A 72,089-nucleotide genomic window follows, 5' to 3' on the forward strand; every position below is an offset into this window, starting at 1 on the left:
TTAAGTATCCCAAATCCAAAATGCTTGTGACTAGAAATGTTCAAGACTTTAGGAGAAAATTGATTATCTATAATGAGCTTTCCTGGGGGCTGAAACCCAAGTCTAAACACAAAATTAATTTACATTTCATATATACTTTATACATATAGCCTAAAATTGATTTAATACAATATTCTTAGTGTTTCTGTGTTTTAACTGCAATCTATCACATGAAGTCAGGTGTGGAATTTTCCACTTGTACTCAAGAAAATTTGGAACTTGGATTATTTTAGATTTTGTTCGTGTTCAACTTGCAGTAACATAGTATAACAAGACTATTCATGTCTTCATTTTACTACACCTTTACTACCTAGGGTAAGTTGGTATAGTAAGAGTATGCCTGGAAGCCATTGCTGTACTATAACCATCAGCAATAACTTGGTCAGATTGAAAACCACATCAATATTACCCACTTCCCAGAAACTAAATGTATCTGCATCTCAGTCTCCCCTTAGCTAGGTACCAAAATGCCTGCATCCAGGAGCCCACCTTGTCCTCAGTTAGTAAAAGGCCAGTTATGGGTTGTCCTCCTTTTCCCCTCCCTGGGAGGAGAGAGGGAACCTTGTCCATCATGAAACTTTCTCATTTAGTGTTTGTTCTCCTCCTGTGAGCTGCATGTAAAACGCTGGACTAGGTAATCATTTAGTTCAATTAAATCAGGATTTTTTAAATTTAGTACTCATCAGAATCACCCAGGGTGCTTGTTTGGAAGGAATCATCTGGGCCACCCCAGGGATGCTAATGTGTGTGTGTGGAAGTGTGTGTGTGTGTGGTGGGGGGTGGTCATGGATTTCATTTTGTAAAGCATTGAGCTAACCCTCCTGTCCTTTGAGCAAGCTGGCAGTGGGAACTATTTAATTCCTTTTCTAATAGTTACCTCCTGCCTAGATTGCTGGGGGGAACAAACTAATACAAAGTGGCCTCAACTTATCTTGCTACAATAAATGCTCCACAAATGCACAGAGCTAATGTAATAGTCTGATCACTTAGAGCTTTCAGCTACCATTTCTGCAGTCACCTCTCACTGAGTGCTCCATAGTCCTGAGACAAGATAGCAATTTCACCCTGGGGGAGGCAAATCGACAGCATTCAGGAACAGACAACTGCTCTTCTCTTTCTTCAACTATCTACACTTCTGCACCTGAACCACAAATGTCAATTAGATACAGATGCTAATAGCAATATACCCTGAGTATGCAAGCCTTCTGTTCTAAAAATCATTGTACAATAATCTCTGGCTTCATAGTGCTTGAACTGGGAGAAATGCTAATTTTGGATCATTTCTCCTAAATGCATGTGTGGTAACTCATAAGCTGTATATGGTTTACAGATGCAGTACAAGGATTCATGAAGCATTTCCACAAAAAGAAGGATTCTATTCCAACTGCACAAGGCAATGAATAAAGAAACCAATTTCCTGGCTCAGAAAGAAAACTCTCCTACTTTCTGATACTGCAGGTGACTGTATTTGTCCTGTTGCTGGATCCCACATGAAGAAATCCTGTTTTCACAAAGGGCTGGACTTTAATTTATCATGCAGCAATGCACCCCACAGTATTTCAGAACAGACAGGGTAGATAGAAGCTGGAATCATTATTTGTACATTCTCTGTGGACTCCAAAATTCTCATCTCCCATTCTAGCTCCTATTCTCCTGCCTGAAAGACAGCCAAACAAGAATTTAGCTAAATATTATTGAGTGCCTCTTGCCCTCCAGGCTCATTATCTAATTTAACCATCTTAAAGACTCTTTAAGGTAAAAAGTATTTCTGTGAGTTGAGTTCCCTAGAAAACAGAACCTTGGGCAAGGATCAAAGGCTAATGCTTTATTTGGAAGAGGAATCCTCAGGGCAATGAGAGCCAGGGAAAAAGGCCAATAGGCAGGAAAAGCAAGGCAATAAAATGAAACAATGTATTGCTATACTGACCACTGTTTATAAGGCCTGAAGTGATATCTGTGACTGCTCAGCAGGTTTATCCAGTCATATTTGGGAGGATATCTTTGCACAAACTTATGAGGAATCCATGTTTTGGGAGGTTCCACCTGAGGGAGGAGAGGAAAGAAAATTTATTTGCTTGACTCCATCTTATGTGTTCCATTATTTAATGTTTGCTCCAGGGGTGGATATTAATTCCATCATACCTCCAGAATTGCTTCTTCCAGCCCTTATAGCAGTTGCTCTGGAAGCCATCTAATGATATGGATTTCCCTGAAGTAGGGAAACAATTCAGACAGCAGAACAATGCTTGCTGACATAGAATTGGGTCTACCTGGTCTCCGAACTAGAAGATACTGAAATGGAATTAGAAGTTTGATGTAATGTGTAATGCCTCTGAAGGATCAAAATGTAGGAAGCAGGATCAGGCAGAGAAAACTTTCTGAACATGATGCAGACCTGGTGCATGTGATAGGGAAGTGGGAGGAAGAAAAGAGGGAGAGCCCTCAACCTGATGCAGATATGACTAAGTAGCCAGGGTCCAACCTGTCATGTTTAGTCATTGGCTGGGGCCTCCATGGAAAATCAGGGTCTCAGCTCAAAAGTTGAAGACAGCTCACTGTGTTCCTCATGTCTGATCAGCAAGTTTTTCTTAAAGATAGGTGGGAACAGTGTACCTCATGGCTGCCACAATTGCTTCTGATATCACTAGATGATGTAATCTTATGGGATGTTATGGGAAGTCTGTGGGGACTGAGTTACTTCTCCAATTTGTGTGTGGCTAGTGCTACTTGATGGTTTCATAGGGAAAAATGTTGAGTGTGGAAAGATTACCCAATCTTCAGAAAGCACTTGGTGATAGGAGAGATTCTGCACTGTATAATCACCCACCTCTTGTTTGTCTCTTGGTCCATTTTCGTGCCAGACTCTGAGGTAGGTTTTAGGATGTACCTACAAGGAAGGACACACTTCTTGCTCTCTCAGAGGTACTTGCCCTCCAGTGAGGGAAATCCAGACAAGTAAACAGATGTGTTTGGGATGATATCTCAAGAATAAAAGTAAGATTGGGATACTCTGGGTTCTCAGAGAAGGGGCAGTCAACCCAAACTAGGAAATTAGAAATGGTTGTGATACTGATCCATTGAAAAATGTGTGGTAGTCTCTCAAGTTTCAAAATGGTAGGAGCCTACAGTGCAAGGACTGATCTGAGAGGAGGATGAAGATTGAAATTGAAGAAGGGCTGAATTACACAACTTCGTTTAAATTCTATCTTGAAGGGTTATAAGGAGTCATTTATGCATTTTGTGCTCAAGTGTGAAACATAAGGATTTACATTTCACAAAGATTACTCTGGATAGAGGTTGAAAAATGATTTGCCATAGGAAAGGTATGAAGATAGAGACACTAGTTATGAGATGGTTAACTGTAACAGAGGATGTATATACTTATGTTGCCATAGTAATATGGTAATGGTGGTGAGTACTTAGGAGAATGGATTCAGGATATATTATGGAGGTGGAATTGTCTGATCTTAGTGACTGTTTAAATAGGGGTGATCTCACCTTTTGTACAAATAGACAATGCAGAGGATGAAGAGAGAAGGGTAGAAGATATAGGTAAGAGAAATGAATGCAGTTGTAATCATATTGCATTTGGGTAGCCTGTGGGGCAACCAGATAAAATATATGGGGAGAATTTTGGAGGAAGACATTTAAGAGTCAATAGCATGCTAAATGAAATAAACCAGAGTCAGAAATTCAAGGATAGAAAGTTTTCTCTTATATGTGGAAGCTAGAGAGAGAAAAATAATTAAAAAGGGGGATCTTATGAAAATAGAAGGAAGAGCAGTAGAATAGAAGTGGGAGACCAAGGGAGAGGGAATAGGGCAGGCAAAGAGGCTGAACTGGGGTATAAAGCTGACAGATTATGCTATTGTGCGTGAATGAATATATCACAACACATTCCAATTTTATATAGAAATATAATGTACCAATTAAAAAAATAAATAAATAGAAGGAGGAACAAAAACATGGAGGGGATTGGGGACAGGGAGGAAGGGGATAATTGGGGATTGTAATAGAGAAAACTGCTATATGCATTTATGAATATGTCAAAATGAACCCTGTTATTATGTATAACTATAGTGCACTATTTTTTTAAAAGGAGTCAATATCATATAACCACATGATGGATGGATCCACAAATATTGCTGCATTTTGTCTAAGATGAGTATAGAGTGAAATAGAAGATGTTCCATGATAGAACTCTAAAGGATAGTGATTTTAGGGGTTGAACAAAGAAAGAATGACTATGAAGGAGACTAAGAGACTAAGCAGCAGCAACCAAAATCAGTTTTGCTTTTTCTTCTGTATTAAGTTGTACGCAAGCTGGGTGCAGAGGCACACGACTGTAATTGCAGCAGTTTGGGAAGCTGAGGCAGAAGGATTGCAAGTTTGAGGTCAGCCTCAGCAACTTAGTGAGACCCTACCTCAAAATAACAAAAACAAAACATTTAATAAAAAAGGATTGGGGATGCAGCTCAGTGGTAAAGCACCCCTGGATTCAATCCCCAACACCCCCCCCCAAAAAAAAAAAGCCATTTGGAGTGTCATAATAACAATGATAATAGTAATAAAAATTATCCTTTAATTAAAATAAACTGCAAATTTTATTTACTTTGAAGATTGTTAATCCACGCATGGTGAAACATGCTTATGATCCCAGATGCTTGGGAGACTGAGGTAGGAGGATCCCAAGTTCAAGGCCAGTATAGGCAAGTTAGTGAGAACCTGTGTCAAAATAAAAATGGTTGTGGATGTATCTCCAATGTAAAACACTTGCCTATCATGTGCTATCCCTGGGTTAAATTCCTTGTATGGCAAAAAAAAAAAAAAAAATGTCAACCCAGGTACAGAAGTACATTTTTATAATCCCAGCTACTTGGGAGGTTGAGAGCAGGAGTATCACTTGAGCCTAGAAGTTTGAGGCCAGCCTCAATAAGAGTGTCCTGTCTCCAAATAAACAAACAAGTGAGATTGTTTGTTTATAGCCAATTTTTATATTATATATATATATATATATATATATGAGAGATATATTTATATATATTATATTTTATATGTTAACTTATTTACAGATTACTATATGTATATTTCAACATAGATACATAGGTTTTAACTGTAATTTGAAATGACTGCCTCATATTCTATTATATGGTATTATATGGTAATAGTATAATTTACTGTCTATTCCTCTATTGTTTAGTATTTAAACTATCCTAAATTTGCTAAATTGAAGGCTTATATGCATTTCTTTAGCCACTCACAGACTTAAAGTATTTAATTACAAATTTGACTACTTTGAAATTTCAGTTTAACATTTTAATAGTGATGCAGAATCTAGTTCAAGGTTTAGTTCATTGATGTCTATGTTTTCAGTGACTGCCATAACTGAAATCATCATTCACAGAGGCTAAGATATAAAATAGACACTTTGGGAAAGATTTATTTATGATTAATAGTAATAGCTATAAATCTATACTTCATATAGTCTCATTATTAACTCTGCAAGTTTGTCAACTTCTCAGATCTGATTAAATCATCAATTTTTGAAAAACTTACTATCTAATGAAGACTTGGATAAGTTTAACCGTGTCTTAACATTTTGTTTGCTTGGGCTGAATTATTAGCATTACCTGAAGTTGTGTTCAGTCAATCTATCTGCCATCCATTCAGCAAAACTCATTTCTAGCCACTTAATCATTTTATGAGGGTTTGTTTAGTTAAAACCAAAAGATATGAGCCATTAATCATCTTAACTGTGTAAACATCAATCCATCGTAACATGTTATATTATGAAATCTAGTAAGGGAGATACTGAATCTTGAGTGACCCATAACTCTAGACTTAGGAATCAAATAGACTTATAGATCAAGTAAGGGTGCGACATAATAAACATTGGTAGAGCTTTCTTTCTTCCTTTTTATTCATGCATAGTTATAACTTGAAATTCTAATATTTCTTCCTTCCCTCAAGTGTATTATCTTGCATCCCTCTACAGTGTGAGCCACCCCACTTTGGAGACTAGTGCTAAAAAACTAGGCTTCATGGTCTTGACAGTTTAACAAATGTGTGCTGTTGTTTGGTGCCTAGCAATTCTCTGGAATTAATGAATTAGAGAATTCTTTTCAGAGGAAAAGCAGAACCCCAGAGTAATAAGAAAGCATTACTCAGAATAGTTTTTCATTTTCCAGTGATTTTAAAACAATTATAATGTAATCATTACCGTGTATAAATGTATAACATCACTGATGATGCATCTTTAGTGTTGCTAGTTAGAACTCAGTGATACAGAATGAAACTATTTATGTAATTAAGAACAATTTTTTCAAGTTCACATAGCACTTTAAACTTAGTTAGTATGGTTACTACACCTCACCCAAGAGCTAGACCATTTTTATTTTCTATCCAGTCCTTCTCTTGCTCTTATTCATTGATTCTTCTGTTTATTCAACAGGATTGTAAAAACTACATTCAATAAATGATAAATAAAAGCTAATATGTATTGATTGGGTATTTAGTGCCAGTCCCTACTCTAAGCACTTTACATGTATAAACTCCTTTAACTCAGAGTAATCCTAGGGGAGATTTTTTTTTTACAGGCACCATATATAAGCCCTATTTGCCTGAGATATTTCTGAATAAATATACTGACTTACAAGGTCTCAGTAACAGGGAAGCTAATACAACATCTTAAACATGCTACAAAGCACTTTCTTGCCCTAAAGAACACTCAAAACTGGCAGCCTTTTGGGTGTGTGGGGAAATGGTCTAAATGGCATGCCCAAATATGTTAGTCATTGCTGAGGTATAAAGGCTGAGTAACAATTGCTTTGCAATGAGCTAATCTGTGATAGATTAAATACTGGGTGCCTGGGAAGCACATTGGAGATTGGCCTTTTTGGAGACAACAGCTACAACACTTGATCATGAATGATCTTGCTGTATCTCCTATAAGAAATTTATTAAGTGCAAAGAGAAAAAAATAGTAATCTTCTAGTAGAAAAATGCTGGAGACATACAACCAAGTGTTCAAGGTGACCTGATAATTGTATATCCCTGATATGGTGCAGTAAAAGGGCACAACTCTATGCTATTCTCCAAAATGCATAACTGCAATAAAAATCATTAAAGAATATGATACAAGCCCATATTGAGGGGGAATTCTACAAAATATACTTTTTCGGTAATATCTTCCCTACTTTTCAGTATTCTTCAAAAGTCTCAATGTCATGAATGATAAAGAAAGACTGAGGAATTCTCCCAGATTGGAGGAAATGAGAATTCCAATATGGGATCCTGGGACAGGAAAAGGACTGTAGTGGAAATGTTGCTGAAATTCAAATAAAATATCTGTAGTAATACTAATAGTGTTTTATCATTATTGATTTCATATTTTTGATCATTGTACTATAGTTACATATGATGTTACCATTAGGGAAAGCTGAATGGAGGGTATTTGGGAGCTTTCTGAGATATTTTAATTTTTTTGTGTGTGAATCTTTCTTAAATGCAATTTTTAAATTTTTGCATAAATAGAAATAGTGGCCATAGAACAAATTCTGGTCCTATCACCAAGTACCTAGCCATGTGACAATGGGCAATCCTATGGTCATGAGTACAATGAAAACAAGTGGACTGGGGCCGGGGTTGTGGCTCAGAGGTAGAGCACTCGTCTGGCATGTGTGAGGCACTGGGTTTGATCCTCAGCACCACATAAAAATGAAAAAAATAAAGATATTATGTCCACTTATAACTAGAAAATAAATATTAAAAAACAGTGGACTGTACTGCCATAATGTTCTGTAATTTGATAATCTGTTCACACATTAAAGCATTCATTCTTCCATCAAACATGGCATGGTACTTAGCATGAAACAGATACTTTAAAAACTGGGGATATAGAAATGAATAGGGCATTATCACCTCAGATTCAGTTATATGGATAACATAAGTAAGGCAACATTTACAATATAGCAAATAAGAGCTATGATAAAGTGTTCAATCTCTACCTGAAATGAAGGAAGGCTTTGAAGATGAGGTAATATTTGAACTGGAACCTCAAAGATGGACGAAGGTGTTGTTCCATGACAGTGGTTTATTTTTATTCTTTTCCCTTTCTCACTCCGACAACCCCAATACATTTATGGATTGCTTAATGACACAAGTCAGAGACAAGGGGCAGCATTTATAAAGTCATAACTTTTAGGAGATGAAATATGACTGGAGCAAGAAGAGACTTGGGGTGAGCACTGAAAGATGATGCAGTGAAGACCTGATGAGGATTAGACATAGATCCCCTTAAATGTGAAGCTGAGATCTATGTGGGCAGCATTCTGAGAAGCCAGCAACTTACTAGAAAAGTTTTGGTGTTTTTATTCTCATGTAAATGAAAGGGCACAAATCATAAGAATACAGATCACTAAATTCTGATGTCCTTGAAAACACCTGTGTAACCAAACCAAGGGCAGGAACCATACTGGCATCTGAAACTCTATGCTTTATGCCCCTTCCTTTCATTACCTCATATTCCTAAGGGTACCTAAAATTCCAACTCCTCTAACATTTTGCTTTACCTACTGTTGAAATTGATGCCAGTGAAATCATATATTAAGTGTTTTTTAAAATGTTTTATCAGTTGTCGATGAATCTTTATTTATATGTGGTGCTGATAATTGAACCCAGTGCTTTACGCATGCTAGGCAAGTGCTCTACCACTGTGCTATGCCGCCAACCCTCTGAAGTGTTCTTTTGTGTGACTTCTTTTACTCAGTGTTATGTATGTGTTCCTAAGTCCACACAGACTCCTGGAGCTGGTGAGAGAACTGGCTGGAGATCCACCTCAGGTCGTCATCCAGTAGCTCAGTTTATTTTTGGAATGCATACAACTGTTATAGGGTTCAAGTGGGGCATGCCTGTCAATCATACATAAGCAAGACAATATCCATAAGCCAATCATCTTTTGCCTAATGTAACCACACTTTGAGGAAACTCTAAATATTGCTGTCATGGTGGGAAGCAATCTGGAAGGGTCTTTGGCCCTTATTGAGTCAGGGGTTTCATGCCCTGAAGTCCCTGACTCTTGGTTTTCTGGCCGGGCAGTTTGGCAATGCTAACCACAAGTGCTGAGGATGTGGTTTCACCCCATCCTGCAGGCACTCCTGTCAGGCCTGAAGGAAGGTGGATATTTCAAGCACTTCCGAGCTGCTAGTAGCTGCTAGCTGAGACCAAAAGTTATTCCAACAGTGTTACATATGAAAGTCATCCTTTTTGTTGCCTATAGCTATGTGCAGTTCATTTGCTTTCATTGTTGTATAATATCATTGTGTAAATTTAACAATTTATTTATTTTACCCTTGATGGATATTCTATATATTCAAGGTTTAGAATATAATGAATAGTACTGCTATATGAACATTCTTATGTATGTTTTGGTAAACATATACAAATTCTTGTTGTCTACAACCCTAAAAGTAGAATTTCTTGATCAAAAGCCATGTATATATTAAATTTTAAATAGATGTTACAAGAGAGCTTTCCAGATTATTACAAATTGTACCCCCACCAGCAATATGTGAGAGTTCATTTACTCTGTATCCTTGCTAATCCTTGATGTTGTCTATTGGCAGTTTTAATTTGTACTTCTTTAATGACGAACAACATTGATCACATATATATTGCTATTGTTACGTGTTATTAACTGCTTGGATTTCTTTAATAATTTCTTCAAATATTTTGCCCACTTTCCCATTAGGTTGTCTGACTCTTAAAGATTTTCAAGCAAGGAGTGGTTGATTGTCTTAGTTATTTGGGAAGTCATAACCAAATAGCATAAATTGTGTGACTTAAACAACAGGCATTTGTTTCTCACAGTTCTGAAGATTAAGAAATCTAAGATCAAGGTGTCAGTGATTCAGTTTCCTGATAAGGCCCCTCTTCCAAATTTCCAGACACCTACCTTCTTAGAGAGAGGTGGTGTGGAGAGAAATCATCTCTTCCTTTCTTATAAGGGCATGAATCTTGTCATGGTTTCTCTACCGTCCTGACCTAATTACTTCCCAAAATCCCTATCCAAATATCATCACTTTGGAGGTTAGGATGTAAATGTGTGAATTTGGAGGGGGACACAGACAAATATGACTTGCATTACAGGAAAGCTTTCATTTTTCGTCATGTTCTTGGTTATGGTGTTCTCCTTTAAGGGATTCCAGATTTCAGAAACATCTTGGACTTCACTGATTAATATTAATAGCTGTTCTATTATTTTCAAACATTTATAAAAACATTGGAATTACATATCTATTAATTTTTGAAATATTTAAGGATTAAAGAATGGGAGCCAATTTTTTAGCATTTTACCTTGTTAACCATATTATCTCATATAATATTCAGATAGCAGTACATGACAATTATTAGTATTTCCATTTTACAGTTGTTAGAAACTTAGGCACAGAGGGACTCAGTAAACTTGACTAAAGGCACAAATAGAAAATTCTGGATTCAAAACCCAAGTCATTAAATGTGTTCATTTTGTGAATGCCATTCCTGGGACTAAAATTTATCAGTGGGTAATTAATGGCAAAACCCCACAAACAACATTAACATGTCATATTTAGATAATACCTAGAAGAATGGGTTTATTCTTTCCTCTAGTCTATCTCAGTGGTTTCTTAAAATGTTGGCTTTATGGAGCTATTTGAGGCTCTGGTGTGTGATGTTAAAGACTTTCACAGAGACTAGTTTTCCATTTGGCTTGGTGGTGAGGTCTTCATTAGAAGGAATGGCAAAACAAAAATAAAAAGTCACATTGCTCGTTTCAGCTCTGATACACATAAAAGCCTCTAAGTCATAATTCCCATGTTTATAATAAGAAAAAAATGAACAAACTAAAAGTCAATGAGTTATCTTGAACCCATCAGAGAACTGAATTTATAGGTCAAACTGCCACCAAGAAATATGGAGAAAAGTTGAATGCAGAGAGTCACTCTCAATGCCTGTCTTAGTTAAGGTTTCTCTGGCTATAGACTGGGTGGTTTATAAACAACAACAAATTATTTTTCACAGTTATGAAGGCTCCAAGTCTGAGAGTAGGATACTAGCATGGTTGGGTTCTGGTGAGGGCCCTCTTGTAGTTTGCAAGCTACTTTCTCTTGATCATATTCTGACATGATAGAAAGGAGGTCAAGGGAGCTCTCTGAGGCCTTTTTAAATTTTTTAAAAATTGTCAATGGGCCTTTATTTTATTTATTTATATGTGGTACTGAGAATGGAACCCAGTGCCTCACACATGCTAGGCAAGTGCTCTACCATTGAGCCCTCTGAGGCCTTTTTGATAGGGGTGTTTACAACATTTATGAGGGTTCTACCCTCATGATCTAATTACCCCCCAAAGGCCCCAACCTCCTAATACTACCACAATGGGGGTTAGAATTTCAACATAAAAATTTGAAGGGGACATAAATATTCTATTGCATCACCTATATCAATAATCATTTGAAATAGGAATGGTCTAAATATACCAATTTAAGTAATTCTTTTTGGTGGATATAAGAATAAGACCCAACTATATATAGTAATATCACCTTTATCTGTGATTTAACTTTTTGGAGTTGAAGTTACCTGCAGTCAACTGCAGTCCAAAAATATTACATGAAAGATTCCAGAAAAAAATTCACAAGTTTTAAATAGTGTACCATTCTAAGAACAGTGTGATGGAAACTTGTGCTATTTTGCTCCTTTCCATCTGGGACATGAATCATTCTAGTATATCCATGCTATATATGCTACCCAACTCCTAAAGTTTGCATCCTGAATGTCCTCCAAAGGTTCAAGTCAGCCAGTGATACTATTGGCAGGCGGTGGAACCTTTAGGAGGTAGGGCTGAGTGGGAAGTCTCAGGACATCATTGGGGCCATGTCCTTGAAGGGGAATGTCAGCCTCTTTCTCTTTTGCTTCTTGACTATGAGGTGAGCAGCTTGCTTTGCCATGCTTTCCCTGTCATTGCTATCTCCTATCCCAGCCAGAGGCCTAAAGCAAATGGGGCCTATGCAATCATGGGACCTCAAAAACCATGAGCCAAAATACCCTTTTTCTTTATAGACTATTTATCTCAGGCATTTTGTTTTAGTGATAGTAAACTGACTAACACACTATTTATTTGTCACTTAATAGCCATCTAAATCATTAGATTAACAGTTGTGATATTGCAGTGCTTTTGTTCAAGTAACCTTTATTTCACTTAACAATGGCCCCAAAGTATAAAAGTAGTGATGCTGCAATTTGAATATGACATAGAGAAACCTTTAAGTTCTTCCTTTAAGGGAGAAGGTAAAAATACTTAACTTAATAAAAGAAAAAATAATCACATGCTGATTTTGCCAAATTCCATGGTAAGAACAAATACTTTTTTTTCATGAAATTGTGAAGAAGGAAAAGGAAAATTTGTGCTGGTTTTGATCTTATACCTCAAACTGCAAAAGTTATATCCATGTTGTGTGGTAAGTGCCTAGAATGAGATGGAAAAGGCATTAAATTTGTAGTATTTACAAAGTACCTACTTTAAATGTATGAATAATACAGGTCAAAAGTACAGAATAAAGAAAAATATATTGTGCTAATATTAATCAAATTAATACTGGAGTAGCCATATTAATCTTAGACAAAGCAGATTCAGAACAAGGAAAATTATCAAAGATAGGGGCTGGGGATGTGGCTCAAGTGGTAGCACACTTGCCTAGCATGTGCGAGGTACTAGGGTCGATTCTCAGCACCACATAGAAATAAAATAAAGATATTGTGTCCACCTAAAACTAAAAATTAAATATTTTTTTTAAAAAAGAAAATTATCAAAGATAAAGAGAGGTATTACTACATGATAAAGGGGTTAATTCTCCAAGACAATATCCAGTCCTCAATGTTTATGCACCTAACAACAGAGTGCCAAAATGTTAGGCAAAAACCAATAGAATAAAATGGAAAAATAGAACAGTCCACTATTATAGTTGAAGATTTCAACATTCCAATTTCAGTAACTGATAGATATGCAAGAAGAAAATCAGTAGGAATATAGATCAGTAAGGTTAGTGCTGAATAACACTATCAATCAACTTGATCTATTTGATGTTTATAGAACATTGCATCCAACAAGAGAAGAATACACATTCTTTTCAAGCTCATGTGGTATATTTACCTAGATACACCATAATCTAGGCCACAAAACATATTTTATCAAATTTAAGAGAATAGAAATCATACATGGTATGTCTCTGACACAGTGGAATTAAAACAGAAATCAATAACAGAAGGAGAGCTAGATGATCTCAAAATATTGGGAAATAAAACCACACATTTCTTATTAATACATTGATCAAAGAAGTCATCTCATAAGAAATTTGTAAACATTTTGAACTAAATGAAAAAGAAAAGAAAATGAAATTTATCAAAATAAATGCAATACATGAAAGTGCTTAGAAGGAAATGTATAGCATTAAATAAATATAAAAGACTCTCTAAACTCAACAAAACATTTCACCTTAACAAAATTAGAGAAAGGAGAAAATTATGTTTAAAGCAAATAGAAGAAAGGAAACAATAAAAATTAAGTTAGAAACCAACAAAACTAACATAGAGAAACAATAAAGAAAACCAATGAAATAAAAAAGTACTTCTTGGGGAGAAGTCAATAAAACTGATAAACTACTAGCCAAGTTTACCAAGAAAAAGAGAAGAAACAAATTAGCTAATATCAGTAGTGAAAGGTCATCACTATTGATCCCATGGATTTTAAAGTATAATAAAGGAATACTATGCACAACTTTATGTCTGTAAGTTTGATAATTCAAAGGAAATGCACCAGTTACTTGAAAGACAAAAAACTATCAAAACTCATGCAAGAAGAAATCAATAAATAACTTGAATATCCTTATGTTTATTAAAGAAATTGAATCAATAATTAACTTTCTCAAAAAGAAAGATCCAGATGTTTTCACTGGTGAATTCCTCCTAAAATTTACGATGGAATGATACCTATAGCCCACAAGCTCTTCCACAAAATAAAAGTAAAATGTATACTTCCAAAATCATTCTATGATGCCAGCATTAACCTAATAGCAAAACCAGGTAAACACATTATAAGAAAACTAGAAACTAATATCTCCTTTGAATATAGGTTTAAAAGCCATCAACAAAATGTAGAAAATCAAAGTAAGTATATATAGTATAATAATTAAATACTGTAAGTAATATTTATATACATATATACATATACATGTGTGTATACATATTTTTTATGTATACTATGAGTTTTGGATGGAGTACTTTCACACTAAAGAAGCATAACCAGAAGGACTTTGAAAGCACTGAATGAATTCCATCTGTTGTTATTTGGATGTGATTTGTCCCCCAGAGGCTTATAAGGTAGAAGTTTGGTCCCAAGTGTTGAGGTGGTGGAGCCTTTAAGAAGTGGGGCCTAGGGGCTGGGGATGTGGCTCAAGCGGTAGCGCGCTCGCCTGGCATGCGTGCGGCCCGGGTTGGATCCTCAGCACCACATACCAACAAAGATGTTGTGTCTGCCAACTAAAAAAAAAATAATAATAAAAAAAATTAAGAAGTGGGGCCTAGGGGAAAGTAATTAGGTGGTGTTCAACTCCAATAGAATGTATTAATTCTGTCTTACAGGAGTAATTCATGTTCTGTAGGATCAGATAAGTTCCTGTGAAAACGAGTTGTTATCAAAGAGTGAGCCCAGTTCCTCACTGTATCTTGCTTCCTTTCTTGCCCACATGCCCCTTCTATATATAACAGATTACCTTTTTGCTTCTGTGCTGTCTTGTGATGCACTGGGACAGTGGTGCCATGCTCTATGGACTTTCTGGCCACAGAACCATGTGCCAAATAAACCTTTTTTTTCTTTATGCATTAGCAAATATCAGGGATTTTGTTATATCAACCCAACATAGACAAATACACCATCTATCCATAAAGCATCAATGTTTGTTTTTGTCTTTGACAAAGAAATCTTTTGTGTCAGAACGCTAAAAAGTGGACTTTTTGCTAGGGCTCACAAGAGAATTTTTTTATTATCAGGACAATTTTTTTTATTATCATGAGCTTCCTGCATGGAAGAACACCAGTAATTTTAATCCAGCTGTGTACTGTTGGGATATAGCATAACTGCCAATTATTGCATAACCTACTTCTTAATATAGCAAGAAATGTCAGTGATTCTGGAGTCAATGATAGTATTTGATGAATACACTATTTTTGAATGCTCCCTCTACTTGAACTATGTATTAGTTTAACCAGTCCCAGAGCAAAAGTCTTTTCCAACATCTTTCTAAACTCAGGGTGATATCATTCTGTTGGAAGGATGCACATCCAACCTTTAACCAGCTTAATGTCTTCTCTTGGATGCATTTTGTATTTTCCATTTGCTCTTCCAAATCTATTATGCACCATTCTCTGCTCTATATTCTGTATGTAGTACCTTAAAGGGACCATTTGTTCTTTGGATTCCTGTTGAGTTTAGATGATGAGGATCATCAAAATAAGAACAAATCAGAAGGAGAAGTTGAAGTTAAAGAATTTATTCTCCTGATTCCCTCCCTGCAGTGTTGCTGACTACTAGTTATATCTTTCAGAGAGATTTCAGCTCCTTTCTCAGCCTTTTGCAAATACCCATATATCCTCTGTGTACTACTTAATACCTAGGGGTTATAGCAGATGTCATCTTGAGATTATTGCACTATCCCTTGAGCTTTTCCAATCTTTGTTCCTTTATAAGTAGTTCTATTATTATGCTTCACATTAACCTGATTTGACTATACCATATTTTTCTTTCTAGAACCCTGACTGATCTGCCCTTCAAATTTACTGTGTCCTCATCCATACCTCCAACCTTTGGATCTGCTCCACCAGCAGCAGTCTTTTAAATATTGGTAAGTGATAACTACATTCTTCTACTTTCTCAAGCTGAATAGCTTGACTCAATTCGTCTCCCTCAAACCTTACACATAAGCAACAAATACTATTATGTTTACTTAAAAATATATCCAGTCTGACCACCTTCTCATGTTTTTACTGCTATTTATTTGATGCAAGCAAGTATTATCTGTTGTATATGTAGATTATTATTGATTCCTCCTAAATGGTTTTCCTACTTCCATCCTTGCCCTCTACAATGTAGTATTCCTCTAACAGAAGCTAGAATGGTCCTTTAAAAACAAGTCAGACCAAATCATACCCCCGTTTCCATACTCTAAAGGCTTCTTCTTTCCCATGGAGTAAAATCAAGGTCCTATTCATGTCCCCTGATAAAGTTCTTGGTCTCAGCTCATAAAACCCGCCATACCCTTCAGTGTCTATGTTCCAGCCACAGTCTTCTCCTTGTTAGGCTTCCAGTAGGCCAAGCACATTCTTGTCTTCAGATCTTTGCTCAAGTGTGCCTTAGAGACAAGCCTTTCCTTAATTGTCCTACAAAAGAGAGTTTGACCCTATCTCTCATCTCTGTTCATCTTACTTACCTTATTTTTCTTCAGAGCATTTATCACTACACATATATCTGTTTATTGCTCTTCTTCCATAACCTGAATGTAAGGCAGTAGTTTTAATTGTTTTGCTCACTGCTGAATCTCAGGGCCTAGAATATATTTTCCAATCCATGATAGATGTTCCACAAACATTTATTGGATGGATGACCATATATGGTCACTAACATTGTAGGATAAATATTAAGCTAAAGCTTTTGCATTGTGGTAATCTAATTTTCAGTAAAGGTCTAATCATTTCTGACTAAACTCTTTAATGAAAAAGTTTGGCATAGTGCAGGGTATTGCCAGAAAGGAAAAATAAAGTGTATGTTTATGGCTCCTTAGGACTTCTCCATCTGTTGTCAAGATTATCTGAACCAGGTCTCTTTGTCGCATCATATTCAATAATGAAAGTCACAACATGGGATAATAAAGGTTGTTATGGTTTTTTTTTTTTTTTTTTTTTTTTTTTAGTTTCCAACTTCAGCTAGGCCCATTGTATAAAGATGTAGATACAATAAGTGTAATAGTCAGGTATGTTTTCCTAGATTCCTATCAAGAATTCTATTTGATAGATTATTGTAGACAGAGTAGAGATTATATATTTCCTTACTGGGTAAGGTAGTACTTTTTGCACTGTACCTCTTTAAAGAATTAGAGTGTTACAACATATTATTTGACATAAAATCAAAAATGATTTTCCCAAGAAGAATCTTTGTACTTCACTCATAAACTTTCCATGTCCCCCTAACTTCTTTTTTAATCCAATCTATCCCAATACCCTAGTCTATGTATCTGCTCTGTATTTGTGTGTGTGTATGTGTATGTGTGTTTGTGTACATACTAGGTTTTGAACCCAGGAGTCCTAACCAATTGAGTTACGTACCTGGTCCTTTTTATTTATTTATTTTTAATTTTGTCTTTTTTATTTTGAATTCATTTATTTATTCTAATTTGTTATACATTTCAGCTGAATACATTTCAATTCATAGTACACCTATAGAGCACAATTTTTCATGACTCTGGTTGTACACAAAGTAGAGTCACACCATTCATGTCTTCATACATGTACTTAGAGGAATGGTGTCCATCTCATTCCATCATGTTTCCTATCCCCATGCTTTCTCCTTCCTCTCCCTCCCCTTAGCCCTATCTAAAGTTTCTCCATTCCTTCCATGTTCCCCTCCCATTCCCATTATCGATCAGCATCCACATATCAGAGAAAACATTCAACCTTTGTTTTTTTGGCGATTGGTTTACTTCACTTAGCATAACATTCTCCAACTCAATCCATTTTACTGCAAATGCCATGATTTTATTCCCTTTGACTGCTGAGTAATATTCCATTGTGCATATATACCACAGTTTCTTTATCCATTCATCTACTGAAGGGCATCTAGGTTTTTTCCACAATTTAGCTCTTGTGAATTGTGCTGCTATAAACATTGATGTGGCTGCATCACTGAAATATGCTGTTTTTAAGTCCTTTGGGTATAACCTGAAGAGTGGGATACCTGGGTCAAATAGTGGTTCCATTCCAAGTTTTCCAAGGAATCGCCATACTGCTTTCTATATTAGCTGCAACAATTGTATATCATCTGTGAAGTGTCTGTTCAGTTCCTTGGCACATTTATTGAATGAGTTATCTTTTTTTGCGTGCATTAGGATTTTTAAGTTCTTTATATATCCTAGAGATTACTGCTCTATCTGGCATGCATGTGGTAAAAATTTGCTCCCATTCAGTAGGCTCTCTGTTCACCTCACTGATTGTTTCTTTTGCTAAGAAAAAGCTTTTAAGTTTGAATTCATCCCATTTTTTTATTCTTGATTTTATTTCTTGCAGTATAAGAGTTTTATTAAGGAAGGTGAGGTCTAATCAGACATGATGAAATTTGGGCCTTCTTTTTCTTCTACTAGGTGCAGGGTCTGTGATATAATTCCTAGGTCCTTGATCCACTTTGAGTAGAGTTTTGTGCATGGTGAGAAATAGTGGTTTAATTTCATTTTGTTGCATATGGATTTCCAGTTTTCCCAGCACCATTTGTTGAAGAGGCTATCTTTTCTCCAATGTATGTTTTTGGCGCTTTTGTCTAATATGAGATAACTGTATTTGTGTGGGTTTGTCTCTGTGTCCTATTCTGTACCATTGGTCTTCAAGTCTATTCTGGTGCCAATACCATGCTTCCCTCCCTCCCTCCCTCCCTCCCTTCCTTCCTTCCTTCCTTCCTTCCTTCCAATTGCTCTGTAGTATAGTTTAAGGTCTGGTATAGTGAAGCCACCTGCTTCACTCTTGTTGCTAAGGGTTGCTTTAGCTATTCTGGGTCTCTTATTTTTCCAGATAAATTTCATGATTGCTTTTTCTATTTCTGTGAGGAATGTCACTGGGATTTTGATTGGAATTGCATTAACTCTGTATAGTGCTTTTGGTAGTGGGTCATTTTGACAATATTAATTCTGCCTATCCAAGAACAAGGGAGATCTTTCCATCTTCTAAAGTCCTCTTTAATTTATTTCTTTAGCATTCTGTAATTTTCACTGTAGAGGTTTTTCACCTCTTTTGTTAAGTTGATTCCCAAGTATTTTATTTTATTTTTATGCTATTGTGAATGGGGTAGTTTTTTCTAATTTCTCTTTCAGAGGATTTGTCACTGATATACAGAACTGCCTTTGATTTATGAATGTTGATTTTATATTCTGCTACTTTTTTAAATTCATTTATTGGTTCTAGAAGTTTTCTGGTGGCGTTTTTGGATCCTCTAGGTATAGAATTATGTTGTTGTCAAATAGTGATTGTTTGAGTTCTTCTTTTTCTATCTGTCTCCCTTTAATTTCTGTCATCTGTCTAATTGCTCTGGCTAGAGTTTTCATAACTTATGTTAAATAGAAGTAGTGAAAGAGGGCATTCCTATCTTGTTCCAGTTTTTTGAGGGAATGTTTTCAATTTTTCTCCATTTAGAATGATGTTGGCCTGGGGCTTAGCATAGGTAGCTTTTATAATGTTGAGTGATGTTCCTGTTATCCCTAGTTTTTCTAGTGTGTTGAACATGAAGGGGTGCTATATTTTGTCAAATGCTTTTTCTGCATCTATTGAGATGATCATATGATTCTTATCTTTAAGTCTATTGATGTGATGAATTACATTTATTGATTTCCATATGTTGAAACAACCTTGTATCCCTGGGAGGAACCCCATTTGATCATGGTGCACTATCTTTTTGATGTTTTTGTATTCAATTTGCCAGAATTTTATTGAGAATTTTTATATCTATTGGTCTGAAATTTACTTTCTTTGATGTGTCTTTGCCTGGTTTTGGAATCAGGGTGATATTAGCCTCTAGAATAAGTTTGGAAGTTTCTATTTCATGAAATAATTTGAGGAGTATTGGTATTAGTTCTTCTTTGAAAGTCTTGTAGAACTCAGCTGTGTATACATGTGGTCCTGGACATTTCTTGGTTGGTAGAATTTTGATGGCATCTTTTATTTCATTGCTTGAAATTGATCTGTTTAACTTATATATATAGCATCCTGATTCAGTTTGGGCAAAGCATATGACTCTAGAAATTTGTCGATGCCTTTGAAATTTTCTATCTTATTGGAGGATAAATTTTCAAAATAATTTCTAATTATCTTCTGTAATGTCTGTTGTGATATTTCTTTTTTCATCAGCGATATTAATAATTCATTAGCATGGCTAAGCATTTATCAATTTTATTTATTTTTTCAAAGAACCAAATTTTTCTTTTTTCAATTGTTTATTTGTTTCAATTTCATTGATTTCATCTCTGATTTTAATTATTTCCTGTCTTCTGCTTTTGGTGTTGATTTGTTCTTTTTCTAGGGCTTTGAGATGTAATGTTAAGTCATTTATTTGATGACTTTTTCTTCTATTAAGGATTGAACTCCATGCAATGAACTTTTATCTTGATGGCAGCATATTATTGGGTCTTGGCTTGTTTTTAAATCCAGTCTTCCATTCTATGTCTTTTGATTGGTGAGTTTAGGCCATTAACATTCAGGGTTATTCTTGAGACACGATTTGTAAACTTGGTCATTTTTATTTATTTTTGGTATTTAACTTGACTTGGTTTCCCTTTTGATTATTTTTTCCTTTAGTGTAATACCTCCCTTTGCTGATTGACATTGTTGCTTTTCACTTCCTCCTCGTGAAATATTTTGCTGAAGATATTCTGTAGTGCAGGCATTCTAGCTGTAAATTCTTTTAACTTTTGTTTATCATGGAAGATTTTCATTTAATAATCAGATCTAAAGCTTAATTTTGCTGGATATAAGATTCTTGGTTGGCATCCATTTTCTTTCAAAGCTTGGTATATGTTGTTCCAGGATCTCCTGGCTTTAAGGATCTGGGTTGAAAAATCTGCTGAATTATAATTGGTCTCTCCCTATATGTAATCTGGTTCCTCTCTCTTGCTGCCTTTAAGAATCTGAACTCTAGATAGAACAAAGGGGTGGGAGGGGAAAGGAGGGGGCATGGGGTAGGAACGATGGTGGAATGAGATGGACATCATTACCCTAAGTATATGTATGAATACATGAATGGTGTGACTCTACTTTGTGTACAACCAGAGACATGAAAAATTGTGCTCTATATGTATACTATGAATTGAAATGCATTCAGCTGTCATGCATAACAAATTAGAATTAAAAATATTCTTTATGCTACGCATTTTCATTATAATGTGCCTTTGTGTAGATGTCTTGTAATTTTGGACATATGGTGTCCTGTAAGCCTCTCATATTTGATTTTTGAATTTCTTCACATTTGGGAAATTTTCTTATGTTATTTCATTGGAGAGATTGTGCATTCCTTTGGTTTGAATCTCTGTTCCTTCCTCTATCCCAACAAATCTTTGATTTGGTCTTTTAATGTTATCACATAATTCTTGGATGTTCTGTTCATGGTTTCTTACCATCTTCACTGTGTGGTCAACTTTATTTTCCAGATTGTATATTTTGTCTTCATTATCTGATGTTCTGTCTTCCAAGTGATCTAGTCTGTTGGTGATGCTTTCTATTGAGTTTTTAATTTTGTTTATTGTTTTCTCATTTAAATGATCTTTTTTTCAGAGTCTCTCTTTCCTCAAGTAGTCTTTTGCTACCTGTATTTGCTCCCTTATCTCTTTCTTGGTGTGATTAATGGTTGCCTGTATTTGCTCTCTTAACTTTTTGTTGGAATGATCAATTTTTGCCTGTATTTGCTCACATAGGTCATTCTTCAATTCATGGATCATTTTAATTATGTACATTCTTAACTGCTCCTCTGACAGTTCATCAACTATGCTGTCAATGTATTCTATTATTGTAGTATCTTGGTTTGTTTAGGGCACTTTCCTCCTTTTTTTCATGTTGTCTATGTGTTTTCCTTTCTTGTAGTGCTGATCTGAAGGATTACAGTTTCTACCCTATAATCTTATAGCGCTCCTACAGATTACCTATATCTAACTTTGGTGTTCGGCTTCTAGACCCTGGCTTGTGTCCCATGATAAATGCTACTACAACTAAAGGTGGTGGTAGCAATAGCATAGATAACTCAAGATAGCAGTGGAGTTGTCCCAAGATGGATGCAATCACTGTCAGAGATGGGGCTGAGAAGGTGGGATGTCTATTTGGAGATGCAGCTGCCTCCAGGCCCTATCTGTTGTCCCAAAGTGGAGACTACTGCATAGGGAGGGCTATGGCGATGGCTGCAGTGTTCCAAGATAGAGGTGGGGTAGACCTGGGTTCTGTCATGGGTCTGCTGGTCAGTGGGGTAGTCCTGGGCCAGGACCAGGGCCTAGGGCTTGGCTCCTACATAAATAAGCTTAGTGGTCCTAGTCCTGAGCCTGAGCTCCCACATGGATCTGCTGATTGGAGGGGCAATTTTAAAAATTTTGATTAGGGTTTTGCTAAGTTGCATTGGGCCTCACTAAGTTGCTGAGGCTGGCCTTGAACTTTCAATCCTCCTGGCTCAGTCTCCCAGTCTCTGTGATTACAGGAATGTGTCACTCTGCAGTTTTTAAACATTACACTAGAGTAAGGCTGCAAGATTATCAGAGTTGGAGACTTGCATTGCTTCATTTAGTACCTGAAAACCATTCAGTGAAGGAATTGCTTTTACTAACTAAAATTTGAGCACTATAACATTTGACTGAGCATAACAGAGTTGGCAGAAACTAGGTGAAACCGATGGTCACATCTTACCATAAACTTCCCTTGGTATCCTCTCCTTCAGGACCCAAGGAATAAACTGCTTTCACATTTATGTATCTTAAACAATCAAAGCGCTTAGGAAAAAATGGCATTTAAAAATCTTATAGACTCTATGAGCCATGTTCATTATCATGTTTACTTTATGCATAGCCACTAGAAAGCAAGCAGCTAAATTGTTGAACCTATGTAAGATTCTGTGTTCTGCAATTCCAATATTACCTCTGTTTTTCTCCCTTTGTATCAACCCTCTCAAGTGTTCATTTGTTTCCTTTTGTACAGCATGTCTTTTTGAAAGCAACCTTAAATCTTTTGTGAGACAATATGGGGTATAAATAAATAATTGTGGTGTGTGTGTATGGTTTTGTTCATTTTGTTTGTTTCCTACTGTGCTGCATCATTAATTGTGTATGAATCTGTACAGAGCTGGAGGAAGATATCAGCACATGTCCTACACTGTATTTTTCAACCTGACCATTTACAGAACACTTTCAAAATTCTGTAAACTCAAAGCTCTTCTCTCCAGTGGATCTCTGATGATATGTCCTTCAAAAATTCCAGAATTTTTGACATTGTTGTGTCTTTGGCCACAAAATTACAATTCAGTTTTTTGAGTGTTAGTGACAGAAGATAGTCAAATAATAATTGGTAAATCTAGGTAAAGTGTGTGTGTGTGTGTGTATGTGTGTGTGTGTGTGTGTGTGAGAGAGAGAGAGAGAGAGAGAGAGAGAGAGAGAGAGAGAGAGAAGTTATTCATTGGATTATGTTTGTGACACTTATAGATTTGAATCTTTTTTAATTTTTTTTGGTACTGAGGATTGAACTCATGGGCACTTGACCACTGAGCCACCTTCCCAGCCCTATTTTATATTTTATTTAGAGACAGGGTCTCACTGAGTTGCTTAGCACCTTGCTTTTGCTGAGGCTGATTTGAACTTGCGATCCTCCTGCCTCAGCCTCCAGAGTCATTGGGATTACAGATGTATGCCACCATGCCCAGCTACATTTGAATCTTTTTTTTTTTTAAAAAAAAGGGAAAACAAATAAAATGCAATGTTAGTGAATAATCCTCTGGCCCCACTCCAACCTGAAATATGTTAGACTATGTAAAATTAAAAGAGTCACCAACATCATATTCATATGAATCTTGAAGAAATTCTTCTATTATGCTAATAAGCTGGACATCTGTGCTTCTTTCATTGGGGATAGATGATTTGTGTTAAACAAAATCAAAAGTGTTTCTGAATATTATTCCAAGTTAAATACTGTTATCTTGGGTTATGTGAGTGGGTCAGAACTTTGTTAAATCTGTTATGTATTATAATTAATTTGCATGTATTGTCTGAAAAATATCCTCTGGAAATGTTTTCCTCATATTTTTCAGTTATGTTTCTTTGGGGTTAACATTTGGGAATTAATGTGTGTCTATCACTGAAGTCCCTCCTGGATCTTCCCTAAGTCAAAGCTAGGGCTTCTTAGACTTCTTAGACTAGTCCTCATCTAGATGGAAAGCTTCATACCATCTGGCTCTGATTCTGAGTTGATCCATATACTATGAAATATGTCTCTCTAATGACACAAGCTTATCCTCTATCACGTGCCTTGCCAAAGCTGTCAAATACAACTTGAGCCCTTAAATTCATGGGAGCTTTCCAGATCCACATATGCTGCAGAAGATTTTCTTTTCTTTTTCTTTTTCCCCTAGGAGAAGGGAGTATGGTCTTGTAGTTTACAGTTTGTGAGATATACAACAAAATATTTATTGAGCATTTCCAAAGCACTCTAACAAAGTCCTGGATGGAATAAAGAAATTATTTGTGGTGTTTATGTTTTTACGTGTTATAATTATACATAATTGTGGAATTCATTGTGACATATTTGTATATAATTTGTACAGTTTGATCAATCTCATTCCTCACACTTCTTCTTTTTCTTACTTCCTCTTATCCTCAGTCCTGTTACTCTACTCTACTGGTCTCCTGTTTTTAAAACAAAATTTTTAGTTTTGTTTTGAAGGTTATCCAGAGTTTTTAATAGGGATAGAAGAGAGTGGTATGCTATATGGCAGAAAAAACATTTTTAAGACATGATAAAACAAAGGATGATGATGATGAAGATGATTACTATTATTATTATTATTATCATTATTATTATTATTATTTCTTTTGCCTTCTTCACTGTTTCTGGATATTAATCCCCTGTCAGAAGAGTAGCTGGTAAAGGTTTTCTCTTATTTCATAGGCTCTGTCTTCACACTCTATTTCCTTTGATGTGAAAAATTCTTTTAATTTGATGACTTTCCATTTATTGATTCGTTGTTTTATTTTTTTGAGCTTTAGGAGTCTTATTAAAGAAGTCCAGTGCCTGCGCTAGTATGTTAGAGCATTGACCCCATATTTTCTTATAGCAGTTGCAGTGTTTATGATCTAATTTGTAGGTCTTGATCCTCTTCGAGTTGATTTTTGTCCAAAGTGAGAGATAGAGATCTAGTTACATTTTTCTACATATGGTTATCCAGTTTTCCCAGAATTTGTTTAAAAGGGTATCTTTTTTTTCAATGTATGCTTTTGGCACCTTTGTCAAGGATGAAATATGTCTGTATCTATGTGGATTTGTTTCTATGTCCTCTATTCAATTGATTTTCATGTCTGTTTTTATATACAAATATTATACTGTTTTTGTTACTATAATTCTATAGTATAATTTGAGATCTGGTATTGTGGTGCCTATCACTCTTATTGTTCAGTATTGCTTAGACTATTCTGGATCACTTATTCTTCCATACAAATTTTAGGACTAGTTTTTCTAGTTCTATAAAGAATATCATTGCTATTTTTATGAGATTGCATTGAGTCTATAGATTGCTTTTGGTAATATTGCAATTTTGACAATATTAGTTCTGCCTATCAAAGAAAATGGAATGTCTTTCCATCTTCTGAGGACTTTGCAGAAGAAAAAAATGACCTCCCATATTCTTATCACCCAAAACCAAAAACAACCCCCCCAAAAAAGCCCTCAAATTACCCAGTTAATAAATGGGCAAAAGAAGACATTTCAAAAGAAGAAATACAAATGGACAACAAATATATGAAAAAATGTTCAAAAATACTTAGCAATCAGGGAAATACAAATTAAAAATACACTGAGACTTCACCTTACTCCAGTTAGAATGGCAACCATCAAGAACACAAATAACTCGCAGAATAGAGGACACAGTAACCAATCCACAAAACTACAACTATCTTATATTTGATAAAGGGGCTAAAAGCATGCAATGGAGGAAGGATAGCATCTTCAACAAATGGTGCTGGGAAAACTGGAAATCCATTTGCATCAAAATGAATCTGAATCCCTATCTCTCGCCTTGCACAAAAGTTAACTCAAAATGGATCAAGGAGCTTGATATTAAATCAGAGACACGGCATCTGATAGAAGAAAAAGTTGGTTATGATCTACATACTGTGGGAGCAGGCTCCAAATTCCTCAATAGGACACCCATAGCGCAAGAGTTAACAACTAGAATCAACAAATGGGACTTACTCAAACTAAAAAGTTTTTTCTCAGCAAAAGAAACAATAAGAGAGATAAACAGGGAGCCTACATCCTGGGAACAAATCTTTACTCCACACACTTCAGATAGAGCCCTAATAACCAGAATATATAAAGAACTCAAAAAATTAGACAATAAGACAACAAGTAACCCAATCAATAAATGGGCAAAGGACCTGAACAGACACTTCTCAGAAGAGGACATACAATCAATCAATAAGTACATGAAAAAATGCTCACCATCGCTAGCAGTCAGAGAAATGCAAATCAAAACTACCCTAAGATACCATCTCACTCCAGTAAGATTGGCAGCCATTAGGAAGTCAAACAACAATAAGTGCTGGAGAGGATGTGGGGAAAAGGGCACTCTTGTTCATTGCTGGTGGGACTGCAAATTGGTGCAGCCAATTTGGAAAGCAGTATGGAGATTTCTTGGAAAGCTGGGAATGGAACCACCATTTGACCCAGCTATTCCCCTTCTCGGTCTATTCCCTAAAGACCTAATAAGAGCATGCTACAGGGACACTGCTACATCGATGTTCATAGCAGCACAATTCACGATAGCAAGATTGTGGAATCAGCCTAGATGCCCTTTAATAGATGAATGGATTAAAAAAATGTGGCATTTATACACAATGGAGTATTACTCTGCATTTAAAAATGACAAAATCATAGAATTTGGAGGGAAATGGATGGCATTAGAGCAGATTATGCTAAGTGAAGCTAGTCAATCTTTAAAAAACAAATACCAAATGACTCCTCTGATATAAGGGGAGGAAACAAGGACAGGGTAGGGACGAAGAGCTTGAGACGAAGATTTTCATTAACAGGGTTGAGAGGTGGGAGGGAAAGGAAACGAGAAGGGGAATCGCATGGAAATGGAAGGCGATCCTCAGGGTTATACAAAATGACATATAAGAGGAAAGGAGGGGTAAGACAAGATAATTCAAATGGAAGAAGTGATTTACAGTAGAAGGGGTAGAGAGAGAAAAGGGGAGGGGAGGGGAGGGGAGGGGAGGGGAGGGGGGATAGTAGAGAATAGGACAGACAGCAGAATACATCAGACACTAGAAAGGCAATATGTCAATCAATGGAAGGGTAACTGATGTGATACAGCAATCTGTATACGGGATAAAATTGGGAGTTCATAACTCATTTGAATCAAACTGTGAAATATGATGTATGAGGAACTATGTAATGTTTTGAACGACCAACAATAAAAAAAAAAAGAACACAAATAACAATAATTGCTGGTTAGAATGATTGGGAAAAGGCATACTTATGCATTCTTGGTGGAACTGAAAATTAGTGCAAAAACTTTAGAAAGCAGTATGAAAGTTTCTCAAAGGACTACAAATGGAACAACTATGACACAGCTATTCCACTCTCTGGTGGAGAGAATTAAAATCAGCATACTGTAGTGATACATATGTAGCAAAGTTTATAGCAGTGCAATTCACAATATTTAAATTATGGAAATAGCTCAAGTGCCCAGCAAAAGATGAGTGGATAAAGAAAATGTGGTATATATTCACAATGAAGTTGTAGTTAGCCACAAAGAAGAATGAAATTATTTCATCTTCTGGTAAATGGATGGATCTGGAGAACATCATGGTAAATGAAATAAGATAGACTGAGAAAATTGAGGGTTGAATGTTCTCATTCATGTGCAGAAGCTAGAGAGAAATAAGGAATAAAACAAGGGGGGATCTCATGAAAATTAAAGAAAGAACAATGAAGTAGAGGAAGGTGATTGAGGGGGCAGGAGGAGGGGTTGGTAAAGGGAGGAATAGAGGGATGAAATTGAGCAAATTATGCTATGTGCATATATGAATATCACAATGAATTCTACTTTCTTGTATAACTATAATGAACCAATTAAAAAATAATAGAAGGAAGACCAGTAGTGTAGAGGAAGGGGATCAGGGATTTGGAGGAGGAAAGGCATAGGGAAAGTACTGGAGATTGAAGTGGAGCAAATTATATGTATTTATGAATATGGTAAAATGGACCACACTATTATGTATAACTATAATATAATAATAAAAATGGAAAAGCCAAATGGTGTATTCAGGACTTAGTAGCAACTTTAATTTGGCTAGAATATCCATTGAGTTACAGGGAATAGTGAGATGTAAACTTTGAAACCATACAAAAAGCTCATATTCGCCTAGTTGCCAATTTTTTATTTTAAATTTATTTATTTATTCATTCTAATTTGTTATACACCACAGCCATATGCATTTTAATTCATAGTACACATATAGAGCACATTTTTTATGTCTCTGGTTGTACACAAAGTAGAGTCACACCAGTCATATCTTCATACATGTACTTAGGGTAATGATGTCAATCTCAATCCACCATCTTTCCTACCCCCATACTCCCTTCCTTCCCCTTCCTCCCCTTTGCCCTATCTAAAGTTCCATCATTCCTCCTATGTTCTGCCTCCCATCCACATTAAGGATCAGCATCCAGTTTATCAGAGAAAACATTCTGCCTTTAGTTTTGGGGGATTGGCTTACTCTGCATAATATTCTCCAACTCCATCCATTTAACTGCAAATACTATGATTTTATTCTCTTTGACTGCTGAGTAATATTCCATTGTGCATATATACCACAGTTTCTTTATCCATTCATCTACTGAAGGGCATCTAGGTTGGTTCCACAATTTAGCTTTTGTGAATTGTGCTGCTATAAACATCAATGTGGTCATGTCTCTGTAATATGTTGGTTTTAAGTCCTTTGGGTATAAACCGAGGAGTGGGTAACTGGGTCAAATAGTGGTTTCATTCCAAGTTTTCCAAGGAATCACCATACTGCAAATTTTTGGCACACACATATCAGACAGAACACTAATCTCTAGGATATATAAAGAACTTAAAAAACTTAACACACACACAAAACCCAAATAACCCAATCAATAAATGAGCCAAGGAACCGAACAGTCACTTCTCAGAAGATGATATACAATCAGTCAACAAATATATGAAAAAATGTTCAACATCTCTAGCAATTAGAGAAATGCACCTCAAAACAACACTAAGATTTCATCTTACTCCCCTCAGAATGGCAGTTATTAAGAGTACAAACAACAGGGGCTAAGATTGTGGCTCAGCAGTAGAGCGCTCGCCTAGCACGGGCGGGACCTGGGTTCAATCCTCAGCATCACATAAAAAAAAAAATAAAGGCATTGTGTTGTGTCCATCTACACCTAAAAAATTAAATATTGTTTAAAAAAGAATACAAACAACAATAAGTGTTGACGAGGATATGGGGGGAAAAGGCACACTCATATATTGCTGGTAGGACTGCAAATTGGTGCCACCAATCTGGAAAGCAGTATGGAGATTTCTTGGAAAAGTAGTTACCATTTTAAACTGACATAATTTTTTAAACAGATTAGTGAGACATATTGATATGACAACAGTAACTATAAAAGCCCAGGGAGAATAGTATAAGCAGAATATGATTTTTAAAACTGCTATAATATCTGTGCACAAAGTCATGTAGGCTTGTACCAGTTTTTTAAAAGTAAAAAAGGCAATGATGAAAGAGAGATGAAAGGAAATTCATAGACTGGAATGACAGCACTTAGCAAATAATTATTCATTGAGTTATAGGGAATAGTGGGAGATAAAGTTTGAAACCATACTAACCAAATTGCTAAGGGCTGAGTTAAATTGCTCATAGTAATTACTATGTATTACTAGCTTCCAGCAAACTTTTGTAATGCTCTCTGTTATTCCGTGGAGGTTTTTTGCATATATCTTTAAGTTTATTCCTGATATTTGGAGTTTATGAAAGATAATGTAAATGGTGCTGGGGATATAGATCAATGGGAGAAGATTGGATGGCATGCAATAGGCCTTGGGTTTCGTCCCAAACACCATAAAAAAGAAATATAAGATAATGCACATGGCATCATCCTTTTAAAATTTCATTATGTAATTGTTCCCTAAAATTGACATTTGTGTATTGACTTTTATCCAGTGACCTTGCTAAGTTCATGAAATACATAATCATTGTCTATGAAAAATGACAGTTGTGTTTATTTATAACCTTACTAATTTTATTTCTTTTAAAATTTTACCTTATTTCACTGATTAGAATCTCTAGTACATTGTAATGTTGGAGCTCAAATCACAATACTCCAAATGTGGGGCTTTGACATTCTGAATACTTTTAACTGAAGGAAGTTGGAAGACTTTAGAAATAGCCTCAGAAACAGTCTCTTGGACTTCATGCCTTCCTGTCTTTCACTGTTTTTCTATTATGAATAATGCTACTATGAATACTTGTGTACAGGTTTTTGTGTAAACATATTTTCAATATCAAAACAGCACCATGTTATGCTCCTTGCAACACTATTTGACACTTTTAGTTTCTCTACATGCTTATGACATGTCTGTCATTTGGATTATAACCATCCACATATGTTTAAGGAAGTATCTCATGGTTTTGATTTGTATTCTTAGAATGACTAATAATATTGAACTTCTTTTCAGGTACTTATTGGTCATCTGTCTATCATATCTGGAGAAATATTCACTCTAGTTCTTTGGCTATTTTTAAATTGGATTATTTTTCTCTTTTAGCTTTTGGCTATACATTCTTTATATATTCTGGGTATAAGTTGTTTTCAGATATATGATTTGCAAATATTTTCTTCCATTCTCTTAGATGTATTTTCACTTTCTGGATAGAATACTGTTTTTTTCAGTGCTGGGAATCAAATTCAGGGCTTTGTGCATGCTATATAAGCATGCTACCATTGAGGTATGACCCTAACCCTTTAGAATCCTTTGAGGCAAAACAAAGTTATTTTAATGAAATCCAATTAATCTGTTTCTGTTCTTGGTGCTACTGGTGTTTGTGTTTTTGGTTTCAAATCAAAGAAACCATGGTGTAATCTAAGGTCATGGAGATTTGGACTTGTTTTCTTAGAGTTTTTTATTTTCTCTCTTCTAATTTAACCTTTGAGTTTACCTTTCTATACAGTATGAGATAGGAGTCAAATTTTATTCATTTGTTTATGATACTCAATTGTCCCAATAGTATATGTAGAAAAGCCAGTTCTTCCCCCATTGAATTGTCTTGGCAACATTGTCAAAGATCAATTACCAATATATGTAGAGGTTTATTTCTGGACTCTATTCTGTGGATCTGTATGTCTGTCCTTCTGACAGTAGTACCATATGGTCCAGAAACAACAGATTCATAGTAAATTTTAAAATTAGAAGGTCTTAGTCCTATACCTTTTTCTTTTAAAAGTTTAGCTATATGGGATCCTTTGTATTTCTATTTGCATTTGAGGATCAGTTTATCAATTATTATGAAAAGGCCATTGGGATTTTTACAGGGATTCCATTGAATAAGTAGGTCAATTTGAGGAGTGTTATCTTCTTAATAATATTAAATCTTGTAATCCACAAACATAGGATATTTTTTCATTTTATAGGTTTTTTAAATTTCTTTCAGTGATGTTTCATTCTTTTCAGTGTACAAGACTTGCACTCTTGTTAAATTTATTATTAAACATCTTATTATTTTGAATGTTATTATAGATGAAATTGTTTTCTTTATTTCACTTTTTAATTGTTCCTGGCTGGTATATACAAACAACATTGATTTTTATATATGGATATTAAATTCTGCAATCATGGTGTACTTATTGACTCTGATTTTTTTGTGTATGTATGTAGATTAAGAGTTTTCTATATACAAGATCGTATTGTGTGTTAATAGAGATAGTTTAACTTTTTCCTTTCTAATCTGGATGCCTTTATTTATTTTTCTTGGATAACCATCCTGGATAGAATCTCTGGTAATGATTTGAATAGAAATGGTGAGAAGGAACGTTTTTATGTTTGTTCCTGATCTTAATGGGGAAAATTTTATCCCTTCACCTTTAAGTACCATGTTGGCTATGGGGTTTTTTTGTAGATGACATGTAAATATATATAAAGTCAGTCTCTCTCTCTCTCTCTCTCTCTCTCTCTCTCTATATATATATATATATATATATATATATATATATATATACACACAAACATATATATATATACATATATATAAAATATAAAATATGACATATACATTTTTATCACTTTATATATAAAGTCAGTTTTTTTAACTGTGTGGTTCAAAACTTTAATATCCTTACTGATTTGAGTTTGCTGGCCCTACCCACTGATAGAAACATGCTGAAAACTTCAGCTATTGTTTTTGAATTGTTTATTACTTCCTATTGGTCTGTCAGTATTTGCTTTATACAGTTTGGGCTATATTATTAAGTGTCTGCCAACTTCCTATTGTTATATCTTATTGAATTGATCTTGTCAAAACTAAACATTACTATAGTAATATTTCAGTATAAATTTTACCATCATTTTCCTTTAAAATTTTTGATCCACTTATATTTTAGTCATGTTTCATATAAGGAAGAAAGTGTTTTTTGTCTGTGCTATTTAAATTTAGTCTCACAATCTTAGTCTTTTACTTTGAATATTTGGGTCAATTTGTTTAGCTACTTATATATTTGTACTTAAATATACTGTTTACTACTTTTTTGCTTTTCCATTTGAGTCCTTGATCTTGAAATTTTTCCTCTTTTTTGTCATGGTATTAATCAAATATTTTAAAATATTCCATTTCACTGTTAGTTTTGCATTATTTTATTATTTTAAAATTTACCCTATATATTGCAAATGCATCATTGACTTATTTAATTTTAAAATAAGATCTTTTATTACATTTGGAGCAATGTAAGGCTCTTAGAAAATTGTAACTCCATTTACCTCCATTCTTTTTTTGGCCTATAGTTGTTATATATATATTCTAATTTCATATATATATATATATATATATATATATATATATATATATATATGCATGTGTGTGTATGTATGTATTAAAATCAATACACTAATAGTATTATTTTATTTATTTATTTATTTTATTTATTTATGTTTATTTATTTATTTTGTGCCTTCTTGAATTACCATGCTTTTTGTGGTTTTTCAAATTGACCCCATGCAGGATGGTAGGCATGATGTCAGCTGCATGTAAAATGTATTTTCCTTCTCTCTGAGTTTTTAGCCCTTTAACATCTGGTTCTTGGATACCTCCAAACAATTGTTTATGTATTGGAATAGCATTTGCTTGTTCTCATTGAGAGATTATTCTGAGATCAGCTAATCCTCATGGCTGATAACTTAAATGATCCCTTTATGAGTTCTATTTTAAATGTTTTACTTTAGTTATTGTAGAAAGATTGGGGAGGCATTATATGATACTAAACTTCTGGGAGCAGGTAATAGATAGTATTGTAGATTTCAGCATTATCAACATACATAAAATTTTTGAAAGCTTAGGGTATCAAGGAAATGAGAATTTTAGAATGGTTATTCAAAAAAGGAAAGGAAAGTAGTAAAGGAGAAAAAGTTGTCACTAAAACAGGAAGATAACTGAAGATGTGCAATTTTGCAAAGAAAGACTCAAGAAGGATAGCCAATTCAATCAAATTTCACAGAATTTAAGTATAAGGAAGAGCCAGAAAGAACCATTGGGCTTCATATTTAGGAGGACAATTTTAACAATTGAGTAGATTTTGAAAGGGGATAGAAATACTACTTAGATTGTGAGGTAAATAATAAGATCAAAGATACTACTCTTTCTAAGGAATTTAACAGTGAAAGAAGAGAGAAGGGTCATAAGTTTAGTGGAGTAGCAAATCTCAGGAAATGTTTTTAGAGAAGTTTTTTGTTGTTGTTTTGGTACTGGAGATTGAACTCAGGGGAGCTTAACTACTGAGCCACATCCTCAGCCACATGATAGATATAGGCGCTCTAAATTGCTTAGGGCTGTGCTAAATTGCTAAGGCTGGCTTTGAACTCACTCCTCTTGTGTCAGCCTCCCCAGTTGCTGTGATTATAGGATTGTGCTGCCCTACCAGGCTCTAGAGAAGTTTTGAGTACACAAGGGCTTGGTATTAAAAAGATATCAAGGATCAAGTAAAGGAAAGATTAAAGATGCAAGTGAGGACAAGGGTATCTATGATAAGAATATTTAAAACATGGAATTGAGAATACATGCAAATTGGTAAGCCTATGAAAGAAGACTATGGAATATTTCATCTTTTGAGAGAAGGGAAGGAAAAAATGCTTCTATTTTTTTTTCAATTCAAGAAGAAAGTCAGAATATATGCTGAGAGGGATGAGAATCAAGACTTGAAAATAATAGGGTTCAAGATGGAGTGACTATGAAGGCTGTTAGAATGATAGGGTTCAAGAGATAATATGGCAAACATGTTAAGCCTCCATTTGGATAATCCTCTTAGCTGATCCTAACAATAAACTCATCAGTTACAGAGATTGAAAACTCCTCAAATAACAGATATATAAATGGAAGGAAGACAATATGAAACAAGGTGTGTTTCAGAAGACAGTTTTCAAGTAAAGGTGGAAGAAAATAGCATGGAATAATTTTTTTTCTCTCTTTGGTATGAAAGTTGAGTTAGCTTGTCAGGGAGATATTTGCTTGGGGGAAGTGATGTTTTAGTTAAGGAATATTGTAGAAAAATACACAGATACATAGCAATTTGATCCAAGGAGGCACAGGAAGAAGGAATGAATGAGAGTCTTACAAAAGGTAAATGAAACTGAGGATGAAATGGATAAAGTGGAAAGTAGAAAGAACAGTATTATTTGGTAGAAAAAAGGAGAGGAAATAGGAAGTTAGGTCATAAGCCAGAGGAAGGTGTAAGGGACAATCTGTAATTGTGGTCCACTTTACTTTTTGAATATAACCCTTGCTGCTTATTTTAAAAGGGACATGTTTTTCTTTTCCACTTCTCTTCTTTCCCTCCCTAATCCAGAGGCAAAGAATAAGATTACCTTGAGTTATTTATTCTCCACAGGAAGGAGATGTCACCAGAAGAACTAAGAAGTGACTATCTCCCAAATTAACAAGTGAATTTTGACTCACCATCAGGGCTCACCTGGTACCCCCTGTCAGGGCACACCTGGAATGCAGCCTTTGAATCTTTTCTTTAAAAGCCCCCTGTTTTCGCTGATGGGCAGAACTACAGCTTTTGGGATTGGAGTCCCCTGTGTTTCTCCTTTGCTAGCAAAACAAGAAACCCTCTTTTTCCTTTTTCTCAAAACTGTGGCCTCATTGTTAAATTGGCATGAATTGGTATTGGGGACAAGGACTGAGCTTTTTGTAATAAAGCCAGTATTGAAGAGGCTATAATATTGTAATTGATATTTTTTTCACTTGGCCCAACATGGTCATATTAATATTCCAATGAAAACTTTTAGTTATTTCTATGTTTGTTAAATCAAGGTGTTGGGTTTCTACCACCTCTAAGAAGAGTTGATATTGTGTCTTATAAGCAAATACCTTAGGGCAGTAGAACTTTTAATTTCAGGGAGATAACACAAATAACCTTTAATTTCAACTTACCTATGTATCTTTCTAATATTTTCCAATATGATCCATTCAACAATACTCTGTTGGGGCTCAGAAAATCACATGCCAAAGTCTGGTGCTTTGACATACTTACTGTAACAGTGATCAACTTTATGCTTTGAATGTAGCCCTTATTGCTCTGCCATTGCAATTGATTTTTGGTTCCAATTAGTTATACATGACAGTATAATGCCCTTTGATACATCATATATAGATGGAGTATAATTTCTCATTTTTCTGGTGGTATGTAATATAGAATCCCACCAGTTGTATAGTTATATATATATGTACATAGGGTAATAATATCTGTATTATTCTATCCTTTTTACCCTCATACTCCCTCTCCTCCCCTCACTCCCCTCTACCTAAGCTAAAGTAACTCTGTTCTTAACCTAGCCCCCTCTTGTGAATTAGCATTCTTGTATCAGAGAAAACATTCTGCCTTTGGTTTTGGGGGGTTTGGCTTATTTGCTTAGCATGATATTCTCTGATTTTTAAAATGAACATGTTTCTTTTTCTTCCTCTCTCCCTGCTTCTCCCTAATCTCTCTCCCTCCCTAATCTCAGGGGAAACAGGATTACCTTTTTTCCCCCATCCTAGACTGAGTTAATCTGTCCTTGAGTTAATTTGTCTACCATGGGAATGAAATAATCCAGACTTTGGGGATGGTACCAGAAAATCTCAGAAATGACTGTCTCTCAAATTAACAAGTGAATTACAACTCCAACAGAGAACCTGTGGAATTGAAAGGGTAAAGTTTCTAAGCTTCAAGGCCTGAGTTAAAAAGTGAAGGACCAGGTATTGTTAAATTCCTCTGCTACCCCCAAAACCTGAAATTCCTGTAGCTGTTAGGACAATACCCGAACTGCCCAGTAAATATTCCTCCTGATCCTCTGGTTGTTTAATAACTTAGGACCCTGTGTAGCCCGGCACGTGGGCATCCAGGGCCCAAAACCAATCAGTTTAAATGTGTACCCCACTTAGGAGTGACCAATCACCCCCACCCAACCTGTTCCCGCCAATGAATGTACTAATCATGTCTAAGAGTTGCTGTTCAATTTTCCCTTGCCTCATGCTGATTTGTTCTGATGTATGCAAAAGCCCCCGCCCTCCCCAAAAAGTGTACTTAAGCACTGCTCAACCCCTGCCCAGGGCTCTGGGCTGCTCTCCTTTCTTGAGTGGGCATGGAGCCCCAGCATGCTGGATCAATAAATCCCCTTCTGCCAATTGTATGAGTGGTTTCTTGGTGGTCTCTTTCTCCGATGCTTCCTGGACCCTTACAGAATGTGGTCTTTGAATCACCTCTGTTCTTGCTGATGGGCAGAATCACAGCCTTTGGGGCAGGAGTCCCCTGTGTTTCTCCTTTACTAGCAAAGCAATAAAGCTTCTTTTTTTTCCTTTTTTACTAAAAAATGTCCTCCTTATTGGATTGCCAGTGGGGACAAGGATTGAGCTTTCAGCAACAATACTGAGAACTTTGAACTATAAAAAAGCAGTTTGAGAACCAAGGTCTTTTTGACCCCTGGCCCCATAACACACATACATTTTTCACCCCTCTTTCTTTCTCAAAGTGAAGAAAGAGACTTTCTCTGAAGTTCCTCTGTACCTAAAGTCCAAATCCTCCAGAAGATTAACTCACAGTACAGAAGACTAGAGTTGACACCACACTAGAACATAGACAAACTTGACTCAGCCTATTGTCTGTTCCTTAGACACATTCCCTGTTGTAAAAATAATTTGTTCTTCCTCTAATTTGCCTACATCACTTTTCTCCTATAATGAGAGTATATACTCTTCTAAAAGTCTTTGGGTTATTGGGTACTCACTTTCCTGGAATACTCCCATGCATGTGGTGAGCATATATGCCTTTTCTGTCATTAATCTGCCTATTGTCAGTTTATTTCAACATTGTCTCAATTATTGAACTTTCAGATGGCAAAGGGGAAGTTCCTTTCACCTCTACAACTATCTAGTTAGATATTTTAGTTTATTCTTGCAGTTGGTTTTGATTGCCATGAGCTCACAACTTTTGAATTTCACTATTTCAGGAATTCTAGTTTCTCAAGAGGTCATCTCTACTTCAGAGTTTGCTCTTTACAAGATCCAAAGACTTACGATTTATGTTTTTAAAGTCACACCTGACTGATATTTCTTATTCTAAATCCAGTCTTTTCTTTAGGATATTAGTTTTGTTCATCTTCTAGGAGGCTGATTTGCAGTTGCTATATGCATTTTTAAGGGAACAATTTCCACAGTGTTTTATTTCTACACTTCTCATCTGTTGTATTCTTCTTCAAATGGATGTAACAACTCTCTCTTTTGCTAAACATATGGTTCAGTGCCTAGTATTCACTGGCTCAATCTTAGACCTGATTTATTAGTGTAGTCTCCAGTTCCCCAGTTCCCTGTTTTTGTTTCTCAGTTTTTTCAGTTACTTTCTTTAGAGTGCAAATACCACTCATGCTGAGACTCTTCTGATTTAGACTAAACCCATAGTACACACATTTGGAAACCTATGGCTGCTTGGGGGGCCATATGGCAATTTAAGAGAATCCTTGTTATTGCTGCCAAGTCCCTGACTGTTAGGGAAATACAACTCTATTGTTTCCAAAACCCTGGGAGGGGGGAGCTAATTTTTCCTCCTTCTTTTGCAAAACAGCAGGAACTGTAAATAACAATCCTCTAGATAACACAAATAGGTAAACATTTACAGGGTTTGTTATCTAAAGTGATAAAAATCCTTCTTTCTTATTGTGTTGTTGCTCTGCTACTTACAGAGTTTCAGGACTTCTGCTGCTGATAGGTAGACAGCCAGAGGAGAAATTATATGCAAGAGAAAATAGTATGTTTGCACTTAAGAAATATGGAGTAAATCTGTTGATTTTTATTGTATTTTGAATCTGGAAAAACATTTTACTCCAGAAAGATCTTCCATTCTGACAAAAGATTTAGAACACAGCTCTGTTTTATTTTTATTACCATTTGCTATAGGACAACCATTTTGAATTCTCATATAATTTTGAATGACTTTGCGATCTTTATTGATTTTTTTTCTCAGTCCTGGGAATTGAACCCACAGGCATTCTTAGGCCTTTTTAAAATATATTGTTTATTTTGAGGCAGGGTCTCACTATATTGCCAAGGCAGGCCTCAAACTTCCATCCCCCTGACTCAGTTTCCCAAGTAGCTGGAATTATAGGGGTGCATTATCACACCTGGATAAATTCTTATATAATTTAAAAATCTTCTAGTGAGTTGACAGTTCTTAGATATAATAGACATTAAGAGAAAATCCTGAGTTTTTCTCTTTAAATGTGAAGAGTAGTGTATCTAATGGATTTTTATTGGAAAATAATGTTCTGATAGTGACAAATATGAAACAAGTAGTAGTTTCTTGGCCTGATTATTACAGAATCACTATAAATGTGGTTTCTATGCATCTAAAGATATATATATATCTTCTAACAAACCACATGCTTTGGTGTTCATACCAGCATGAATTTTCTTCCCTGTAGTGAACCTTGTTAATGAACAGGCTTTCAGGATCAGTCTTTCTATTTTTTTTTTCTAAATGATTTCTGTATTCAAGTGGTCTGCTGTATGCTCAAGGACAAAATGTATTGCCTTCCCTCCTTGAATGAATGCTCCATCTATTGCCATCTGATTGTTAGCTGGGGTTGGAAATCTGGGAATCACGTTGTGTTTCTCAGCTCATGTGTTCTAACAGAAGATTTCAAGGAAGACACAAAATATAGTGATTTCAAGGAAGACACAAAAAGTATAGTAAAGTTTGTTGGAATAGAAAGGAAAATTCCCTCAAGGGAGATGGTGGGTTTCAAAGAGGAGAATGATATCCTACCCCCTTGTTCTGTAATTTTATTGAGGTCCCAGGCATGTTTCTAGAATCCCATCCATGTATATCACCTCTTAACTCTTAGCTGACAGTTGGATTGTATCAGATTTTTAAGCCCCTACTTTGCATGATTTTATCCACATGTACCCAAACAAAACCCACAGGGGGTGTGGAATTTTTCTATTAAGATGACATTTAAATGACATGCTAAAGCTCTAAACACAACTCTTGGTCACTTTGGTCCATGCTGACTAATTCTAATTGGAACTTGTTTTTACAGATTTCATGATCACTAGGCTTTGCTTTTAATTATCATGTCTTCCTGAGTTGTGGAAACTTTGGGCTGCATAAAGGTCATGAAAGTCCCATTTTAGGGCAACTTGTGTTCTTATTGACTGAGAGGAGTTTTTGGATATGCATTCCTCACCCCTGACAGAATAACTCTGAAGATAACAGGTTGTTTGTCAAGGACTATAACATATCCTATTGACTTAAGCCAGTTTAGAGCCAAAATGACCTTGAGTAAATTGTTTATTGAAACGAAACGTGTGGGGGCCAGGGTTGTAGCTCAGTGGTAGCACACCTTCCTGGTACATGTGAGGCACTAGGTTTGATTCTCAGCACCACAAAAAATAAATAAATGTTAGAAAAAAAAATAAAACATGTGGAGGGCCAGCATACAGGCCCAAGTTATAAAATTATCTCTAACTTCATATTCCTACCTCTCATGTCTATTTGCTACCTGTCATAATTTATGTTTCGCTGCATATTATAACATTATAACAGATGTGTATATAAGTGCTGAAAAGCAGTAATGATTAGTTTTGATTTTAGGAAATCAGGAAAAATCACAGAATAAGTGAAATGAATGATTTCAAGAGAGAATTCTAAAATTGGGAGTGAGGACAGAATTTCAAGCAGAGGAAAATACATGAAAAAAAAGCATAGGAATTATTTAAACTGTCTAAATTGGTATCTGGTTCTAAATGCTGTGGAAAGTTCAGGCTAAGTTACATAGAACAGGTTGTTAATACAAGTACTATAAAATAGTATAGTAGTTATATTTTGATATCACTGGGTTTCAAAAAGAGTAGACCTCAGTTCAAATGTTAGTTCCCAGTTAAATAATCCATAAGATGTGTTTCAAATATTTATCATGGAAATACATTTGGGATAGCTAGGCCTTTTTGTCTCTTTGCTTTCTCTTGCCTTTGTGTTCAGGAAAGCTAATGATATAATTTACCATTTTATCTTAAGATATAATACCACAGCTAATTCCTTAAGCATATCTCATTTTGTATGTCATATTCATTATCAGCTTACCTGGATGTTAACCAAGGTGCAATAATTCTAACAGCTTCTGTTAGAGATTCCTCAATAGTTTGGCTTTAGCATCCTTTCCCACTTTGATAGTGATAGTTCAGAATAGCAACTTTATCACCAACTCAAGATGAGAAGGGACTTGTGGTAGCCAGCTGTCAAAATGGCTATCAATGATCTTTCAATGGTCTTTGCTTTCTGGTATTTATAATCTTATATAAATTCCCTCCACTATGGTATGAAGTTTATTTGGAGTAACAAATGGAGTGCAGCAGGAATGATGGTATGTCACTTCCATGATTTGGTTATAAAAACCCATGACTTCCATCTTGGATTATTTCTCTTGCTCTCTCAGATCACTTGCTCTTAAGGAAGCCAGTGGCAATATTGTGAGGATAAGTAGTCAGGTATGGAGATGACCATGTGACAAGCAAATGAGGTCTCTAGCCAATGGCCAGTGATGAACTGAGTCCTGCCAGCAACCATATGAGTAAGCTTAAAAGTAGATTCTCAAGTCTTGAGATGACTGCAAGCTCATGAGAGACCCCCAAGAAATGACTGCTTAGTTAAATTGTTCCTGGATTCTTAATCCATAATAAATTTTTATTGTTTTAAATATCTAAATGTTTGTGAGGCATGGTGGCACAAATCTGTAATCACAGTGACCTGGGAGGCTGAGGCAGGAGGATTGCAAGTCTGAAGCCAACAAGTTGTATCCTATCTTAAAATAAAAAAAAATAAGTGTTGGGTAATAATAATAATAGTCTCAGTGGTAGGGCACCCCTGGGTTTAGACTACAGTGCTGCAAAAATAAAATAAAATTTGGGGTAATTTGTTATGTGGCAATAGATGACTAACACAAGATACTTCTGAGTGGAAACTTGTAACAATGGTCCCTTCATTTTCTGATTGTAGCCCTCATTGTTCTGAGGCTTATTTTTTAAAAAGGACTTTTTTTTAAAAAAACTTCTCTCTCATCTCCCTTGTCCCCCTCCCTACTAAGATTAGGGAGACAGTGTTATCTTTTTCTTTCCCTAGTTAATTGCCCTTGAACACAGCCACTATAGGAAGGAGATGCCTGCTGAGGATCTGGGAAATGAATATCTCCCAAATTAACAAAAGTGAATCCTAACACACCATCAGGGCACCTTGGGACCCCCTACCAGAGCATACCTGGAATATAACCCTTGAAGTATTTCTTTAAAACTCCCCTTTCCCTCCTGTTGGGGAGAATCATAGCCTTTGGGACAGGAGTCCCCTGTGTTTCTCCTTTGCCATGAAAGCAATAAACCTACTTTTTCCTTTTTCTCAAAACCATGTCCTCATTATTGGATTGGCATCTGGGAAAAGGATAAGCTTTTGGTTACAAAATTTCCCTGGTGCAGAAACCACAGAGTGGACTCAACATTTCTTTGAATCAGATCCTATGTCACTTCAATAATGAGGTATGGCCTCTGAACACCCATTTTAGAACTATGTCCAGATGGGATAACTATACAACAGAAGTAGAAGAGAGAAGCTTTATTTATTTGACCTATCATGGTTGGAATCACACTTTTTCCTAAAATATTTAGCATCTGTGTTCTGATACTTGATCCTTGTGTCTGTCAGCTTCATATCATTATAATAAAATACTGGAGACAGGCTATATATGAAGTAAAGAGAGGTTTATTCTGGCTCAAGATGCTGGCAGTTCCAGTCCAAGATCAGGTAGTACTGCTGCTTTGAGTCTCTGGAGAGGGCACAGGATGACAGTGGTGGGAAGTGTGTGTCAAAGCAAATTGCTTTCATCTTTAGCCAGGAATTAGCAAGAGATCAAGAATCAAGCAACTGGGATCCCACAAAACCCAATGATCTAAGGACCTCTCATTAGCCCCCACTTCTCAAAGATTCCACCATCTCCCAATAGTGACTCCCTGGGGACCAAGATTTTAACACAGAGACCTTTGGAAAACTTATCTAAACCATAGCAATCCTTTTATTAAAAAGCAGTCAGTCTCTTATTTATCCTGTAGGGTGGAAGAATATGCCATCCCCAAATATGCTGCTCTGGCATAAAGATTATTTTGAGCTGAAGACAAACAAGAAGTAGGGTATGAAAAAAAATCTGCCCTTCCTCTCTTTGCCTAACAGCAGGACATAAATTTCAAAGGTAGTGCCTCCTTTTGTTGTGAAGTAGAAAAGTTAATCACACAACTTTAGAACTTTACCTGCCTGGAGATAGCACCTGAGGAATCTATATAAAAAATTCTACCAACTACCCTTTGCCCATTATTAGTTTCCCATATATTTGCCTTGTCACAGTTTGCCACTTTAGGGACTCAAAGTTGTTTTCCTTTGTCTTGTCACTTCTCTAAAAATGTATTCTTTGTTTAGATGCTGTTTAAACACAAGTTCTAACCAAACCTTTGAGTTACTCATCTCTGGGTACTCCCATGTGTTACAGTTTCAATGTACATGCTAATAAACTTCTGTTTATTTTTCTCTTGTTAATTTGTCTTTTGTCAGTCCAATTTAAAGAGCCCCAGGCAGAGAACCTATGCAGTAAGAGAAATTTTCCTCCCCTGCATTTAATAGGTGATTCAGATCCTAATTTTTGCTTTTAGCAAAACTATAAAAAGCAAAAGGCAATCTTCATAGTGGGAAATGAGGAAACAAATCATATATTAGGCTAAGATTGATCCCTTAACAGCTGCATAGCAATTATGAGAGGAGGATTAGGCTTGTGAATGAATACCCTCTATGGGGCACAAATGGACCAAACATGTTGTTCAGTCACTCTGAGCCTTGGTATCTGCTTTTCTAAGATTAGGTAAACAATATTTGACAGGGAGTTTGTAATGATTAAATGTGATACTGTTTGTGAAAGCATTTGCATCTATTAAATAACACTTAAGAACTATTTTCTTTTTTATTGGTTGTTCAAAAGATTACAAAGCTCTTGACATATCATATTTCATACATGAGATTCAAGTGGGTTATGAACTCCCATTTTTACCCCAAATACAGATTGCAGAATCACATCGGTTACACCTCCACATTTTTACATAATGCCCTATTAGTAACTGTTGTATTCTGCTACCTTTCCTATCCTCTACTATCCCCCCTCCCCTCCCCTCCCCTCCCCTCCCATCTTCTCTCTCTACCCCATCTACTGTAATTCATTTCTCTCCTTGTTTTTTTCCCATTCCCCTCACAACCTCTTATATATAATTTTGTATAACAATGAGGGTCTCCTTCCATTTCCATGCAATTTCCATTTTCTCTCCCTCTCCCTCCCACCTCATGTCTCTGTTTAATGTTAATCTTTTCCTCCAGCTCTTCCTCCCTGCTCTGTTCTTAGTTGCTCTCATTATATCAAAGAAGACATTTGGCATTTGTTTTTTAGGGATTGGCTAGCTTCACTTAGCATAATCTGCTCTAATGCCATCCATTTCCCTGCAAATTCCATGATTTTGTCATTTTTTAGTGCTGCGTAGTACTCTATTGTGTATAAATGCCACATTTTTTTTTATCCATTCATCTATTGAAGGGCATCTGGGTTTTCTCGTGTCCAGTGCCATGTCTTTAGGGGACATGCCCATTGTGAAAGATAATGCCCTACTCCATTGAACATTTATTACCTGAGCACCTACTAGGTTCTGCGAAGCACAGTGTATGGTGGGGATTATACAAATGGTATGGAAAGAACACATCTTCTACCTATCTCAGATTCTGAACCTGAGGCTCTGAAATTTGAATTAGCCAAAGAAAGATTAACAAGAGAAAAACATGTTTTAATATGTGCATCACATTTACATGTGGGAGTATTCAGATGAATAACTCAAAAAATGGTGGTGATACTTTGCTTTATATATCCTCTTAAGATAAAAAAAAGAAAAGGGGTTTGAGGTCTTGGGCTGGTGGCTGTAAATTATGGAAAGGTGACCTCTAAGAGTATAATAAGCAGGGGTTGATAAATATGTTTATGCAGACTTAAATCCGTTTTTTCCCCAGATAAGGGTTGCTAAAAGTGCCCCCCCTTCTTGGTATTGGAGAAGGAAACATCTTGACAAATGGAGATTTTCTTTATAAATGTAAATTTCTTTTTTAAAAGGAAAAATGTGCCCTGTTTTTAGAGCTTTGTCTATATCTGCTGGTTCTCAATGGCCTTCAGCTCAAAATAGCCCATATGCCAAAGAGATATATTGGGAGTTAGCATATACTGATATCCTTCATAATGAACAAAAAGAACCTGGTCTTTATTGTCAAGGCACTTAACATTGCTAGTAATTAAATAATATACCAAATGGAAGTAAAAATTCAGTTGTATCTAGTGATTAGATAGAGGTACTATGAAAGCACCCTAAGGGGAGACTTGACCTAGTGAGGGAAATAAAAGGATGTTTCTCCAGGAAGGCACACTTGAACTAAGATCCAAAGTAGGAGTAGGTGTTAAAGAGGGGTGGGAAGTGCCTCACAGATTAAGGGAACAAAGAGTACAAAGATCAACTGGCAAAGGCAATATGGTGAACAATTGGAACTAAAAAGCCAAGGAAGCTGGGCTGATGGCTCATGCCTTTAATCCTAGCTACTTTGTAGAACAAGGCAGGAGGATCACAAGTTGAAGACCAGACTTAGCAACTTAAACATGGATGATGGTGGTGGTGGTGGTGATGATGGTGGTGGCGGCAGTGTCATCAGTGGCTGGGGATGTAACTGGTAGAGCACCCCTGGGTTCAATCTCCAGTACCACACATACACATAGCTAGTGAAGCTAGAGAGCAAATAAAATAAGGGGAGCATGGTAGATGATGTAAACCCTTTTCTTAGTTCATATGCCCAGTAAAGTCTGTAATGGACTCAATGGAATATCTTTACCGTGGCTACCACATAGGGTAATATTTTGTCATAGTCTTTTCAGGCTTCTATAACAAACTACTATAGATTGAATCACTTATAAACAACCAAAATTTCTTTCTAACAGTTCTAGAGACCGGAAAGTCTAAGATCAAGGTGCCAACAGATTTGATATCTATTGAGGGTCTGCTTCATGGTTCATTAGACAATCATCTTCTTGTAGTAACATTACATGGCAGAAGGGTTGAGGGAACTCTCTGGGGTATCTTTTTATAAGAGCACTAGTCCCATTCATAAGGGCTCAACCTTCATGACTTAACACCTACTTATGCCCCATCTTTCAATACCATTGTTTTGGAGGTTAAGATTTCAATAATAAATCTTGGGAGGATATAAACTATTCAGTATATAGGATCTTGTTTTAGTTATTCCTCACTGTATAAGAAAAGCACAGCTAACAATGCTTGGAGAATTTCTTGAAAGATTTAAAAATTACACATTCCCTCAGTGGTTTTTGACCCCCCTTTTTTTCAAGTTATAGGCATTTCATTCATATATATATAATGTTATTCTAATTAGTTATATGTGACAGTATAATGAAGTTTTTGAAACATCATACATAAATGGAAAATAACTTCTCATTCATCTGGTTGTACAGTTACACAGGTCATGTAATCATATAAGCACATAGGTAATAATGTCCAATATATTCTACTATCATTCTTACCCCTATGCCCCCTCCCCTCCATTCATTTCCCTGTTTAGTCCAAAATATCATTATTCTCCCCCGACCCTTAGTATGAAATAGCATCCCCATATCAGAGAAAACATTCAGCCTTTGGTTCTTTGGGATTGGCTTATTTTGCTTCGCATAATATTCTTCAACTCTACCCATTTACTGGCAAATGCCATAATTTTATTCTTCTTTAAGGCTGAGTAACATTCCATTATGTATATATACACCACAGTTTCTATATCCATTCATCTGTTGAAGGGTACCTAGGTTAATTCCATAGTTTAGCTATTGTGAATTGAGCTGCTATACACATTGATGTGGCTGTATCACTGTAGTATGCTGATTTTAGGTCCTTTGTGTATAAACCGAAGAGTGGGATAACTGGGTCAAATGTTGGTTCCATTACAAATTGTCTGAGGAATCTCTATACTGCTTTCCATAGTGGTTGCACCAATTTACAGTCCCACCAGCATATGGGTGTGCATTTTTCCCCATATCCTCACCAACGTTCATTGTTGCTTATATTCTTGATGATTGCCATTCTGACTGGACTGAGATGGAATCTCAGTGTAGTTTTGGTTTGCATTTCACTAATTTCTAGAGATGTTAAACATTTTCCATATATTTGTTGAATGATTGTATTTCTTTTTCTGAGAAGTGTCTGTTGAAATATTTTACCCATTTGTTTATTTATGTTGTTGTTGTTTTGGGGGGTTAAGTTTTTTGAGTTCTTTATGTATCCTGAAGATTAATTTTCTATCAGGTGTGGTAAAGATTTTTTCCCAGTCTGTAGGCTGTCTCTTCATGTTATTGATTGTTTCCTTTGCTGTGAAGAAGCTTTTTTGCTTGATTCTTGATTTTACTTTTTGCTCTTTAGGTATCTTGTTATGGAAGTCAGTTTCTAAGCTAACATGGAGGAGATTTGGGACAAGTTTTTCTTCTGTTAGGTGCAGAGTCTCTGTTCTAGTGCCTAAGTCTTTGATAGACTTTGAGTTGATTTTTGTGCAGGGTGGGAAATAAGGTTTTAATTTCATTTTGCTACGTATGGATTTACAGTTTTCCCATCACTATTGTATTAAGAATCCCCAAGGCCACCAGCAGGTTCTGTGATTCACCAGGAGGACTCACAGGACTCAGTATTCCGTTGTACTCATGGCAATGATTTATTTTAGTGAAAGGATACAAAACAAAATCAGCAAAAGCAAAAGGGACATAGGACAAAGCCTTGAGGAACAGCTGTGCGTTGCTAAGAGTTGTCTCCCTGTCAAATCACACAGGACATGCATAACTCCTCCAGCATCAAATCATGACAAATTGTATGAAATGTTGTGTATAAGGGAATTTCATTAGAGACTTAGTGGCCTAGGTTTTTATTGGGAACATGTCACTTAGTATTGTGTGCTTAGCATGAACCCAAATTCCAGACTCCCAGAAACTAAGTAGGTATGTGGCATTATTTTATTCAGCTTTTGCATTGTGGTGACTAAAAGACCTGAAAAGAACAATTAAGAGGAGGAAAAGTTTTTTTTTTTTTTCTGCTCACTGTTTCAGATGTTCAGTTCATGGTCAACTGACAACATAGCTTGGAGATCAAGATAAAGCAGAACATTATGTCAGAAACACATGGTGGAGGAATGCAGCTCAAGACATGGCAATAAGGAAGCAGAAAGAGCTCTGCTCACCCAGAGCAAAATACAGACTCCAAAGTCACACATCCAGTGACCTACTTCTTCCAGTCACACCCTACTTGCCTACAGTCATCACCCAGTTAATTCATTTGTCAATTTACTTCACTTCTGAAAATTCTTGCATTGTTTCACATATGAACTTTTGGGGGGGCACCTCATATCTAAACCATAGCAGATATAAACTATATTGCTATTATAGCTTAGATACCATGAAGACTATAGTTAGGGAATGATAGGAACCTTCCAAAAATCCATGATTTAAACTGTGATGTCCTGTTTATTAATTGTATTTTAATCATTTTGATATCATATCTAAGAAAGCATTACTGACAATGTAAAGATTTTATCCCATATTTTTATCCCATAGTTTTATTGTTTTAGCACTGACATTTATATTTACTATCTTTTCTGTATATATACATAAAAATTTTTGTTCTGGGAATGGTGGTGCACACTTGTAATCCCAGTGGCTGGGAAGGCTGGGCAAGAGGATTATGAGTTCAAAGCCAGCTTTAGCAACTTAGCGAAGCCCTAAACAACTTATGAAGACCTATCTCAAAAAAGAGGGAGGGTGCTGGGGATGTAGCTCGGTGGTTAAACATCCCAGATTCAATCCCCAGTACAATATATATATATATATATATATATATATATATATATATATATATATATATATATATATTGTTTATGGTATGAGTTAGGTGTCCAAGCTGATCTCCTTGTATGTTGATATTTCATTGTTCCAGGATTATTTGTTTTAAGATTTTTTGAAAATCAATTGATCATAAATATAAGGATTTATTTCTGACTCTCAAATCTATTCCATTGATCTTTGTGCCCATCTTTATCCTAGTACTACATTCTCTAGATAACTGTAGCTTTACAGTAAGTTTTGAAATCAGAAAGTACCCCAATTTTGTCCTTATTTTTCACAATTGTTTTGGATAGTATGAGTATTTTTCTTTTTTATGTGTATTTTAGGATTAGTGTGTAAATTTCTGAAAGAAGGAACTTATTGGAATTTTTATTGGAATATCATTGAATCTATAAATAAATCTGGGTAAAATTGTATTCCTAACTATATTGAATCTTCCCGCCTATGAAATGTAATATTTCTCTGTTTACTTAAATATTTTAAATTTCCCTCAGCAGTGTTTCATAATTTTTGGTATTCAATCTTGTACTTCTTAAATTAAATTTATTCCTAAAATAACAATCACATCAAATGTATGCTTTTGATGTGATTGTGAAAAGAATTGTTTTTTTTAATTTTGTTTTCAGATTCATTATTGTTTCTACATAGAAATGCACTTATCTGTATATTAATCATGTATTCTACAATCTCACCTATCAATTGTGATAGTTTCCTCTGTGGATTTATTAGGATTTTCTATATCCAGGATCATGTTATTTGCAAGTACAATTTTTCTTCTTCCTTTTTAGTCTAGATGGTTTTCTGCTTTTCCTTATTACATTGGCTAGAAACTCCAGTACTAAAAGCAGTAGTGAGAATGGGCACTCTTCTCTTCCTTCCTTTCTTGGGGGAAGTTCTTCATTCTTTCATCATTGAGAATGATATTTGTGTAGGTTTTTTTTTAGACAATCTTTATCAACATATGAAATTTTTCTTTCATTCCAAGTTTGTAGAGAATTTTTGTGATTGTGTATGACAGTTGGATTTTATCACTTTCTCTTTGTTTATTGAGTTGATCATATAATTACTGTCTCTTAGGCTAATAATATGTGTTATTGATATTCGGATATTGAACTGACAGGGCTCAGAACATGATACCCCAAAGTGGCATGCTGAGTACTTTGAACAAGAAGGGACTACAAAGGTCTCAGAAGCAAGGTCATTCTGGCTTTCTCCAACCCTCCTGTCTCTTGCCCCTTTTTCTCCCTAAAGAAACCATAGAAACTAGAATTCCCCTTCCCCAGTGTGCATCATAGAAACTTGAAAACCTCCCCCTCAATGTACTCCCTTTCTTCTCCCTTCAACACCCTCATTCCAGAGGGGTCCTGCTTGATAGCTAGGGATGAAGGCATGCTACACAGTGTCACAAGACAAAATTCAAATTAAAATGCCATAGACACGAACCAGTTTTCTTAAATTGATCCAATAGGTTTTCTTTCTTTTTTAAAAAATTTTTTCACAATAACTTCATTCTATGTATTCTTTATTTTTGTGTGGTGTTGAGGATCACACCCAGGGATTCTCATGTGCTAGGCAAGTGTTCTACCACTGAGCTACAACCCCAGACCCCAATAGGTATTTTGAGTAAACTTTTCAGTTTGTTCTGTGACTTTGGTTAATTTTTTGAATTTATAAAGTGTTTTTTTATTGTTTTGTCAGTATTTTCTTTGCTTTTATGGAGCACCAGATTTACCAAGGCCATTTATTCTTCCACTTAGGAAGTTTACTTGATTTCTCATAAATTTAAAAAAAAAATTTGTAGGGTTGGGGTTGTGACTCAGAGGTAGAGCACTTGCCTAGCATGCATGAGGCCCTGGGTTTGATTCTCAGTACCACATAAAGATAAAATAAAGGTGTTGTGTCCACCCACAGCTTAAATAAATAAATAAATAAATAAATAAATAAATAACGTTTTTATGGTTGTAGATACAAAGAATGCCTTTATTTTTTATTTTGTTTTATTTTTTATCTGATGCTGAGGATCGAACCCAGTGCTTCATACATGCTAGGCAAACATGCTGCCACTGAGCTATAGCCTTAGCCCATCATACATTTTTAAATAAGTGTAAGTTGGTGTTACTTTTCCAGAAGGAAGATTATGAATGTGAGTATGAATTATTTAAAATTTTATTCCTTTTAGCTTAGTCATTTTTTGAATAGTGATAAGACTCAGAATTCAACAATTATGATTTATTTTATTCATAATAGAGAAAATATTGACATATATATCCAGCCAATAGAAATTTGGTTAAATTAAATTGATGAATTATACATGATTTTATGTGGCTGCATAATATTTCACATATAAACAAAAAAAATTCACATGTAAGTATATCATATAAGAATATTTAGTGGGGTGGGGGGGATATCCAAAGCATATTAATGAATGAACAATATGAGTCTAATTTTATATCATATAATTTTTATTACAAATTACATAAGAATACAAAATATATTTTCATAACATATTAATAGATATTTTGTAACATAAATGTGTATACACATACATACAGCACATAGTCCTCCTTTATGTATGTGTTTCACATGGTTGATTCAATTAACTTGAAGGTCTAAAATATTTTTAAAAAATTGTGTCCAAATTGAATGTATACAGACTTTTTTCTTGTCACTTTCCCCTAAAAATACAGCATAATATATACTTATATGGCATTTATATTATATTAGGTATAATGTCATCTAGGGATGATTTAAATTCCACAGGAGGATATGCATAGGTCATATGCAAATATTGTGGCATTTTATGTAAGATACTTGAGCATCTCTGGATTTTGGTATCTGCAGGTCATCCTGCAACCAATCCCCTGCAGATACTGAGGAAGGACTATATATCATTATAGTATATAGTATATTACAATGGATGGAGTGGAGAATATCATGCTAAGCGAAGTAAGCCAATCCCCCAAAACCAAAGGTTATGTTTTCTCTGATAATTGGATGCTGAGCTATAATGGGGAAAGAGAGCATGGGTAAAATGGAGGGGGGAGGGGAAGGAGCAGGGGGTAGGAGAGATGGTAGAATGAGAAGGACATATTATTCTACGTACATGCATGATTTACAAATGGTATGACTCTTCATTGTGTACAATCAGAGAAATGAAATGCTGTGCTCTATTTGTGTGCAATGAGATGAAATGCATTCTAGTGTCATGTATAACTAATTAGAACAACAAAACAGTGGTTCTCTCTCCATATACCAATATATAATTAGGAAGAATAAATTCTAGTGTTCTATTACACAATAGGGTGACAATATTTCACAATAACCTATTATATGTCTGATGAAGAATTAGAGAAAAGGATATCCAAATATAAGGAAATGATGAGGAGACAGAAATCCTAATTATATACTGTATTATTTTAAATATATATAATTGATATGTGTTAATTAATAAGTAAATGATTATCTCTTTGGAGACTTTTGTTTTCTTTTTGGAACTTTCGTGTATTTTAGACTTTTTTGGTGATCACATTACTTTTGCAACCCAAGAAAAATAATACAAGTTTTAAACCATTAATAAACTTTTTGAATGTTGTAGTTAGATGTGTTGGTATGATGTGGCTTGTTACATGAGTGTTCTATGAACAACTTTAATAGTATTATTCATAACAAATTGGCCTTTGAAATCTATTTGACACTCATATAAAGGATCAAGTTTCCCTTCTTTTTTCCACTGTAAGAAGGCTTAGAATCAAATTTGTTGACTATCCGTAATGATAACAACTAGAGAGGTTTTTGTGGTATGAATTTGTTGTCTTTTTCTCAGCTCCATTTTATAATCCTTCTCATTTTTTTCCTTCACTTTTATATCCAACTTATTGTATTTTCTAGTATTTAATATATCCTTCTAAACCATCTTCAAACCCTTTTAGAACAACAGAACAATTGGGGCATGAATTTATCTGTATATACATACACATACATTTAAAATAAGTATATCATAACTCAATTTTTGAGATTTTAAAATATTCTCTAGGAGAACATTCTCATAAGGTGTGTTAGTTGCACAATTTGTAGGCAGTTTTAGCACACAAAATTTATTTATCTTATCATGTTTCTCTGCAGGTGCATTTTTTCCTTTAGTCCTTATCTATCACAGCCATTATTTTAATCCCTGTATTACATAGTTCTGCTGTGTTGGTATCTGGTCCACAAGAGCAATATATCCTCCTAGAAAAGCATTGGGATTGTAGTTAGAATTTTAGAGTTTGGGTCCAGGCTCTGCAATTACGGGCCATGTGGCCTCAGGTAAGTCTTTGAAACAATCTGAACTACTTAGTTAGTGAAGTAGAATGGTCATACTCTTTTTTTATAAATAGTTAATACAGTTTTTATTATCAATTAAGATCAGAAGTATAAAAACTTTCATCAGATCCATGTATGTTTATAAAGTTTTGGACAAAGATGTCCAGGCTAACAAAGTCTGAATTTGCCAGGCTGATCACCTTAACTGAGAATTGTGTTTTCCTAAAGAGGGTGACTTTTCTAATTTGTACAAAGTCTTCATAGGTACTAATTATATCTCTAAAAGGTCACTTTCATAAATTGAAAAGGTATGATCCAAATGCATTTCTCTGTATGAACAATTTTGAAAACTGTGGTCCTGAAAATGTTGGTGGGATTACTCACTTTTTTCCTTCCTGGGAAGACACTGATTGTTTAACTGAAAGCGAATGCTTATAAGAACCCAGTCTTTACTGGAAATACATGCATATTTGATGTAACACTAATCATTTTTTAACATTGGGGATTTGCAAGAAGGAATGATCTAGCAGTTTCATCAAAACTAGTATATCTGGCAATGTTTTACTCTCATTTTGTTCCTCCCTTGCCACAATGTGTGAGATCAGCACAGAAAGTCTATACTTCAACATGTGAGGGCCAACTTATTATTAGTCTGGTGCTGTGGATGCTGAGATGTGCTGTCCAAATTTCTACTTCAGGTCTGAAGCACTTACTTCCCACTGGTATTGATTACTACCAGTTTAGAGCTGCATCCATCCTCAGGAATTGTCCTTGATAGAAATGGCTGCCTCTTTCAAGGTCACATGCCCTTCTCAGGGGCAGTCAGCATTGAATGACTGAGTGTTGCAGGATATAAGGTCAGTCCCCTTACCCTAATTTGGGACATTCCTGAAGAGCCACCCGAGCTTCAGAGTTTTCTATGAAGGTGATTGGTCTCTTTTACAAGTATATTATGTTTCGGCTTCCCCCATATTCTCTCACATGTTCTGCTCACAAAACCACTCTCCTGAAAACTGCCTGAATCCATTTCCAGAGAACAGAACCAGGACACCAGCAAAAGTTTTAAAAGTCCCTGAGAAGAATCATTAGGCATTAGCTATACGTCAGTAGCTATTCTTTTCTTCTTTCTTACCAAATGAACTCCAGTTTTATTAGTCTGTCAGGGGCCCTGGCTTAAAAATTTATTTCCCAAAATGCATTGCAGTTAAAGGTGCACATTAAACACAACTCTGGCCAATGTTACATAAACAGAAGTCACTGATTTTTAAATGGACTGAGTGAGTTGATGCATGTCCTTCTACCCATCAGCCTCTCTTCTTCCTTCTTGAAGAACAATATTTTTAATGCTGGAAGGAAAGATAAGGGAAAGACCAATAGATTTTGAAACCTCAGCTGTAATATCCTTAAGCTCCTGAACCCATGTTAGCCACCACTAAACATAGGTCTGTCATGTTGAGAAAAATAAACCATATCTTATTTATATCATTGTTTTGCCTATCTGATATAGTTAGGGAAAAATACTTTTAGTCCCTGGATTTAAATGAAACTGATGTTGAAATTTAGACTCTTAAATTAGATGTTCTGTCCTTGAGTCTTAGTTTGTTGACTTTCAGTGAATCCCTTACATGCACTTAGTCTCAGCTTTCTTATTTTTAAATTAGGGAGATATTACCTATGACAGCTTATTTTTTCACAATATATTTATTTTGTTCATTTATTTTGACATGGTTCTGAGGATTTAACTCAGTGCCTCACATGTGCGAGGCAAACACTCTGCCACTGAGCCACAACCCCAGCCCCAGCTGATTCTTAATAAGGAAATATGGGAGAATAGATGTAGAAGTATTTAGTCCAGTGCTCTATATAAATATTCTGTTAATATCAGTTTACTTCTTTTACACATAACCTATCATTCCTCATGACTACCAGCTGTATCATTGAAAATTAGGGTGTATCAGAGGTCCTATGGGCATGCTAAATCTGAGCAGTTCTAATAGGGGCCTCTCTGATTCTTTTTTCTTATTGTTGTTTTTAGGTACCACCTAGGATTGGGGTTAACTCTTTACTTATCATTTCATGAAGTCATGCTACATTGTGATACTATAAAATAGAAGGCATGTGAGAAAGTTTTAAGTTGGGTTCCCTGGGAAGGAAATTATGAGACAGTATTTAGCATCTGAGTTACTATTGTTTGAATCTGATTTGTCCCCCAAAGCTCATGTACTGGAAGCTTGGTGCCTAGTATGTGATGTTGAAAGGTGGTAGAAACTTTAAGAGATGGGGCCTAATTCAAGATTGTGGGGTATCACTCTCAGAAGTGATTAGTGATGTTCTTGTGGGGTAAATTAGCTCTTGTGAGAGTGGAGTTGTTCATAAAAATGAGACCAACCCATATACATGGTCCCTTCTGCACACACAGTTCCTTCTCAGTTTCTTCACCATGTTGTCACTCAAAGAGGCTTCTCCAGAGACCAAACAGATGGGCCTGCCCTATCTTGAATTTTCAGCCTCGAAAACTGTGAGCTAAATAAATCTCTTTTCTTTATACATTACCTTGTTTCAGGTATTTTGTTACAGCAACAGAAAATGGACTGAAACATAGTGTTTATTTAGGAATATCCTTAGATTCAATCCCTGCTGAAAGGAGGAGAAGGAGGCAAGATTGGGCAAGGAAGAAACTGAGCTGTGATACAGGCCCAACAACACTGTACTTCTGAGACACAATTGATTGATTGATCTGATGGGAGAATGCTAGGGCAGGAAAGCCCTGATGACTTTTCCCCAAAATTGGGCTGAGATGGCCAAGCATTTATACTCCCACAGGAACAGAAATTATGTGTAGGCTACCTAGAAAGGAGGCATAACCTTTGAAAGATTGATCTCTGCAGCTGATACAGTCCCCAAAGAGGCTAACAGCTGGCAGCTGACTTTGTAGGACAGTCTCAACAGCTGGAGCAACATCCTTCACTGAAGGAAGATGTTGTCAGAGGCTCATCCCAGTGTCTAAGACAGATGGGAAGAAGAGACAAAGTAAAAGGAAATGATAGTGCTGAAACTTAAATAAAAACTAATGAAATATTTTCTTACCACAGGCTAATGCTGGTCTAGTTCCTGGCTAGAGGAGTTTTTGATACTATACTTTAAACATAAATGACTATAAATTTTCTATGTTCATATATGAATACAAAACCACTGAAATGTTTCATCATGTACATCCACAAGACTGGAATCCTAATTAGGATAAATTATACTCCATGTTTGTATAAATATGTCAAAATATACTGTACTGTCATGTATATCTAAAAAGAACAATTTTTTAAAAAATTTAAAAGTTTATGAAGTTCTTTATGTTTGTCTTGCATTTTTCATTAATTTTGAAATCCAGTATATTTCTCACATTTTGAACAAGTGTCTCAGAAGTACAGGCAATTCATTTAACTCTCATTTCAGCCATAGTTAAATATGTGAACTACTAAAATTGAAAAGGTGTATACACATTAACATGGCTGTGGAAAGAGTCTTTGGAGACGGATGCATGTAAAATGGGTGTTTAACATTTCTTCCTGGTTTTGGTTCACTTCAATTTTTAAAAAATTAATTATTATCTCTTTAAATATTGAATTAAATTAGATTTCAGTTGGCTTTCGCTGCCCATAAAACACATGCTATTGTGTATAAATTCTCATCTCAATTTCTGATAGGCTTTGTCATGTTATTTTAGTCTGTGGTGAATTCCTTGATGTGTTTTTTTTTTGCCTTGGTAGTTTTAAAATATGAACATAACTAAAGCTATCATTCTGAATAAAAATATTGTGTGGTGTTAAAAAAACCAGAAATGACTATAAATTAAGCTTGCTTTACACCACTTCTTGAACAACTCACAAAGTTGGCCTTGTTTCCTTGAAATGGAAGAACTGGATTATGCCCATGGCATTCAATTGTAAAATATCTGGAATACCATATTTAAGAGTTATCAGTGTTTTGAATGAAATGTACTGTCAGTTCAGCAAAAATTAATGATTGCTTTGATTATTCTAAAATTAGTTCATATATAATCAATGCATATGGTATGTAATCACTGAAAAAGAAATTTACATACATTATCCCACATAATTCATACAACTGTGTTAGAAGGCTGGAGTTGACACCTTTATTTCCTACATTTCCTATGAGTTTATAGAATTCTTTCCCAAATTCCTCAGTTCCTTTGAGGAAATATAAAAGTAAACAGGCATACAAAATAAACTAGGGGAGAAGGGAGATTTATGTTTCACAATTTATAGAGTTGAAGTCATGATTATTTTTCCAAATGGTATTTCCAAAAATCTCAAGATTTTCCTTTTCTGGGATATTGCTGAGGCTTATTAAGATGGATAAGGATTAGAGAGGCCACTTATCTCATCTTACCCTTTACCTTTTTGTCACCAAACTCATGCTTTTATTTAACCCTGTGTGTGTGTGTGTGTGTGTGTGTACGTGTGCACATGTGCACAGCTGCATACACATTTATATGTGTGAGAAAGAAATTTCCCAGATGAAAATTTTGAATCTTATATGCATTAAGTAATTTTCTCAAGGTCAATCAGTGGTAGAATATAGATTTGAACTTAGGCATTTTTGCTGAGTTCAATATTTTTATATTGTGTTACTCACCTCATATGAGCCCCCACCATATGTCCTTTGCTGCTCCTTTATATCTTAGTCAGAATCTGTTTTTAGACATCATTGGGTGTATCACTACATAATCAATGTCCTCTATAAATAATAATCCTGAAAATATGTTCCAGAATTCTAAATTATGGAGTGTTTATCCTCTTTAAATCAACACACACTAACCTGATTCTTACCTTAGGTACTGGGTTGTGAATATAGAGGCTAAAATGAGATCAGTGTTGAATCATTAATTAAGCCTCCATTTTTGAGATATGGCTTTGGACTGCAGCAGATATATTACTTGAGTGCTTTCCATTTATCTGATCCTCTGTTGCTGTCTCTCCCTCTCTACCTCTTCCTATTTCTCTTTAAACCTAATTTTCTTTCTTTTTCTCTTTTAGTCTCCATCCTTGTCTCTCCCCCTCTCTGTCCATGTTTGTTTTTAATTTTCTTCTGTTTGCATATTTCTTTTCAATTTTATCTCTCATCTCCTTATATGTCTCTCTGTTTCTATGTCTTGTGTTCTTTTCTTTTCTCTTGATAATGTACAAAGGCTCACTAGGAACTATTTTGCTTCTTGAGAGATCGTTAGTTTTTCTAAATTAAGTCATTTTGTTAAAAAAATTTTCCTCATCCTTTCATCTTCAGCCTGTGGATGTCTTTGCTTATGAGGTGAGTCTCTTGTAGACAGCCTATTGTTGGATCTTGCTTTTTAATCTATTCTGCCAATCTTTGTCTTTTGATTAATGAGTTTAGGCCATTAACATTCAAGGTTATTATTGAGATATGATTTCTATTCCTTGTCATTTTGATTTATTTCTAGCTTTTAGTTTGACTTAGTTTCTCCTTTGGTTGAATATTCCTTTAGTGTGGATCATCCATTTGCTGGTTTTCACTGTTTTGTTTTTTTTTTTTTAGTTCATGCTCATGGAATATTCTGTTGAGCATGTTCTGTAGTGTAGGCTTTGTAGTTGTGAATTCTTTTAATTTTTGTTTATCATAGGGTGTTTTAATTTCATCTTCAAATCTGAAACATAATTTTGCTGGATATAAAATTCTTGGTTGGCATCTATTTTCTTTCAGAGCTAGAAATATATTATTTCAGGACCTCCTAACTTTGAGGGTCTGGGTTGAGAAATCAGTTGAGATCCAAATTGGTTTCCCCCTATATGTAATTTGATTTTTTTCTCTCACAGACTTTGAGATTTTATCTGTATTCTCTGTGTTAGTCATTCTCATTATAACATGTCTTGGTTTGGGTCTGCTGTAATTTTATACATTTGGTGCCCTGTAAGCCTCTTGTATTTGATTTTTCATTCCATTCTTTAGTTTTGGGAAATTTTCTGCTATTATATCATTGAAAAGATTGTGCATTCCTTTGGTTTGTATCTCTAGTCCTTCATCTATTCCAATAACTCTTAAATTTGGTATTTTCATGTTATCCCATAATTCTTGGATGTTCTGTTTATGATTTCTTACCATTTTCTCTACATGGTCAACTCTCCTTTATAGATTAAATATTTTGTCTTCATTGACTGAGTTTCTGTCTTCCAAGTGGTCTAGTCTGTTGGTGATGCTTTCTATTGAATTCATAATTTGGTTTATCGATTTCTTCATTTTGAGGATTTCTGCTTTTTTTCTATAATGTCTAACTCTTTATTGAAGTGACCTTTCACTTCCTCTATTTTTTCTTTGATTTTACTCCTTATACTATCCTTTACTTCACAGATCAGTTGAAATATGTACATTCTAAACTCCTTCTTGGGCATTTCTTCTATTGTGTTGTCAGTGGCTTCTGTTGTTGAGGCATCTTGGTTTGTTTGGGCCACATTGTTCCCTTGTTTTTTCATGTTGTTCATGTGTTTTCCCATCTAGAAGTATGGACCTAAGGCAGCACAAATTTTACCCTGTAGATCTATAGTGTCCCTGAAGATTTCCAGTGCCTTGCAATTAATGGTGAGACCAATATAAAAACAACCAGTGTATACAATATATAGCCTTAAAGCTAATAGCTCCCACTATGGTGACTACTGCTTTCTCACAATAAAACAAAATGGTGGATTCAATGACTATCTATAGTATACACAGAAAATTTGTTAAAACGGATTACAATTTCAAATAGTGGACAACAGAACACAGGTAGTGTAGTATGTGATGTTTGTAAGGGAAGGAGAGAGAAGCTAGAAGCAAAGATTCACAGGTAGAGTGGAAGAGGGTCCAACAGAGATTGGCTGTTGGTTGGAGAAAAGTTGGAAAGAAAATCCAAGAAAATTGTTAGACAAGAGCGAGGAAGTATACAAAGAGAATAAATTAAAGACATATGAATACAACAAAAATGCAAAATGAAAAACACTATTCAGATATTATTGTCCTAGACACACTGATGCATAAAAAACAGCCTGTTCCAAGTATGGTAGAGATATTAGTGAATTAAAAAATTAAATAAAATAAATCTTGCTGGAAAGTCAAATTGTCTCTGACAGTGTTGATGTCTCTGACATCATTTTCTCTGTCTCTGATGTCTCTCAGGATCTCTGGCGATCAGCCTTTGCAAATCCAGTCACTATCCCACCAATATGGGCTTCAGATACCTCAGGCTCAGTTATGCTGCAGTCCCAAGATCTCAATGCTGCTCCTACTTGCAGAGAGACCACCAGGGATACACTCATGCAGAGGAGCAACCCTGAAATGCAGCAGCAAGACAAGGGCCACCAGCACTCCTAGCAGGAGGACACCAGGTGCCTGCAAACCCACAAGCACCCCCACACTGGACCTGCAGGTCCCAGCCAGTGTCCCCAGACACAGGATCTTGTGGTGGTAAACCTGCTGGCATCAGTGCCCCAGGCCCTGGCTGGTGTCCCAAAATGGATGCAGGAAGTCTCCCCTGCAACAATCCTCTAGGCGGTGGTAGCAGCAGTATTGGCGGTGGTTATTGGCAGCAGGCATGGGGTCAGCAGCAGTGGGGGCTGCAGTGGTGGTTGTAACTGCAGCTGTGGGGGCAGCATCACCAGCGATCTCCAGGGGTCAGCAATGGTGTAGGCATCAGTTGCATCTGGGCCAGCGGTGTTTTCTGTGGCAGCAATAGATAGTTGCAGCTGCAAGGGCAGGAGCACCTGGAAAGAAGACTTCCAGGCTACCTCAGGGTGGTGGTAGCAGCAGCATAAGAGGCAGCAGCAATGACAGTATGAGTGCAGGCAGCAGCTCAAATTTCACAGATTTTTTTACTATGATTTTATTATCGTTATTACTGTAGAAGTAAATTGTTCTTGTTTTTTAGGGTTTAAGCTTAACATATTTATTTTAGATCTTTCCTCTTTTCTAATATATACATTTATCCTATGAATTTTCCCCTGACTTTTGCTTTCACTAGAGCTTACATAATTGGATGCATTTTTTGTTTTAATTCTAAATGTTTTGTATTATAATCTTAAGACTTTTTAAAATTTCAATTCTTTGTAATTTTTTGAAACATTTTTGGAACTAGGGATTGAACTAAGGGCCCAGCATATGCTATACATTTGCTCTACCATTGAACTACAGCTACATTCCTGGCCCTTTTTACTTTTTATTTTTAAATTTTGGAACAGGGTCTAACTAAGTCACCCAGGCTGGCTTCGAACTTAGGATACCCCTGCCATAGCCTGCTGAGTAGCTGGGATTACAGGTATTCGCCATCACACTTGGCAAGACTTCTTCTTTGACCCATCTCTTATTACAAGTGCATTATCTAATCCTCAAATATGTTTGGACTTTCTAGATGTATTTCTGTTATTGATTCCTATTTTAAATTCCCCCATGGTCACAAACATATTCTGTATGATTTCTCTTTTTGTAAATTTGTTAAGATAGAGCTTAGTCTAGAATGTGATCTATCTTGGTAAATGTTCCAAGCCAACTTGAGAAGAATGTATATTATTCTGGTGTTGGATAGTATATTCTATTAATGTCAATTAGATCAAATTGATAGATAGTAGTAGTAGTAGAGTCAACTGTATTCTAATTGATTTTCTGCCTCCTTGAACTATCACTTACTGACAAGGCTATTGAAGTCTCCAACTATAATACTGGATTTATTTACTTCTTTCATTTGTCAGTTTTGGCTTCATGTATTTTGGCACTCTGTTGTTGGGTTCATACATGTTTAAGATTGTTATATCTTCATTAAGGAATCAATCTTTTTTTTTTTTTTTTTTTTTTTTTTTTTTTTTACGGTGTATTGCCTCTGCTTACCCTGGTAAGTTTCCTTAAGTGTGAAGTCTGCTTTGCCTGAAGTTATTGCTACTCCTGCTTTCTTGTCATTAGCATTAACATAGCACATTTTCTTCTTCTTTGTTTTTAAACTATTTATTTTAATAGTTAAAGTGGATTTCTTATAGACAATAAGTAGTTTTCTGCATCCATTCTGAAAATATATCTTTTAATTGGTGTGTTTAGACCATACCATTTAATGTAGTTTCTCATCTATTTTTTAATGTCAATCATATTTGTAATTGTTCTGGTGTCATTACTTGAAGTCCCCCCCCCTGATTTATAAAGCAGTTTATATACTTGTATTTCCTCTTAAAATATCAATCATATTTTAAAATAGTTAATGATTACCTGCAGTTGGCAATATACATTTTAAACGAATCTGAGTGTACCTTTGTAGGATACTATATTGCCTCACATTGGGTGCATGGACCTTATAACAGATACCCCTGATTCCTGTCTTATCTTCCAGTATAACAATGCTATCTTTCATTTTACTCATCTACATTTTGCAATCACCAAATACATTGCTGTTATAATTACTTTAGGCATGCAGTTATGTTTTAAGTCAATTAAACAGTAAGTAAACGCTTTTATTTTACCTTTGTTTCTTTTTAAAATTCTTCCTTTCCTTACATTAATCCAAGATTATAATTTATATACTTTTACTTCTGCCTGAAGACAGTCTTTTCCCCTTTTTTTGTGGGACAGGTCTACATGATAAATTCCCTCAGATTTTGTTATTTGTGAAAGACTTTGTTTCTCAGTCATTTTAATAGCATAATTTTGCTGGAAATATAATTCTAGGTTGATGGTTTATATTCTTTGAAGAGTTTAAATATTTCATTTCACTGTCTTCTGTTTTATGTGGTTACTGAAAAGATGTCCATTATAATTTGTATCTTTATTCCTCTGTAGAAATTTTTTTTGCTTTATTTTTTCCCAAATTTTCTTTGTCATGGATTTTGTGTGATTTGAATATGATATGCTTACATACAGGTTTTTCTTGTATTTATTCTATTTGGTGCTGTCTGAGTTTCCTAGATCTGAAGTTTGATGTCTGTCATTAAATTTGGAAGTTCTCAGCCATTATTACTTCAAATAGTTTATCTGTCCTTTTCTCCCTACTGCTGGAGTTACAATTACTCATATAGTACAACCTTTGATATTTTCATGTTTTTCAGATGTTTTACTTTTCCCCATTCTTTTTCACCCTTTGCATTTTGAGATGTTTGTATTCATCATGACTCCATCTCTTTTATACTGTTTTTGATTTCCAGCCTTTTGTGATGATGATGATTATGCTTGATATTGGAATCAAGGATATTCTACCACTGAACTACATCCTTAGCCCTTAGCCCTTATTTTTTTTTTTTTTAAATTTTGAGATAGGGTCTCAGTAAGTTGCCAAGGCTAGCCTTAAACATTCAATCCTCATCCTTCAGCCTCCTGAGTAGCTGGGTTTATAGGTGTGTGCCTCCATGCCTGGCTAAGCATTTTCATTTGATTTTTTCTTAGAGTTTCCATCTCTTTGCTTCCATTACTCATCTGTTCTTGCATGTTGTTAACTTTTTCATTAGAGACTTTTTTAAATTAATCATTGTTTTGTAAATTCCTCATCTGATAATTCCAACACCTGTCATATCTACGTCTGTTTTGATACTTACTCGTGTAACTTTAGATTTTTTTTCTTTTTTTATTATTAGTTGTTCAAAACATTACAGAGCTCTTGAAATATCATATTTCATACATTTGATTCAAGTGGGTTATGAACTCCCATTTTTACCCCGTATACAGATTGCAGAATCACATCGGTTACACATCCACATTTTTACATAATGCCATACTAGTGACTGTTGTATTCTGCTACCTTTCCTATCCTCTACTATCCCCCCTCCCCTCCCCTCCCATCTTCTCTCCCTACCCCATCTGCTGTAATTCAATTCTCTCCCTTGTTTATTCCCTTCCCTCTCACATCCTCTTATATGTAATTTTGTATAACAATGAGGGTCTCCTTCCATTTCCATGCAATTTCCCTACTCTCTCCCTTTCCCTCCCACCTTTCATCCCTGTTTAATGTTAGTCTTCTTCTCATGCTCTTCTTCCCTGCTCTGTTCTTAGTTACTCTCCTTATATCAAAGAAGACATTTGGCATTTGTTTTTTAGGGATTGGCTAGCTTCACTTAGCATAATCTGCTCTAATGCCATCCATTTCCCTGCAAATTCCATGATTTTGTCAGTTTTTAGTGCTACGTAATACTCCATTGTGTATAAATGCCACATTTTTTTTTTATCCATTCATCTATTGAAGGGCATCTGGGTTGGTTCCACAGTCTAGCTATTGTGAATTGTGCTGCTATGAACATCGATGTGGCAGTATCCCTGTAGTACGCTCTTTTAAGGTCTTCAGGGAATAGTCCGAGAAGGGCAATAGCTGGGTCAAATGGTGGTTCCATTCCCAGGAATCTCCATACTGCTTTCCAAATTGGCCGCACCAATTTGCAGTCCCAGAAGCAATGTACAAGAGTACCCTTTTCCCCACATCCTCGCCAGCACTTGTTGTTGTTTGACTTCATAATGGCTGCCATTCTTACTGGAGTGAGATGGTATCTTAGGGTGGTTTTTATTTGCATTTCTCTGACTGCTAGAGATGGTGAGCATTTTTTCATGTACTTGTTGATTGATTGTATGTCCTCCTCTGAGAAGTGTCTGTTCAGGTCCTTGGCCCATTTGTTGATTGGGTAATTTGTTATCTTGTTGTCTAATTTTTTGAGTTCTTTGTATATTCTAGATATTAGGGCTCTATCTGAAGTGTGAGGAGTAAACATTTGTTCCCATGATGTAGGCTCCCTGTTTACCTCTCTTAATTATCACTATTTGCGGATGATATGATTCTATATCTTTAGATTTAAAAAAAAAACTATTTATTTTTTAGTTGTAGTTGGACACAATACCTTTATTTTATTTATTTATTTTTATGTGGTGCTGAGGATCAAACTCAGGGCCTTGCATGTGCTAGACAAGCAATCTACCACTGATTGATAATCCCAGCCCCTAGATTGTTTTTTTTCCCTGCTTTTTGAGATTTTTTATGACTTTTTAATATATGTTGCATTTCTTAATAGAAATTGAGGATTTTTGTTACCCTAACCAGGATTTGGGCTTTGTTTACTATTTGCTGTAGTTCTAGGAATGAACCCTCCAGGTTTCAAAAACCCCTATTGTTATTTTTCTCTTCCCTCTTAACTTTGGGCTTTCCTAATTATTTCTTAGAAAAAGTCTGTCTTTCAGTTCTTTTAGCTGTTATCCACTCTTTTTTAAAAAACTGTTGGTGTGGTGGAAAGATATACAATTTAAATATTAGTCTTTTATTGGGATTTTTGCTCTGACTTGTGACCTTCCCAAGCATTTCTTCTTTTGTAGCTCCCCAGTGCCTTAAGTGATACCTGAAGGCTGATAGGGCTAGAATCAGAGGAGTGACTTTCTCTTAAAGTTAAGTGACACGGCTCAGGTAAAATCTTTCTCCACATAGAGTAGAGAAAATGTTGGAAATATTTTATAATGATTACTCCTCTCTTAATTCCTGCCATACTTGTAAGGGAGATCTTTCTTAGATCCCCTGGTATACAATCTTGGAAGTAAAGTTTATGAAATTATGTGGGTCATATAAGACTCTAGCCCCAAGAAATATTTTGTTACCATAGTCTATATTCAGCTTTCAGTAACTCCTCAAAATTACAATTTAAGTGTTCCTTGCAGTTTATGGTTTCAGCAAGTTGTACTTCAGACAGAAGATTTTTGGCTGTCTTTGGATTTGTCTGTGTCTCCCAATTTTATGGCAACACTTTATCCATCTAAGAAAAGTCATTAATTTTCATTTTTTTTCCATCTTTTTCTTATAAGGACTGGAGTGATGATGTCCAGTCATTTTATATGTCAGAGTTGAATCTAGAAGCCCTAACTAATCTTCTAAAAATGAAAATCATCTTGCTTTCTCCATCCAGTATGAAAATCCTTTCCCATCATATTCTCTGTCAGAGGGTTTTCTCAGCAGAGATATTTGCCTTAGGAACACTGATTTGTCCTTTATATCACAGCTGTCTGCTTTTTGGAATGCAAAGTGCTAAGGGATAGTTATGTACAACCTCACTTTGTACCTAAAAATCTGCTACAACTCATAACTAGTCCCTACAATGAAGTCTGCTTCTCTCATGCCTTGCCCTGGTGAAACATTTATATATACTTGCTCACAGAGATTCTACCACGTTTTCTTCCATTTCGGTTTACTTTGGGAGTCCTTCGTAGTATCAGACAAGTTGTATGTATTCTAATTGAGAACCTAATTTAAATTTCTTCTCATGGGGATATGAAGCCCATAAAAAGTAAGTTCTAGGGCATAATTGAGCATCTGTTTTAAATGTATCTAACAGGATATGATGGCCTGCACAAATCACAGTAGATGACAGTGGTATGTATTTCCATATGACCAAAAATCTGGAAGGAGACAATCCAGAGTTAGGCAGGATATTGTTGGGCAACATCTCAAAAAGTTCTTTTTAATTTTTTTGTAATTTTAATTTGTTATATATGACACTGGAGTGCATTACAATTCATATTATACATATAGAGCACAATTATTCATAAAACATAGTTTTTAAAAAATGCCTTTTCAGTTTGTCATACCAAATGTGCTAGACTGTTGAATCCTGGTCTCAATGTGGCTGTCACACTTACAACTAACCTTTTTTTCAGGTAAGAGAAAGAAATGTTCCACAGACAATTTATTTTAAATGTCGACTCCTAATGGAAAAGATGCTGGGAAAATGAGTGCTAAACTTTCATAGTATTTCCAGGAAATGTTAGGGAAGAATGGGTTGAAAATGGCTATGAAGTGATACATGGTAGCAGCCTCTGTTGACCTACTCACCCAAGTTTCAGAAACTATGTACTTTCTCATTTGATCCTCACTGCATCTTAGTGACACAGAAGGGGATGGTGAACATTCGGATTTAGATGAAGAACAGATGTTTTGACTTTCATTGTTTTTTCTTCTTATTTTTTAAGGCCCCTTTCACATTTCTACTCATTAAAACTCCAATATTTTATCCTAAAGAAACTATTCCTGGAGTATGGTGGTGCATGTATGTAATTCCAGTAACTTGGGAGACTGAGGTAGGAATATCAAAAGTTCAAGGTCTGCCTCAGCAACTTAGCAAGACCCTCAACAACTTAGCAAAACACTTTCTCAAAATAAAAAGAATAAAAAGGACTGTTAAAGTCCCTCTATGTTCGAGGTTCAATCTCCAGTACTGAAAGAAAGAATGAAAGAAAAAGAAGTGAAATATTTTCTTGGTTACTCATTTAGTTTATATATATTATGTCAGTTACAGTCCTCTAAAAAGAATATGGCTAGAGTTAGGAGCACAAATGACTTATTGAGAGAAAAGTCTATGAGAAAGAAAAGTGCATGAAGCATAATTGTGAAGAAAAACCTTGTGTTATGAAGAAAACCCTTGTAATATGAAGTAAAACCTTGTATTATGAAGCAGTTCTGACAAGATTTTAGCCAATCCAATAAAGAGCTCCCTTTATGTTCAAAACTCTAGAAAAACTAGGGATAACAGGAACATACCTCAACATTGTAAAAGCAATCTATGCTAAGCCTCAGGCTAGCATCATTCTGAATGGAGAAAAATTGAAGGCATTCCCTCTAAAATCTGGAACAAGACAGGGATGCCCTCTCTCACCACTTCTGTTCAACATAGTTCTCGAAACACTGGCCAGAGCAATTAGACAGACGAAAGAAATTAAAGGCATAAAAATAGGAAAAGAAGAACTTAAGTTATCACTATTTGCAGATGACATGATTCTATACCTAGCAGACCCAAAAGGGTCTACAAAGAAACTATTAGAGCTAATAAATGAATTCAGCAAAGTGGCAGGATATAAAATCAACACGCATAAATCAAAGGCATTCCTGTATATCAGCGACAAATCCTCTGAAACGGAAATGAGGACAACTACTCCATTCACAATATCCCCCCAAAAAATAAAATACTTGGGAATCAACCTAACAAAAGAGGTGAAAGACTTATACAATGAAAACTACAGAACCCTAAAAAGAGAAATTGAAGAAGACCTTAGAAGATGGAAAAATATACCCTGTTCATGGATAGGCAGAACTAACATCATCAAAATGGCGATATTACCAAAAGTTCACTATAGGTTTAATGCAATGCCAATCAAAATCCCAACAGCATTTATTGTAGAAATAGATAAAAGAATCATGAAATTCATATGGAAAAATAAAAGACCCAGAATAGCAAAAACAATGCTAAGCAGGAAGTGTGAATCAGGTGGTATAGCGATACCAGACTTCAAACTATACTACAGAGCAATAGTAACAAAAACAGCATGGTACTGGTACCAAAACAGGCGGGTGGACTAATGGTACAGAATAGAGGACACAGAAACCAATCCACAAAACTACAACTATCTTATGTTTGATAAAGGGGCTAAAAGCATGCAATGGAGGAAGGATAGCATCGTCAACAAATGGTGCTGGGAAAACTGGAAATCCATATGCAACAAAATGAAACTGAATCCCTTTCTCTCACCATGCACAAAAGTTAACGCAAAATGGATCAAGGAGCTTGATATCAAATCAGAGACACGGCATCTGATAGAAGAAAAAGTTGGCTACGACCTACATACTGTGGGGTCAGGCTCCAAATTCCTCAATAGGACACCCATAGCACAAGAGTTAATATCCAGAATCAACAAATGGGACTTACTCAATCTAAAAAGTTTTTTTCTCAGCAAAAGAAACAATAAGAGAGGTAAATAGGGAGCCTACATCCTGGGAACAAATTTTTACTCCTCACACTTCAGATAGAGCCCTAATATCCAGAGTATACAAAGAACTCAAAAAATTCAACAATAAGAAAACAAATAATCCAATCAACAAATGGGCCAAGGACCTGAACAGACACTTCTCAGAGGAGGACATACATTTAATCAACAAGTACATGAAAAAATGCTCACCATCTCTAGCAGTCAGAGAAATGCAAATAAAAACCACCCTAAGATACCATCTCACTCCAGTAAGATTGGCAGCCATTATGAAGTCAAACAACAACAAGTGCTGGCGAGGATGTGGGGAAAAGGGTACTCTTGTACATTGCCTCTGGGACTGCAAATTGGTGCGGCCAATTTGGAAAGCTGTATGGAGATTCCTGGGAAAGCTGGGAATGTAACCACCATTTGACTCAGCTATTGCCCTTCTCAGAGTATTCCCTGAAGACCTTAAAAGAGCGTACTACAGGGATACTGCCACATCGATGTTCATAGCAGCACAATTCACAATAGCTAGACTGTGGAACCAACCCAGATGCCCTTCAATAGATGAATGGATAAAAAAAAATGTGGCATTTATACACAATGGAGTATTACGCAGCACTAAAAAATGACAAAATCATGGCATTTGCAGGGAAATGGATGGCATTAGAGCAGATTATGCTAAGCGAAGCTAGCCAATCCCTAAAAAACAAATGCCAAATGTCTTATTTGATATAAGGAGAGTAACTAAGAACAGAGTAGGGAAGAAGAGCATGAGAAGAAGACTAACATTAAACAGGGATGAAAGGTGGGAGGGAAAGGGAGAGAGTAGGGAAATTGCATGGAAATGGAAGGAGACCCTCATTGTTATACAAAATTACATACAAGAGGAAGTGAGGGGAAAGGGAAAAATAATACAAGGGGGAGAAATGAATTACAGTAGAGGGGGTAGAGAGAGAAGAGGGAAGGGGAGGGGAGGGGAGGGGGATAGTAGAGGATAGGAAAGGCAGCAGAATACAACAGACACGAGTATGGCAATATGTAAATCAATGGAAGTGTAACTGATGTGATTCTGCAATCTGTATATGTTGTAAAAATGGGAGTTCATAACCCACTTGAATCAAAGTGTGAAATATGATATATCAAGAACTATGTATTGTTTTGAACAACCAACAATAAAAAAAGAAAAAAAAACAAGGGAGGCAGAATGTTATCCAAGAGATGAAAAAATTGCAAATGGTTATGAAATGTTTAAACATAAAAAAAGAGCTCCTGAGAAAATATTTTTCATTAGAGTGCTACATTAGGCAGAAATGACCAGATTCTATTATCCCCATTATGATCAGTCATTTGTTGGAACATGCCTGAGAATAGGGTAAATTTAATTCTAATGTTGCTGTGAATCCTGAAGACCAAACAATAGAAACTGTCAGCTAACTGCTCCTTTCACAGCTAAGTGGCAAGTTCTTTCTAGAAGGGAGATTTTGGTGATGTACCTCCATGACTGCCACCTAATTATTTTCAGTCATTTTAATTTTCAAATTGTTCACAAATATTTGAGTTTCCTACTATGTGTGAATTGGTCTGCTAGACTCTTTGATGATTCAAGCAAGTCTAAGACATTTGCTGGGTTATGAATCTTCTATTCTCTCCCCTTCACTGTCTTAGTCTATTTTATTTTTTCCAAGTTTCAAAGTTTTTATTTATATATAAGAAATTGTGCATTCTAATAATTAAAATCATTTGAACAAAAATGGCAATTTGATTAAACTGCATTTTACAACCTCCAGGACATCTTGGAGCACTTTGAGTTTTACTCCTGTTTCACTTTCCTCCCACCCAGCTTCTTTCTTCCCCAACATGCAAGTTCTTTTCCTTCCCTGTCAGGCAGTCAGGAAGATGAGAGGGGCAGGCTCACAGACTTCATTGTCAGTAGTTCTTAATTCTTTGATGTGAAATTTCAACTTGATTCTAACTTTTCTGTACCTTACAAAGTTAAACAGCTAAAAGAAGTAAAATATGGCAGTGCTTGTGGAATCTCAACCATTTGAGGTTTGTCAGACATGGCTGTGGAGGAGGTAGAGTGAGCTACTTTAGCAAGCACTCTGGTCTGCACAGTGGCCACCTCCCAGTCATTTAGTCCATTTTCTGTTGTTAGTAATACAGATCACAGACTAGGTAAGGTATCATGAAAAGAGGTATATTTTGGCTCATGGTTCTGAACCAAGGTTAAAGGGCCACCTCTGGTGATGGCTGTCTTGCTAGCAGAGTCTCGAATCAGTGAAGGGTATCACATGACAAGAGACAGGAAGTGTGTAAGAGGCCTGGCACAAATGATTTTTATAGTAGGTCTACTCTTGTGATAACCCATTAACCCATTGACCTATAAATTCATTAAACATATGAGTGGATTCATCCATGAGAACAGAACCTTAATTCCAACTTAAATATCTTACCTAGTTCCAGCCCTTTATAACTCATAATGGGGACAATATTTCAACACGACTTTCAGAGGAGACAAATCATAAATCATATTCAAACCTTAACATCCACCTTGCTCTGTGTTGCTGGAGCCTAACCTTTGTGGAATGTAACACAGGGCTTCAGTACACTCTGATTTTCAGTCAGATCTGACCAATAGAGAGCCTTGACAACAGATCGAAAGGCAGAGAATAATAAAGAGGGAACTTCTTCCCTTGAAATCTTGTTTTTTTTTTTTTTTTTTTTTTTTTTTTAGGTCACCAGGGGTTGACTGTGTCCCTTACCCAAGGCATAATTTTCTCTCTGACTGAAGAATGGTAATGAAGGGAAAGACGAATCTGAGAAAACTTATAAAGGCTAGGTAATAAAGGGTACTATACACCATGATAAGGAGCTTGGATGTCATTTTATAGACAGTGCAGAGCTTTTGAAGGGTTCTATTCATGGGAGCAAGGAGGGCCAGATATGCCGTTTATAAGGTTAGTCTGACACTAGCATAAGTTCTAATAACTTCTCTGTATCTCTTCATTCCTTCAAGCATAAAAATAGTGATAGTATAACCTCCCTAACTGTACAGATAGGTTCATGCTCTATACCTTGTAATTTCCCTATACCTTCCCCAGACTTTTATCAGATCCTTTGTAAATCAAACCTCTTCAGCTTATCTTAATTGGAATGCACCATCTGT

The sequence above is a fragment of the Urocitellus parryii genome, chromosome X, assembly GCF_045843805.1.
Source record: "Urocitellus parryii isolate mUroPar1 chromosome X, mUroPar1.hap1, whole genome shotgun sequence".
Taxonomy (NCBI): domain Eukaryota; kingdom Metazoa; phylum Chordata; class Mammalia; order Rodentia; family Sciuridae; genus Urocitellus; species Urocitellus parryii.